The sequence below is a fragment of the Nesoenas mayeri genome (assembly GCF_963082525.1).
Source record: "Nesoenas mayeri genome assembly, chromosome: 1".
Taxonomy (NCBI): domain Eukaryota; kingdom Metazoa; phylum Chordata; class Aves; order Columbiformes; family Columbidae; genus Nesoenas; species Nesoenas mayeri.
Genome location: NC_137541.1, coordinates 182,288,827 through 182,359,905, shown reverse-complemented (window position 1 = coordinate 182,359,905; position 71,079 = coordinate 182,288,827). Strand labels below are relative to the sequence as shown.

The 71,079-nt window shown below is 42.3% G+C and overlaps 2 protein-coding genes across 7 annotated transcripts; one reads left to right on the top strand and one right to left on the bottom strand.

The window, feature by feature from the left end:
- Nucleotides 1-12,787: 12,787 nt before the first annotated feature.
- On the bottom strand, nucleotides 12,788-34,864 carry GPALPP1 (GPALPP motifs containing 1). Of its 5 annotated transcripts, none has more exons than XM_080354401.1 (8): nucleotides 34,726-34,864; nucleotides 28,386-28,530; nucleotides 27,247-27,345; nucleotides 23,168-23,276; nucleotides 19,111-19,245; nucleotides 18,728-18,892; nucleotides 18,221-18,319; nucleotides 12,788-15,966 (listed from the first exon to the last, which is right to left on the bottom strand). In XM_080354401.1, exons 1-8 carry the CDS (start codon nucleotides 34,808-34,810, stop codon nucleotides 15,748-15,750), a joined length of 1,056 nt encoding a protein of 351 aa, XP_080210527.1. In that variant the 5' UTR covers nucleotides 34,811-34,864; the 3' UTR covers nucleotides 12,788-15,747. The 5 variants fall into 5 exon arrangements, with proteins under 5 accessions (XP_080210527.1, XP_080210529.1, XP_080210531.1 ...); XM_080354403.1 differs by having other exon boundaries at nucleotides 28,382-28,530; nucleotides 34,726-34,858; XM_080354405.1 differs by having other exon boundaries at nucleotides 28,382-28,436; nucleotides 34,726-34,832.
- Nucleotides 34,865-34,966: 102 nt separating this feature from the next.
- On the top strand, nucleotides 34,967-61,156 carry NUFIP1 (nuclear FMR1 interacting protein 1). Of its 2 annotated transcripts, none has more exons than XM_080359146.1 (10): nucleotides 34,967-35,313; nucleotides 35,786-35,874; nucleotides 36,834-36,938; nucleotides 37,581-37,643; nucleotides 38,091-38,167; nucleotides 45,198-45,290; nucleotides 48,929-49,191; nucleotides 53,184-53,312; nucleotides 55,051-55,283; nucleotides 58,295-61,156. In XM_080359146.1, the coding sequence occupies exons 1-10, from the start codon at nucleotides 35,040-35,042 to the stop codon at nucleotides 58,625-58,627; spliced, it is 1,659 nt and encodes a 552-aa protein (XP_080215272.1). In that variant the 5' UTR covers nucleotides 34,967-35,039; the 3' UTR covers nucleotides 58,628-61,156. The 2 variants fall into 2 exon arrangements, with proteins under 2 accessions (XP_080215272.1, XP_080215273.1); XM_080359147.1 differs by lacking the exon at nucleotides 58,295-61,156 and adding an exon at nucleotides 55,677-55,785.
- The last annotated feature ends 9,923 nt before the right edge of the window (nucleotides 61,157-71,079 follow it).

The window sequence follows — 71,079 nt, the reverse complement described above, 5'->3', positions numbered from 1 at the left end:
AAGACTGTGTGACAAAGCTGAGCTAAAAGAACATTAGTGACCTGAAGGACAAATCTAGAACAAAAAAAGGACACTTCTGTTAGGAAGCCAGCTAGCCTGTTGTGTAGGAGTTGTGCTGTTTGAACATGTATAGGACTGGCTGATGACCTCCCGCTGCTGCCCATGATTGACAGCATAGGCAGGTATATAAAATTTTAAGGTTTTGTGTATATATAGAAATGTAATAAAGGCATCTAGTTTGTGGGTGCCAGTGCTTTGGAAGTCATCACTATGGTATCCTGCAATAACACATATTTAAATACTATTGCTAAAGGAAATGATCCACATGTATTTGCATCCAGCCTCATATGCCACCTTTGCACCTGGTTGTAGCTCAGCTGCAGCAGCACCTCCCAACAAGCTCTCAATGAGATAATTAACTGGAGACGTCAGATGCTTGTGCTTCATTACTGCTGGAACTGCCTGCAGGTTCCCTCCAAAGCCTTTCCACCTAACGGCCTTTGCTGCCAGCTCGCTTTTCTCCCTAAGTGCTGATTGTTGACTCTTCTCTAAAGCAGCACTAATAAGCTAATAAATATGATTATACAAAAGTGGTTTGTCTCCTCACTGCATAAGCTAACAGTGCTTCTATGGACCAGAGCAAAATACCTTCTCTTTGCCACAAAGAAGGGCTTTCCTGCTAAATTGAAATGAATACACTGGAATGAGTAGATACTGTTACAGACCTACAATTGGATCACATTTTACTGGATTTCTGTTGATGGATGAGGTTAAATAAGGTCTGAAATTTTGCCTTCTAGTTAATTACTATGAGTTAAAAATGAAAGAACAGAAATGACATTTCAGTCAGTGGGAGGAAAATAAGCAGAAGAGGAACAGAGGGAAACAGCAAATAAAACTGGTGAGGACAAGAAGACCTGATGAGAGCCTGGGTCCCGAAGGGTGGTGAGAGGTCCAGAGACAACAGCTAACCCTGATGGCCTCATGTTGCTTCATTTTATCTTCTGGCAAATGGTACATGGGGCTGGCAGAAAGAAATGTGATTATTCTGGGATTATTTATCATCAGAGGCTATTTCCTCATAGTGTGCTTCTCGCTGAGAGCTGCAGGCTCGTCAATGAGAATGATTTCTCCTGGAGACCAAGCACTTGGCAGGAGTAGACCCCAACTGGCCCTTGCAGCTTGCAGGATATGTCCACCTTGCTCCAGAAGCTCACACCCTGTTTCACATAGGCTTTTAATTTCTGGAGACCCAATGTGACCAGGAGTTTAACTCTTCATTACTTGCACTCTTAAGGATGAATCACTGAAGCTTTATGTTAATTTCTTTCTGAAATAGCTGAATGTTAATTTATTTCCTAAAGTTACCAGAAGAAAAAACAAACAAACAAAAAACAAAACAAACACCAAAAAAACCAAAACCCAAACGTATATAACAAAAGGCCGTTTCTATCTGCAATGAGATTTCCCTTCAGAGTCTGCAATGTTTTCACTAGCTTTGCAAACATCATCTCATCACTTCTCCCTGCCCCAAGGATGAGGACCTTTCCTCCTTTCACCGTCTGGCTTATGCTGGCTCTTATTGCTGTTCTGTGAATTCCAGCTCTTGGCCCTCATTTAATCACATTATTTAATTACACTCCTTTTCAACATGCATAGTTGTCCTCAGTGAAGTAACCTTCCTCGTTCTTGCAGCTTTTTCTAGGCATTACCATTATGCAACATAAGAAGGACATGGACATGTTGAAGAGGGTCCAGAGGAGGCCACAAAGATGATCAGGGGGCTGGAGCACCTCCTTATGAATGCAGGCTGAGAGAGTTGGGGTTGTTCAGCCTGGAGAAGAGAAGGTTCCAGGCAGACCTTATTGTAGCCTTTCAGTACTTAAAAGGGGACCCACAAGAAGCTAGAGATGGACTTTCTACAAGGGCATGTGGTGATAGGACAAGGGGTAATGGCTTTACACTGAAAGAGAGTAGATTTACATTAGATATAAGGAAAAAAAATTTCACCATGAGGGTGGTGAGACACTGGAACAGGCTGCCCAGAGAAGTTGTGGATGCCTCATCCACAGGAGTGATCAAGGCCAGGTTGAATGGGGTTTTGAACCACCTGATCTAGTGGAAGGTATCCCTGCCCATGGCAGGGGAATTGGAACTAGGAGGTCTTTAGGGTCCCTTTCAACCCAAGCCATGCTATGATTCTATGATTCTATTCTAACTCTCCTGCATACACCTTAAAACTCCTGTCTCTCGTGCAGCACCAGTGCTACATCTATCACATAAAACATTATCCTTTCAGTTTTCTTCTTAGCAGAGCATTCGTCTAATCTGTCCTTCCTTAGTCTGGGACTCAGAGCCTCTCAGCAAATTATCAGCATTTTGCTTTTCTACACTGTTCTTCCAGAAAGAGTATTCCCCCTCTGCTGCCTTGCCTTGCCCTGCAGATCTGGTTCATGCTTGCACGGCACATTAGCTAGTTATTTCTTAGTGAACAAATGGAACATAATCCTTTTACGAACACCCTGATATGAGCCACAACATGTCTCCTGCCTTCACCATCTCTGCCCCTAATTTACTGATTTGCCGTTAAAGATTTGCTGTCGTTGCTGACTCTGACTCAGCTGTCTCACAAATAAACACCAAAGAACGACGCTGACCCCAGCTGAGCTTCTCACCCATCTCGCCATCGCTGCTGTGCACCATCAGCACCTCCAATGGCCCCTGGCTACTGCTGAAGATCCTGACACTTTTGATCAGGGGTTGAAGCAGCAATGACTTGAAGCCAGCCATAGGCTTTATCCTCATTTGCTGGCATGTTATGCTCAGCAATAACATCTTCCTAACATGACGACAGTTAAATTACCTGAACTTACTTTGTGAGGAGATCTTCTGGACTGAGAAGTGCAGTGCAGTGCTATGAATAATGAGGCCTGATTTCTCATCCACCTGTGTTTCTTGCTTGACTGAATTTGAGTCCTTCCTTTGGCTCAGGCAGGCTTTTCCCCGTCATTATATCTTAAATATTAACACTATGTTAACAGCTATATGTTGCTTTGTAACATGTAAAGGGTTAAAACTGAAAAATGGACAGATTTAAGGACTTTCTCACCATGTGGAGAGGTGAGTGGCAGAGCTGAGATTAAATTTCTGGGACTTGCCTTCCTTTCCCTTTTGTTCAGATCTCAGTGACATACAACTGTGCTTCTGCTGAAGAAAACCCAGACAAAGGGAGCCCCTTGTGCCTGCCAGCCCATTGTGGGCTTTCTACGTATATGGAGTGTGTTACAGAGAGGAGCCCACTGCTGTACTGGAAATGTGGACAACAGGAAACCATCCAGATGGCTGCTCAATAAACCTCAGCTTTTGAAAATCAAGGCAGGTCATGCTAAGTGTCCTCACACCTCAATGAGTTGTGGGTTTGGCATGACCCCAATTTTGAGCTCACTTGGATCAAGGCACTTTCCCTCTTGTAAAACGTTATTGATTGAACTGCAATTACAGTTTCGATGAGGGACTTTGAAGTGGCTGATATAGTAGCAGGTGAATTCACACAGAGAGAAGCACGTGTGAGAAGAATAGGTAGCAATTTCCTTTGGGCCAGATATATACTTATCTGACATGTCTGTGCATAACAAAAGGCACGGATATTAAACTATCCATTCTGTCTGCTGAGTGATGGTGCAAATTATTCCTGACTGCCATTCAGAGGTGCTTCAGTTAAGCACTCAAAATTGTGCAGCTCTTCACTAGAAAATTTGCTGGTATTTTGAAAACATTGTCATACTTCACCAGTCTAAAATATCATTGACAATCTGTCAAAGATAAGAGTCAGTGTCTAAGTATCCGCACTAATAATTACTCCTCTAATCTGCTAGAGAAAGTGCCAGATATTCACCTCCCTCTTAGGAAATGTGAAATCTCTGTCAGCTAACAACATATTTTTAATATATTTATAGCAACTGTCCATTCTGACCCTCACCAGAAATGTAGCTTCTGTAATATGCTTTGGAGAGTGCCAAGAGAGCTCTGGCTGGTAGCAGATTCCCGTTCTTTCACTGTTGTTAGTCTGCACTTGTAAACAGTGACCCAAAATAGAAATATGAGTGTTGTTTGAATGGCTAATATTTGCTACAAAGAAAGCAGCTCCACAGCTAGGGGCAGATCCCACAACCTCCGCTCTCCGTGACTCATCTCTCTGCACACAAGTGGTGCTGTCAAGTTCAACAAGCTGGTCTGCACAAGGCTTGAGGACCAGACTCATTGGCTTCCCGTCATCTGTGGCATGGGGACAAAGACATGGATGGCTTTTGCATTGCTGATCCTCCGCGTACTTGTGCAAGTGTTTGTGTATCTGCCCTTAGTGGGGGAGGGTGTGTGTGGGAAGTGAAAATCAACACAAAATGAAAAGGCATCTTCCTCCACCTAAACACACTCAGTGGAAGTTAACATTGTACCAGTGCACAAAGTACTCTATTGCGTATAAATATGCTGTCTTGAAAAAGTAATGAAAATTGCAAAGTCAAGTGGCCAAAGGTTAAGAGAGGCCAAAATTCAGGCTGCCTATACAGCATGATTTCTGTACATCTATGTTTCTGTGTTATAACAGAGCCTTGGATGTCGTGATTGCACAACTTGTTTTCCTATGGGAAGGAGGCCCGTGTGGTCATGCTGTCTGAGTAGGTGTATGGCTGCTTGACAGTTGTCCCCTCCCAGCATTGGAAACCATCCACTAGTTTCAACCAAATCTCAGAGATACTATACTGCCATAAATATATGGAAATTGGAGGTCCAGTTGAGGAAAGAGATCCTGCTAGAGACTCCATGAGAGAAAGCAGTGTAACCGAAGTGTTACTAGACACTTGGAGAAGCAACCTGAGGAAGGAGATGCTAAAAATACTCCAGGTTTGAGAAAAGCCTCAGCTGGCCTCCATGTTTTATTAAACATTTGGCCACAATCAAGGTTCACCTCCTCTGTTGGTCCTCTGAATGGGCTAAATACATACTGTGGTTATGGTCCTTCTGTAGGTCACCCTGCAGGTTGAGTACCCACTGGTCACAGAGCTCCTTGCTCTTCTGTCCAGCCCAGACCCATGTGGTCAGTGCTTCCCGTGGGGGCATTGCTGCAGTGTTAGCTTAGCCCACACTGTGGGGAGTCCCACACCCTCTGCCCCACACGCTGCCTTCCACCAGCAATGCCTCTTCTCCATGGGATCTTCTGTGATAGCTGCTGCCATAGCATGTGAAGGCTTCCAGACACTGGGTAAGTGATTTTCAGAAGCTCCCAGTGAGGACAGCTGGCTTCAAGGAGAAGGAAAAGAGGTTCAGGTCCTACTGTTGAGAAACACAATAGAGATATTATGCAGGTGCCCCAGGAGGCGTTGGTAGGACACACTGTCTGCTCATGCAGTAATTTGACAGTCAGAAGCTGTACAAACCCCTGGAGGAGGGCAGTGCTGGTGGCTCCCTGCAGAGAGACTGGCCATGGTCAGGAGCAAACACCGACAGTGATGGATAAGCAGTAGAAGTGGGGGTGACAGCAGGCTAAAGTGGCTAAACCTTAACCTGTCTTCCTAGGGCTGAGGGAGACAATTACCCCTTATTATACAGATGGGAAACTGAGACTTAGTGAAAGGGCTGCTTCACGTCCAGAGAGGAGTCTCCGAAAGAAAGAGGTGAAAAGGTGTTTCCTCCAGACAGGGTCTGAAGGAGGGAGGCAGAGGATGAGCTGCACTGGGACTTCTAGCCATGGATCAGCATGTCTAGTCAAAGATGAACACTGAATTTAAACTAGTGCTCAAACCCCACCGTGTCATATGAAACAGGTTTTAAGATCTACTGTGAGTCATGTCATAGTGCTAATACCTCATTTGTTTATAAACCAGACCCAATTGCATGCTGCTCCTCCTCTTTCCAGTGTATGTGGCCTTTTGGCGTGGCAGTATTGTTAGAGCCAAAGGTTTAAAGATAAAGATTTTTAGGTATGTGTAATAGCTTTTATGAAGGCAGTTAATATAGCTGGAGAAAGCAGATAAGCTTTGGGGCACACATGCTCCTCAGGAAAGACACAGTGAATTTCAAACCTAACTACACATGGGGAACAATGGTTCTGGGTTTAATTAGACCTGTGTCTGAGCTAGACATCTGACAGCACCTGTGGAATACAAAGAGGGTATTGCTGGTTATCTCCTAAGAGGAAGAGAGAGGCAAGTAATTTGTGGAATAATAGAAGCACAATGTAGAGCACTGAGAGATTAGTGGGAATGGTGAAAAGAGGAGGATGGTAACATGCTCTAAAACGTTAATATTCAGAAAAGTGATGAGATACCTTTTCCAGATTTACCTAGGGAAGGTTTTGTAGATTTTCTTTGAGAATCAAGACTGGGAGATCTGAGGTGGAATGACTGCCCTGTAAGACATGCTGCCTGTTGGGAGCACTCCAGCTGACTTCTATGAAGAGCTGAAGATTGTATCTTTTGACAGGCTGAGAAAAAAGCTTTCTTTTGCCTTTGCAAAGTTGTGCCTATTGCATTTCAAACTCCCAAGCATTTGGCAGATCTTCACTGTCTCAGCTTAGCTGCTAAACCAAGAATTCCTCCCTGTGAAGAGTTTTTAATGTTACTTTGCAATGAAAAAATGATCTGCTGCTAATTTAGGGGTGTGCAGCAGTCAAAATAGGATGATGCCTCAGCTGCCTGCATCGTGACTTGTCTCACTCACTGTTGATATTTGGATGCTGGTGGGGGTCCCTGTCTTTTCTGTGTGCCTAAATCCCATCAAGGGATTCCAGGTCCACTGTCGAGCAGTGTTTCCTCCTTAGGACAGCAGGGATACAGGAGGAGTCAAAGGAGGAAGCCTGAGGTCCAGGTCTTAGGAGGCATCAGTCTGTTGGGCTATGCCCATCTCCCAGTGCTAGTGAAGAATCACCACCCACTGGTGGCCAGACATCTCCTTCCACTCTTGATAAGCAGGATTCAACACTGTTTGCCTCAGCTGATAATAAGACATTGTTTCATCCCAGAAATGGGCAAGGTGAAGCACATCTCTCCACGTCCTTGCAGAGAACAGGCCATGAGGCTCCTGCAGGCCAGCCCAGCCACAGACAGGGCAAAGACTAGTCCCATGGGGTGGACAGGCTCCAGGTCCACCAGTATGCTCAGCCTGGCATTACTGCAGCTCCTGCCTGCCTGAGGGGTAGATCTCAGCCAGTCCCCTTGCCTGGGGGGTACAGCATTGCCAGAGTACGGAGCTGCTCTTCAAGCTCCAATTAGTCTCTCCTCAGCATATGGGACCTGAGAGGGTCCAAGTCTTGCAGAAAGGAGTAGATTTGTTAAAAAATAAAATCTTTCTGGCACTAATGGAACTCCCAAATGTGCTTCTCCAGAGCTTCTCAGCAACAGAGCTAGAAACTCTTCAATATTGACAGTGCTACCAGAGTTTATGCTTTGAAATACTTGAAAAAGAAAAGTGATATGAAGTCTTGTGGGTGGATCAGAGCACACACCTGAGGTAGGTAATGCCAGCTGGTAGAATATTGGAAGCAAGTGGACAATGCCCTCAGACACATGGTGTGAATTTTGGGGCTGTCCTATGCAGGGACTGGAGTTGGACTCAATGATGCTTGTGGGTCCCTTCCAACTCAGGACATTCTATGATTCTGTGATTCTAATATTTCAGAAAAGCTGCTAATACCTGAAAAGGTGGGCCTCTTAATGCCAAGTCTTTCAGACTTTTCCAGGAGGTGTCATTGCCAGGTCCCCTTATGGTTCCTGGCCATGCACTGGTTCCTGCCAGAGCATCAGTACTGTGCAGAAGCTTCCTCAAGAACATCACCCGTAACCCTGAGCACTGCAGTGGTGATCTTGCACTGGCTTGTGCCTGAACAGGCTCAACCTGGCGCTTGAGTCTCTCTCCCTGCCTGGGCAGCTATTGTGTGAAGGTAATGGAGAGAAGACACTGGACAAGGGGCAGCTGAAGTGCCGTGACTCGGCTGGGCATCTGCGAGCTCTGTGGGAAGCTGGTGGTTTTGTGGTGTGCTCCCTGCCTGTGCACGGCACAACAGTGAGGGGAAGAACCCTATGAAGTCCTTGGCAATGGCCTTGGTTTCTTTGCTCTTGGAAACCCTTTCCTTTTGTGAGCAATAACGTGTACATCAAAGAACTGAAGTATTCATTCAGTATGTGACTATGAGTGCATCCTCTCACTGCTCGTTTTCCTCTCTTGTGCTGATTCTGATGAGGCAATTAAAGCCCAGTGGCTTTTGCAGAGATGAACAGCACCTGACTTTTGTGACCCGGTGCATGAATAGCTGCCCAGGTCTCTTGTGACAGCAGCCCAGCTCCCCCATGGTTGCCATGGAGATGAAGTTTGGGAAGCCTGGACTCCTTTCTTTCTTAAGAAGACCCGAGGAAAGCCTTGAGGCAGCAGCTGAGCCCAGATGGTGCCAGTGCCAGGCTCATGGACTCATGGATGCTCTCAGGTGAGCATGCAGGGAAGGCCAGAGCCAATCTGCGCTGCACTGTGTGGTGTGGGCATCAACAGGATCTCTGGGCTCTCGACTCATGACCCCAGCTGGAAAGCCACCTGCAGTAATTTTGAATTACCTGACTTCCTTCTGGCAGTGAGTCATGAAGGTTCAGCTGTGGTGGCCGAATTCCTCATTCCGGGCATTTTGCCTTGGTGGGCAGATGTGGAAGACGAGCAGCCAGTAGCAGAGCAGCTGGGGTAACACATGGCATCTCATGTGCATTTCGTTTTCCAGCTCAGACCCACTATCTGTATTCTGCCCATATGCTCATAAAGGCTGAGCCTCACCTGGGTCTCAGAAGATGGAAGTTACCTTGGAAACTGCAGCAAGCCCTTGATGGTTTAGACAGTTCCCCCCCAGGCTGTGGGCTTTGTGCATGCCAGGAGCTGGCCTGTCTCCTTTTTCTAAAGTTGCTAGTTTTCCATCATGCCTTTTCTCTGCAGATGGGAACTGACCACTTTGACTTACCATCTCCTGCTGGTCTGGGGGCACTGGACACCGAGGGGTGGCTGTACTGGGAAGCTGTGGTGGGAGGTGGGCTTGCTTGCTTTCACACAGCACAGACATCCCTTTAGACAAAGCAAAACCTTCATCGCCCTTACAAGAGAGGTACAAAGCTGCTGAATAGAAAAAAGCAAACCCCAAGCAGTGGAGAGGGTTGCTAGTCTTCCACAGCCTCAGTGTAAATGCCCTCCAGGCCTCCTGCATTTGGCATGGTCAGATGAGCCTGTGCCAGGTGGAGTGGATCCAGTGGCCCTTGCCAAGCTCAGAAGAATCAACTGTCAGCACAGCAGGACAGACATGAAGCTTTGCAGAAATCCCCAACAACCTTTAAATTTGTCAGAGCTCTATAGATGAGATTTCTTTCCTTTCAAAGGTCTTAAACTTTTCTTGCTCTGGGATCCTGGGTGCCCAATGAAGGACAGAGATTTGACACAAAATACCTGGATTACACGTCTCCAGATTTCGAACAGAGACCCAGGAAGGCCATGCTTTTTCCCTCATAAAGATCAGCCATCAGTAGGAGGCAATATTAACGGAAGGAGTGAACCAGGAGGGGATGTTACCACATGGGACTTCCACAAGGCTCAGGAGCAAAGAGTCTACTAGGCTGCCAGGAGCTCTGCTGCTGAGGAACAGAGGGGTGGCCACCCTTGATTCTCTATTTCCTTCTGCTTTATGTGTAATGAACAATTTCACAGTAGTGCAGGACACAGGACATTCTTCATATATCATCTTCCCGTTTTAGGAACAATATGATAGTTTTAGTTGCTGCAAAATACCACCCAAAGAAATTCTACCTACCTTCCATACTCTACCACTGGAGATAATGTTGAAAGTGCATTGCCAAGTGCTACAAGAAGTTGCACGAAAGACAGGCTTAACAAGACATTACAAAACAGTCTTAGAGACTCATGTAAAATAAGTTTCAGATCAAATTTCAGAGAAGGGAAAACTAGGAAATTATTTACTTATCTAGAGCAACCTTTTATGGAAGTTTTAAATTTTGTGGGGTATTAGGGCTGTGTATATTCCATGGAATATACCATATATGTTATAGTGAAACAGAAAATGTTCGCCGTCATTATTTAGTATTGTGAATAGCAGCAGGTCTGGAGCAGCTGCAGCCCAAATGTGGTCCTGAAGGCTGTCACTTCATTTAGAGGCTGGTCTGAGGAGAATTACAGTCACAATGTTTATGTTCTGCAACAGCCTTTTTAGCTTTAGCTGAGGCCTGGCACCGCAGTCCACGCTGTCATACTGGGAGTCGTGTCAAACCCTCACAAGCATTTTCTTGCCAAAAGGGAGCAAGGAGGTCACAGGAGCTTTTAAATACGTATATATGTGTGTGTGTAGAAAAAAGAAAACCTCGTCATTTTCCAAGGATGTGCTCTTAATAATAAATAAATGCCTAGAAGAACACCGCTTCCAGGGCTGCAGCTCCGTGGCTGTTAAGCAGTGCTGAGTTCAGCCATGCCCAGCCTCCCTGAGGTCTATAAACATGGACTCAGAATCATTTTGCTGGGAAGAGACCCTTAAGATCATTGAGTTCAACCATAACCTAAATCTAGCACTAAACCATGCCCATAAGAGCCTCATCTATGTGTCGTTTGAACACCTCCAGGACCAGAGGTTAATTGAGGGAGGGACATGGCTAATGCAGAGATGGGTCCTACAGAGCAACAGTGCTGCTGCTCAGGCTAAGGGAGGTGGACAAGTACCTGTGGGGCTCTCCTGCTCACGGATTTCCTGTATTTGAACCAAAGGTTGGCTTGAGAGACTTAACCAGGCCAGCTGCTAGGTTCAGGGTGGTGTCACAGCTCTGCTGCTCTACCATAAACCCCGCTATCACGGTCCAGTGAGCAGAGAGTCTTATCTTCCATGAGCCAAGGCCAATGTAATAACTCAACACTTGTGCACTCCCTGTCATGGCTGGACTCAGGCAAATTCCTTCCAGATAGTGATGGGCGGCAACCCAACAAGACCTAAGGACGGATCCTGGGAAACAAGAGTAGCCACAAAACTCTGCTGTTGGCTGGTTCTTAGAGCCAGGCCACCAGGAGGAGTGATGGGAAGAGCTGCAGCGGCTCTTCCAGGGCTCAAACAAATTAAGACTTATAAAAAATTATTTGTTGATGGACATCAAGCATTTAGTAGCAGCTCAGGTATTTACATATGAAGGGAAGCAAGGCTCCTCAAGAGAGACAGTTGGGAGAAGACAGAAGAAAGATATAATTTGCCCGAAGACTGGGAAGTTGTCAGACTCCTGCTCAGGCAGGCATACATGTGCAAGCACAAGTGGCTACAACCCCATGAAGGGGAGCAAGCCATGGCAATGTTAGACAGCTGAGAGCCTGGGCCACCCACTTATTTTAATTTTTCTTCCCCCTCTGAAGTCTGCTTATGAGAATTGCGTTTGAATATTTATGTTTGGATTGCTTATTTGGAAGAAGTCACAGCTGCAGCTGTTCCTGCTGAAGTGACAAACAGTCTGAGCTGCTGTCTCCTAGAGACCTTAAAGTTCCCATTCTAAAATATCTTTTTTTATTTATTTTTTTTCCCCCAAAAAAGGCTTGATTTGCCACGGTGATTCAAAATGTGTAGAATTATGAAGAACAATGGGATTTATTACCCACAAGTGGCTGCTGCACGAGTAATACCTCAGTCTTCACGTCATCACAGAATGTCAGGGATTGGAAGGGACCTCGAAAGATCATCCAGTCCAATCCCCCTGCTGGAGCAGGAACACCCAGATGAGGCTACATGATTGAAAAGAACAGAAATGCCACATTAGGGTGGGTTATGGTTGAGGATCACCACTTCCCATTAGGCTGCCAGAGCGGGAAGATGCATTTCACCTAACAACGGGGGCCTGCACTTGCGTTCCTCACTGACCTCAGGTAACGAGACACCATCTTCATTAGTGAGTGCATGAGAAAAATATAAAGCTGTTGGACATTGCATAACTTATTTTTGTTTGTTTGTTTTTATTTTTTTAATCCCAGCATATAAAACACTGCACACAATTCACAAGGATAAAAAATCACAATGCATTTTATTTGAGAATTAGGCAATCCTGCAATTAGAAACTCTATGCGCTCTATGCAGGTGGCGTGGCTGAAGTTAAGGATGCACATACAGATAGTTTTCACATATTCTGATTTTTAATTTTTTAATGCTATATTACTCTTAAATCAACATACAAATTACAATTGGCAGGACAGAAATAACGTTTACATTTCAGAAACAAGTCCCCAAGCAGGAGTAGCCCCTGGACTCCTGAAGCCCTCTGGAGCATTTTGAAACTTATGTGGAAAAAAAACCCCTTTCCTACTGGACAGAAACATATCAATGTTTCATCTCAATGTTTCTTTTGAGAAGAAAGCTATTTCAGCAATGCTACTTCTATGCTATCAATATGACACCATCAAAGCCCTAAATAAAATGCATTTCTATTGCTGTTCATTTTTGGGATACGCACTTCATCCAGAAAAGCCAACATGCCCAGTGTATCCACTGGCTGTAATAGCATAAGTGAAAAGTAACTCTCCATAAATAGGTGTTAAAATCAGAAGAGCAGAGATTTTCCTCAGGTGACAGTATTGCTATCCAATATTCTGACAAAATTTTGCAGATCAAACACCATGGTAGCTCAGTATTCTGTCCTGAAGATATATACATAGAAATCAGCAAGTTTTCTTGAAATGTCTTTATTACTTTTAATGGTTACTTGGCAATAGCAGACTCAACGGGGTTTTTAAATTTTTTTTTTGTTATTAACTTTTAATACTCCTTAAAATACGTCTTAAATATCCAATTTATCATATGCCCAACACGAAAGCCATGATTGACTCCACTATGAATTCCACACCTATTTGACATTGTAGAAGGAGGGGATCCTACTCTTGTGCAGACATTTTTAACATCAGTATTAATAAAGGATGTCTACGCCAGCACAAAACAAAGGCAAGCACTTAAAAATCTAGGCTGATAGGCTTTTCACATCCAGGAAAACTTCCCTGACATTTTTTTTACAAGACAGAGTTTCCCGATGTGCCTCAAGTTGTTACGCTGCGATGCAGGCTGGCAGTGCAGAACAGCAATAGAATCCATTAAATCTGCACTGGGAGCTGGTTACCAGAAACGTTACATAGTAATTACGGCAAGGATTTTCTGTGAAATAAATTCTGGTTTTTCAAATGAGATTCTGAAGAAAATCACTCGCTAGCATTTCTGCAGAAATGCTTTACAGCTTGTCCAAATTGTAGAGGACAGCTCATCTTTTCCCACAAAAGCTTACAGAGCTCATATTATAATTTACCGAGTTACTGCTTGTTGTAATGGCTGTTCAAGGGAACAGTTTGCCATTGGTAAGAGATTGGTTTGTGTATTAATGCAATTCAAAAGTTCACTCCGTTTTCACAAAGCAATGGAAAGTTTAATTTGAACTCTCAGCAATTGCCCTTTCCTCCCATCTCAAGTTCATAACATGGATTACATTGAGTCTTTGAGAAGCTGCTTCAGAGTGGAAAAAAAATATTAAGCAGATGAGGGAAAACACTTTCCCAAGTCCCATCAAGGCTTTGCTAATTAGGCCCACATGTCCCACTTGCAGAGGTGTAACATACCGCTGTGGGACCACAAAGGGGCTGCCCATGCTCCCATTACAAGACCTTTCCTCTTGGGCAACTCCATGGATCCTCGTTCAAACACGTCCTTGGAGAGGGCAGGAGACTGGGATGGGGCCAGAGAGGGTGGCAAGCAAACAGCAGGGATACAGCTGGATGGCAACATCTGGCCATCTGCCACATCTTGTGACTGGTTTTCAGGTTAGAGGAGGAGGGATCGAAAGACAAAAATGAAAACAAAGTGCATAATAACGATAAAATCTTAATAGAAGGAGCCCTTGTCCCTGCTACAGACATGTCTGCATAAGTGGGGACGACACGACGCGCTCACAAGAGCGGCTCCTACAGCATAAGGAAACACCTGATAATAAACTGATTTCTCAAGGCAGGGTTTCCAAACAGTGGACATGAGGTTCATTTTTTGTCAACCATGGCAATTTAGCTACTCACTCGATGCTCGCACTGTCATTGCTATAGTTGCCTAAAAAAAACCCCAAACACCCTAACATTCCTAATAGTGCCTTTCCCCAGTAAGAAATGAACATCTCTCTAGCAATTCAGAAAATGTAATTTAACACGCAGCTGCAGAGGAGATCCTCAAAAAAGGGAAAGGAGACAACTCAGAAGGTAGAAACCTGGTGAGGCCTCGCTCGCTGAGGCAAAAAAAGCACCAGTCACTAGAAGCCTGTGCTAGGGAAGGAAAAATAAATGGACCTTGTTTATCTCGCCTCAAAACAAAAAGACTCAGAAACTCAAAACTGATTAAAGAAAACCCAAACACAATATAAAACTAGTCCCTCTTGCTCCTGAAGGTAACAGATTTTTCAGAAGGCAAAATGAATTGTCTATTAAAAGAAACAAAGCAGTACCTAAATTTATTGTACGCTAGCATTTCATTTGCAACACTTAGATTTCTCCAGGACTTCTTAGTGCGTGGAGGCCGTGCCTTGGCCTCATGCACACATGCAATGAAACAAGACCAAGTTTTTAGCCGTTTGTTTCTGGGGCTTGTTGGGTCATGGCTCCTTTAACATCAACCAACCCAGAGACCGTCTGTCACAGAAGCTTTTTTCAAATTACAGTGAATGCCATGGTATTTAATATACAAAATGTTTCACACTTCAAATAAGTTGCCAGCATCTCATGTATAAAGTTGTTTTCATATATAGATTCTTTCAGTAACTCCTTAAAAAGGATCCCAAACATTACTTGAGAGAAAAAGGATGAAAGTACAAGGCTAATTTTAAATAAGTAACACAACTCTCCCTCCAGCTTCTCTGCACACAGACAGAAGAGCGAAAGAACTCTAAGCATGGATGTAGATTTTTTTTAAGTGTCAGATTTATTTCCTTTTTGATGCCAATGAGCTGTTTTGCTCTGCAAATTAACTGACAAAATAAGCTTTGGTTTTCACACTGTATTGGCTTAAAGAAGATGGATTTTCTGATGATAAGCCCTGCAAATTGAAACTCAAAATTAGATTTTCCCTTCTTGTATGCTACCATTTTATAATTAAATCTGCAAATCTTGAGGTTTTATTACTTCTGCTACCACTAGTTCTTCCTGCTATCATACAGAAATTATATTGCATACATATAAACCTGTATTTACGTACAGACACAGAATCATAGAAATAAAAGCACTGGGCAGACATAAAAAGCTGCCATTTGAGTTTATACTCCCCAGCAGGAACTGCAGTGAAGCAGCATCCTGCCCAGGAGCCCAAAGGGGATTTTTCCTTGGCCCTCAGGTCAGGCTCAGCAAGAGAACCTTAAGGATGGGGGAGAAAGGGGGAAAACTACCAAATCCATTGCAAGACCAAATCCAGAGCTCTTTAAAATAATACCTATTTTAATTAATTATTCATGTGCTAACAAAAATCCCACAACGTTTTAGAGTCGCAAATTTACAACATTATCTTTTTTTAAATCAGGACTTTCCTTTACCAGTTTAGTTTTAGTACGGAGGATTGTCCCTAACACTATTTACAGACAAGAAAAAATAGTTAAACATCAGGATATTTATTTTGCATACAAATATTTACAGAAAAATACTTAAAAAATTAAGTATTCAAAAAAGCTTCACGCTTTTATGCTATAAAAACATGTTGCCTTTACTGTGCTCAAATTTAGTATTCAGATCTCTGGATTTTCTTAAGAGAGCTTTCTTTTGTGCTTCGTCAAACCGATTGACTTTGAGATCCTGGTCTCGATCAAATGGCCTTCGTTCTTGAGGTTTGTTCTTTTCTTCAGATGTTTTGCTCTTTAGCTTTTTCTGATGGATGTCCATGAGAGATTCTGGCCTCCTTGACTCCTGGAAAAATGGGAAGAGGAAATAAACTATTACAAAATATCAACAAAGTACAGAAAATCCAAATGGGGAGATTGGAATTAGGAAGGCTAAAAATTCCAGAAAAGCAAGATGGGTTAGTAACTGGAAAACAGAATCACAATTTCACATATGCAGGGCAGAAAGCGTGTGTAATATTGTTCATAATAAATAAAACATTAATATCGCACTGATGTTAAAGATACCTATAATGTTGTTGAATCTCCACAGACAGTGGAGATAAATTAAAAAAATAATGCAAAAGAAATAGAAAAGTTGCTCTGCCATTATTAGCAGAGACAAATGAAGACAACATGTCAGTATTCCAAAGTACAAGCCCAGTTTCTTACACACTTCTCCTAAGCATCTGGTTTTGGTCACTGCTAGGGACAGGAACCAGCTATTATTAATATCTATTATTAATAGATACCCTTTCGATCTTACCCTCAGGCACTATTGTGTTTTTAATGTGCGCTCTTAACTTTTCAGTATTTGAATCATCCACTGCAAGCCTATAGGACAAAGTCACAGGTTTGAGCCACAGCACGTGTTTTGCCAAGTTCAGGGCTTTAGTTTTATTTATTAAAGAGCATGATCCATTCTAAATACAACATAAAACTTTTTCAGATTTCACCCAGGAGCAGGATTAGTTCTCATAAGACTATGTGGTTCCTCCTTTAATCAGGTAAAGTGTATTTGTACTCCTAAGCAGTCAATTTTTCAGACTCTCAAAACATTACAAACCAGCCAAGAGATCAGTCCAAACCAATTCTCTCATCAGAAAGAGCAAAAGATGAGCAGCTTTATTTTTTCATGTCTAGGAACACAAGATGTTTATTCTAAAGGTTCATTTTCCTTCACTCCCTGTGCAAACACTTACTTCTTCACACATACAAATAATAATTCATACATGGCATAAGAAATTATTATCATGGAAAACAGAAAATGGGCAATACTTATTCATGGCATAACTGCGTCAGCATTGATAGAATTGCACCAGAGAATGTATATGGTATCAGCACTGAAATAATTAACTGTAAGAAACAAGCTTAAGAATTAAAGCTTGTGTTCTATGAAAGTAGCCTTGATAAACATCAATGGAGAAAAAAAATAGGAAAGAATAGAGGAAAAAAACAACCACCTAAAAATCAGAAAAGAGTTGATCTTAAAGACCCCAACAAAACAATCCAAGAAACACTGTTCTTAAGCAAGATGCTGCCTTCAATTTTTTTTTGACAGAACGCTATTAACCTTTGAAACAGTAAAAGCCTGTTGTATTCTGGCAATGGCCCAGACCAAACCCCATTGTTTTACCTGAAAATTATTCTACTCTATTCATAATGACAGCAGAAACAGACAATGCAGAAGAAATTTAAGACAGCATGCTAATAGCTCTGGATTCGCAAGCCTCTAAGTCAAGATGGACATGTGATTTAATGAAGCACCAATAAATTATTAAAAGTGCCAGATAAACTTCAATCATGTAATATAAGCCAAGACTGCAATTCTCAAGTTAATTATACTCTTGAGAGACCAAATTGCCTTCCGTAAGACTTCAGACCATAAATCAGGCAAGAACGGGAATGACCAGCTATAAGGCAGGTGACAGCCCGTGTGCTCTGGTGGACAGGGCTGGCAGACAAAAAAAAAGTGAGAAGGAATTCGACCTGGCGTTTGGATTTCTAGGAATCAACATCTGTCTGTGAAAATTATCTGCTTCTGCAGAGACTGAGGAAAACTTCAAGTACTAATGCTGTTGTAATGAGCAGCTAACGTAACTAATTACATACTGTAATTAATGCACTGACCTGCCTAGCCCATCAAACTTCTTTTGGGTTAATACATATTTTGTACTAAAAGTTAAGCTTTTACTACTGTTTCGTTCTTGGGATGTTGGTAATTCAGGGAAGCAAACTAATACTTGAATTAAGGGTGCCTACTTCCAGCACCCATACCCTGACCTGAGGATGATTTAAGGAAAACACCACCTAAAACCAAGACAATGCATAAAAACCCCAATTATGTCACATTGTTTTCAGCTTGAGGACCCAATCCCACGTTTGCTGAAGTCAGTGGCAAATGTTCTAATGACTTAAACAGCAGTAGGACGGCAGTGGGCACTAAAAGGGAAGACTGTGGTGGCATCACCATGGAAACCAGCTGCACTAGAAATGAAAACCAGAAGAGTGTAGAATTAAAGGAAATGCAGGAGGAGGAAGTAGTTTGCTATTACACTTACATTGTATGAAGTCACCTGCTCAACAAATCTCTTGTCTCTCCCAGATAATACAGTTTCTTCATTGTCCTTACTGGTTGACTTTCTTGCCTCTTCTCTTTCCTAATGAGTAGAAGCAAATCACACGCTATAGTAATCAGAAGGTCTGAAGTGAAAAGCAAGGAAATCAATATTGACTTTAATTAAATCTGAAGGGTAGAGGCCACAATAGAGGCTACCAGACATTTTTTGCTCAACTTAATGACAGAAAAAAATGGACATACACTGGAACTGGAAATTCAGTGAGCTGAAAAAAAGTGCCTGAGTACTGCAGAAGGGAGAGGGAATAAGTGAATATTAATGTTACTTAAAATCATTATTTCTTTGCCTTAGCCCGAATTAGTAAGTGTTGAAAACAAAGAAAAATCAGGGGAAAAAATTTCATTGAACAGCTCAGAGTATCTTTGTTTTCACAGAACATCAACAACATACATACTGCCTGCAGGTGTATATGAATGAATAAATGCTCACCTTGGCTTTTCTCTCCCTGTCAGCTGGAGTATCTGTCCAAATAGATCTATCACCTGATTTGTCATCAGCTCTTCTCTTGAATGTTCTTGGGCCAAATCCAAAGCTTTTCAATTCAGGTGGAAGTTCTGTCATCCATGATTCCCTGGTAACTTGCTTGGGTTCATTCTTTAAAAAAGAATGGGAAGAGTAAAAAAAGCATAATAAAAAATTGCTGTCTCAATCTCTTAGCTTCCAGCAGAAATCACGGATTTTTCTTTGTCTTAATAGTTGCAAACACTCAGCATCCTGAGCAGAATGGCAATTGGGTTCACACAGAAACAGGCAAAGAAAAACACAAATACACTCCAACAATAAAGTACCAGAAATTTAAAAATTCAGCTTACACTGTCTGCTGAAGTAAGTTTTTCCTTCATTTTCTGAGCTCTTCGTTCAAATTCTTTGGCCACATCAGACTCCACTGGTCCTTTTGCAGGCATTGGGCCTATAAGATTGTCTTCTTCCTCACTACTATCTGTTACCTTCCAAAAAAAAAAAAACCAAAACACATTTAACTCTACCACAGTGCTAAGACCATCAAGAAACACTTGAGCTTCATAGGATTAGGATGGTTTTGTCTAGAAGAGCACATAAACTTAACACAACACATCTGCCAGTCAGACAACAAAAACCTGAATTAGTACTCCAGATGAGACCTTTCTTGCACTTTAACATGGATACTTAAATCAACATGTTTCCAAAAGCACAACCTCTTGTCTGAAGCAAAACTGCTGGCAAACACAGTGGCAATAAGCGGAGTCCTGCTACTTTACATTGCTCTGCAGGCAGCCACATCGCCCCTGTGGCCAGAGGTAAATCTGAAACACACAAGTGCACATCTTTGATACTTCGGGCTTTGCCATCACCAGCAACATTTGGGTGCATCTCCCTAATAAGGATTGCAATTTTCCATTGCAAGGAGAACTGTCTTGAGCTCAGATTCTGTAAGGATGCTAGAAGGATTAACGTGCAAGCTCAGGTACAGTGGCACACGTGGTACTACACCCCTGGGTGTCCAGTATCTGCCAGTCTCATCTCTTGGTTCTGTCATTTGCTTCTTCAATCCCTTTTGACATCACATTCCAAGCAGTTATTTGGACAATGGTTCAAAAAACTGAATTTGAAAAGGATTAGATGTTAACAAGAATCTTTGTGGATGCCAGGGGTTATACAGAAAGCTCACAGGTCACTGCAAGTTAAAACAGCACCGATGCAAATGAAGGCAGAACTAGACAGAAAATGGTGACACCACAGTGCCCTGAAAGCAAGTTAAGGTGCCCAATATCTATGAAAAGATTTAGGTACAGCCCAAGTATGTGTGATAAAGCCATGGGAGTAGGATGAGGACAAGGCTGGATACTCAGGAAGCACAGAGCATTACCTGAGAATATAAGGTGGTGGCAAAGAAGTTTCAAATGAAGGATAAAGAGGGTGGGGGGGAACGGCTTGTTTTTGCCATGCCAAACTTCGGTTACCAGGTGGACATCCTAGAACCAAGATATGACATGACCAGAGAAGATAAGGGCTCAAAAGTGATGAGCAGTAGAAAACCTGTATCAGGAGTCTTCTAGGTAAAATAAGGCGCCCGAGGCAGAGGTGACCCAGTGAAGAGTACAAGATGGAAGTAGAGAGCCTCACCAGAAGAATCACCAAATGTGAGCATGGGGAGCAGAGAATGAGTGAAAGGAGGAGAGCAGGAAAGGTGTCCTGCTACACTGAGTTCAAGCCTAATACTTCATGCTGCTCATAGCTAGCAACCTGCTGCTGTAGAGGGATTTGGGCTAGGGAACGCAGACGGTGTGAAATAAGTTGCTTTATTCCTCTGTGTGTCATTTGATACAGAAACTGGTGTGCTTTAATGACACCGCTCCAAGCTGACCAAGCCAGCTGGCCCCATCTGCCTTCAGGAGTCAGAAAAGGTATGAAGAGCAGCGAAGCCAAGCTTCAGGCAGCAAGAGACATGGCTACGTATGGCTGTGGGACACAAGGTACAAGATGAGGCTCAGCAAATTCAACGGCTGTATGACCCGTTGCATGAAACTGATCTGAAGGGTGGGTGTCAAGAGGATGGCACCAGACTCTTTTCAGTGGTGCCCAATGACAGGATGAGGGGCAGTGGGCACAGACTGAAGCACAGGAGGTTCCATCTGAATATGAGCAGAAACTTCTTTACTTGGAGGGTGCCAGAGCACTGGCACAGGCTGCCCAGAGAGGCTGTGGAGTCTCCTTCTCTGGAGACATTCAAAACCCGCCTGGACGCCTTCCTGTGTGATCTGCTCTGGTGAACCTGCTTTAGCAGGTGGGTTGGACTGGATGATCTCCAGAGGTCCCTTCCGACCCCAGCTGTTCTGCGATTCTGTGATCTGGAAGACTGAGAAGGGTTAGAAATAGCTGCTCATTTATAAACACCATCCATGCAAGGTGGCAACACCAATTTGTCTCATCGTTTTTCTCAAAAACAGTTACATAGCCAAGCTTTCATTAATTATCTGTTACTGTGATATTGCTTCAACTTTCAGAGAATGGGGTGGCTGCATTCTCTCTATTTTTTCAAAGGAGCTGGTGGGGAAGAGGAATAACCATCCTGAGAAACCAAGGTGGTAAAACACTTCTCTCTTTCTGTGTACAAACAAATAAAAAAGATATAAGATAAATATATATATATATATATATTTATGTAAGATAGAAAAAGATATGACTGTCACAATTAAGTGTATTGTGAAGTTGGTGAGGATGTAAGAAAAAGTCCACACTGAGTTTTAATTAAAGAAGAGCATCTCATTTCCTTTCTCATTAAGTCTTAAGCTCAATCTACTCCATTACCACCTGCCTCAAACAAGATGAAAACAAATAAACATTAAAACATACTGCCTTCAAGTTTGAAGGGAAAATCAATATAAAGTGATGAGTTGGCAAGGAACAAGAACACATGTACTAAAACACAAAATAAATAAATTAAAACAAAATAAACAAAAAAATTACATGTCATATTCAAAGGGAAAAAAACAGAGTATTATCAGGAAGATAAAAAATAAAATAAGCTAAGTTTTGTAATAGCTGTGACAAAGCTGACGCTAGAAGATCTATTTAGGAGAAAAGAGATGTTTTTGTTTGCAAAATATACAAGCAGACCAGTTTTGACATCCCTGCCTCAAGAGATCTGTCATTATGATAAATCGCTTAATCGTTATTTGGAGTTTTAAGATGATGACTATCTTAAAATGTCAGACAATCATTCTTCATGAAGGATCATGACAACGCTCACTGTAGGAGGCTGGAGAATTATATACTTCACAACTACTAATAAAAAAAAGTGCAGTTCCAGAGCAGCTTTTCCCTCCCTTCCTAGCATAGAGGCTCCCATAGAGTCTCAGAGTTAAACTTTAAAAAATCTAAGTACCTTAGAAACAAACAGAACAACTCACAAGAAATTAATATTTAGTTTATCATAATAGGAGAGAGATTCAGTTGCTTAATCACTGGTATCCAGCACCATTTTTGATGTCTTAGGGTATCCTGCCTGGCTTAAGAGGTGCCACTCAAGAAGGATGCAGCTTCTAAGAGGTGCTGCTCCCCGTCTGCCAGCCCACTGCCGCCAATTCAGATCCCTCAGAACGGTACTAGAGGCCCATGTTCAGGGAGCTGAATCTTCCCTGTACTTCTGGCTTATTCCTAAATTTTCTTTAGTAGTACTTGCATTATTTTGCAGCTAGGGATTAGACTACAGGACTTCTACCTAGTTCTTACTTAACCTGAGAAGAACAGTCCAAAAACACAAACCGAAAAACTGTGTCAGTGTCACTGTCCTGCTCTGCCTTACTCCCAGTTAAAGGTATCATCTTGCTGTCCATTAAAAACAATCAGTGACACTGTAGCATCGTTCTTGATTGCATTCTTTTGGATAAACATATTTAACACATCCACTAATAAAGGAGGTGAAGATATGTGAAATATTCTGCCATTTTGCTCCCCCATCAGCAAAGGAGCAAAAGCTTGAATTATGGGTAAGTATTTTCATTCCAGCAGGTTGCATTACTTCTTTAATGGCTAAAATGTGAACCTTGCCAAGATGTTCACTTGTGAAGGATGTCACACCAAAGGAAAGAATGGAAAACCATTAGTAAGAATTACTGTGACTGCAGTTTAAGACGCCTAGATCTCATGTGTTCAGTGAGTGCATCATCCGTTTAACAGCAAAATCACAACACTCCAGACCAGCCTTTTCTTTTTTAAGGCTTATTTATGCTTCAGTTTTTGAATCAGGCAAAAATATGCCAGACACTTTCTGGTCTTAAATTAAACTGTTATGCTGAAAAGTAAATCTAGTAGACGTTTTCAGGCTCCTACTTCTTTAAACATCTCAGATAGCTTGTACTAAAACAAAAGGCTTCTGTTTTCACAAACCTGGGTATGGAATTCCGATGAAGCAGATGGTCCTATGGAACACCTACTGTTGCCAGTGTCCTGAGAAGGTTTCCTAAAGCCAGGTGGTAATGCAGGACCTATAATGGGCCTTGAGGGGGAAAAAAAATGAATACAAAAAGATAAAATATTGGGTTTTATGTGGGGGGCAAAAGCCAAAGTAACATAACCAACACAGACAGCACATTAAATGATAACCTTCCACTGTTTGCTCCAGGAACAAAATCTAATAGATTAATATAAAATAAAAATCTTAGGTTGATGAGAAGTGTGATCATCCTTCCTCCCCATGCTAAGTGTGCCCCCTATGCACACACTATAGAAATGACTGAATAAGAAGAGTCTTTCTCTGATTTCTAGGGGGACATCTGCAGACAGCTGGGATGCAAGAAAACTGGGAAAGCTGCAGCATGTGGTCAAGAAAATCCACTTTTTCCTTCTCTAGCTTCAAGAGCAATGAAAGGTAGGTGATCACATACATACTACTCTTTCTCTAACAACAGAACCAATTTTGTTCATTCTTGCCTTGCACCACAGTTTCACTGCCCTTCAATAAAGAGAATGAGTGAACTGCTCTGATTTTAATTTTTCCCTTGGAGTGGGCATGAGAGGAGAAGAAAAGTTTGGTGATCCCAGGTAACTTCACTGATTTGTTTATACATAGCAGCTCTGCAAGCAGCATAATTCGTCTCCAGGAACACAGAAAGGCAAGATTCTCTTTTTAATGGTGAAAACAGTTTGAAGCATACTACAAACTGTGCTTGCAGTACCAAAAATACTTTTGTATACAAGTTCCTCTTAATAATCCACTGTCATATTCTTTAAAGCTAATAAAAGCTAATTAAAAACCCAAACAATTATCACCTGAAGAAATATCCAAGTGACAGTATCCTCACAATGTATCACCAGAGACTTTTTTTATTACGATCTTCAGTTTCTGAGCTTTAGGGCAATCAAATGTAACACAACATTAATTGAATTATGCTAATTATGGTTGTCTTCTACATCCCACATAATCTAATCAGTACAGCTCTGCTGTAGTGATATTATTGTCAGAATCTGAAGAGGGGAAATAACAAGCAGAAAGTCCTGCCAGAAAGCCAACCACAGACAGACAGACACACAAGCAATAAACATGAGCTCAGGCCAGGACAGAGGTACTAATGAGGCTTCTAACCCAGGCAAGAGGTCTGGGTTAAATGTGAAGTTCCACTCCCACCCAGCTGCTGCTGCAAAAAAAGTGATTTTTATTTCCCTTTGTTCCCTTCTGACTGTTTTCTTGTTAAAATCATACTTTAACTTCCCAATATAACTTAAATTGAACTTAAACCCATACAGATATAGCCAAAATAATATTTTATTTTGGTATATAAATACCTTTATTTTGCATGGAAAGAGAGTTAAACCGAACTATTGAAAAAGCTTGCTACTAAAATACATATGAACATCTATTTTGTAGGCTGTATCTGTGCAACTTGGGAATAAGAACAGATCTCTAATACTCTGCCTTGCTTCTGTCACAGCTCAAAGGCTCTTCCAAGGAACAGAAAAATGGTTCATATATTCATCTCCCCCATTATTTCCATTTCTATGCCTTTTTTCCCCCCCTGTTGCTTGTGTCTCTGCTCAGCTTGGGTCTCTCCTCAGCAGTGCACAGCAAATATGATTCCTGACAGTTTCCTGGGTGTCCAAAGGGTCTCTGAACAGATGAAGTGAATCTAAATGAAACTCTGTTAAACACATTTTGCTGCTGTTGGCAACTTCGGTACCTATCTATATGCATTCAAAATAACACCCCAAACATACTGCAAATTAATTAAGCTTTCATTTAACATATATTGGATTTTATATATGGCAAAGAATGCTTTCCAGTTGTTGGACTTGGAGTCCTTGCCAATGCATGTTTGCAGGTAGGCATTTCAGCATTTTTCTGCTGTTTCTAAGATAAACTCTGCTCTTTACCTCGATGCGTGAACATTTACAAGTGCTGCACTTCTGTCTAACATTGATAAACAGCAATATCCTCTCCAAAGCCAAAGAAAATCAGCTCATATATATATTTTATGCTGCAATGATTCAAGTGAGTGTTAACAAACTACAAATTGCCACATGAGCTGCTCCTAATCATGAATATTATACTTGGACAATTCTGGAAAACGTGCAACAGAACAAAAGCTTTTATAAAAGAATGAATATACCGCATAGAGCTAACAAACAGTACATCCATATGTTGAAACAAACAGCTTGCATTTGTTTCCATTGGTCACGGCGAGATCGTCAGCTGGTGGATAGCTGGGGGCAACACAGGAGGGAGAGAGTTAACAGCCTCGTGTGTGCACCCCGCACAGCTCCATATCTGCACGACGAGACCGCCGGGTGCATGGGGGTGGCAGACAGACAAGGCTCTTCCCACACATTGCACCTTTCCTACCTTTTCAGAGAGTCACGCTCAGCTCAATCTGCTTTGTGTGTGTGTGCCAGGAGCAGTTGTATGGTAAGCTAGAACAAAAAAACCCAAACAGCCTAGCAAAGGCCTTTTGCTGCTTTAATCTCTCCAACTCACAGACACTGGGCAGACTCTTGCCCTCAGTGTCAGGGCAAATTATCCACGACTTTGGAAACAAACTGCTAAGTAGAAATAAAAGTTGGGTGAACATAAAGACTAACATTATCGAATGCATGATGACCTGTGTTACTGTTCACCTCTCTAACCTTCAAACTATAAGTTGCCATTTCTTCCTCTTTTTCTTTGTACATTTTGACATAACTCTTTACCACAGGAGCATTCACGTCAAACATTAGGAAAACAAGAAAGCTGCATCTGCTGATACTAAAAGCTACAAGCATTTTTTTTCTTCATTAGACATCACATTATTTTTAGTGGCTTTCTAAATTTTATAATTAAAATAACAGATTGTGCATATGAAATGTAAGAAAAAGAAAATATATTAGTTACTCTTTGGACCATCAAAGCACCAAATGACCCCACTGAGCATAACACCCACAAGAGTGCGTTGATTCCAGTTAAGCATAAACAAAGAGATGAAGAAGATACTTCCAAATAACCTTAGTTACATAAATTCTTGTTTTCATAACAACTGCCAAGCACCATAAAAATTGATACAAACTAAAAAAAAACCACCAAACAAAACAACCCAAAAACTTTGAAATTTCCTTTGAGATGGTATACTACACACACAGCTCAACAAGAGATTGAGTCATTTTCCTAGTACTGAAAACTCATATCTGACAGGTAGGCATTGATTTATTTTATCTACCAGCTCCATATGGCTCTAAGGAAGATAACAGTGATCAAGGGACAATCTTGTACCTTTCATCAATAAGTATCCCCTTGGAAGTACCAATTTCACTATGGATTATCATTTCAAATTACACTAGGAAATGCAAAGATTGATGTAAAGACTAAAAGGCTGAGAGACATGGCTAAGTTCTGCATAGAAAATCCATAAATAGCTTTTTTTTGGGAAGTAATTTATAATTGCATGCAATCGAATGGAAAGCTTCCTAATAGAGGCTATAAATAAAGCTTATTTCCTTAAACATGACAGCTTGCTTTCTAGAAACTTAGGCTGTTCAGATTAGTTTTCTACCTGGAAACACTAAAAAGTAATCCTTGATGCATCGGCAAGGGACAGTTACAATAATCCGCATTATATTGCACCATGCAAAAGCTAAGTGCCGTATTCCCTCACAAACCAGAATGAACTACAGAACGATGAGTCCTTGTACCTGTAATCTGTTTTTTCTGCACTGATCTGAGACCTATCATAAGCAATGGAAGAAATTTGACATTCAAAATACAACTCAGACAATGCACATTTTTCCTTTTTCCTTTCGAACCTTCCAACCAGGACTAGGAGGGCCATGTGATCTGTTTCAAGGGGATACTGTTCCTGTTCTCAGAATGTGCAGGAAGCAATTCTAATAATCTGAATCTGAAGTGCAGAATTGAAGTGTTCTGTAATAGTGCCACAAAATATTTTACCTAAAATAATTGTGTTTTAAGGAAAAGTGTCTGAATGTAATTCCATTTTAATTACCTCCCTGGAGAATCATCCTGTTTTTTAAAGCCAGGAGGAAGAGCAGGCCCAAAAAAGCCATCATCATCATCATCGTCTTCCTGAACATTTTTTGGTTTTCTGCAAATACAAAGATTTCACTTAATAATTAGTTTGACATGCATAGCAATTATCTACATTTTAAAGAGGAAAAAAATACATAAAATTATTTCAGACGGTCTTATGTACTAAATATCCTGCTGTTACCATGGAAATGGTGCAAAAGGATCCAAAACAATTTGAAGCGATTAAAAAATTTGGAGCATAAGCTTCACTCCAAAAATGCTATGACATTTAAAAAAAAAACCATTAAGAATGCTTTTGCTGTAGAAAGAAGAATAGTATAATGTTGAAATACCATTTTCCAGTCACAAAGTGATTTTAAATTCGGCACACTTCTTTCTCCATTTTTATACACTGTCTGCATTTTGACTAGTGTTTTTCCTAGTTCAGTTCTACTGAACTGAAAAACTGTTAAACAAGACAAGAAAAAAAGTGAGTAATAATCACCCTAACACTAATTAAGATGACATAATGCCCTTCAAGTCCCATACAAGAGTCATAGCACGAACACACAAGTTCTTAACATAGCAATTGTGAGTACTCAACCCCATCAAATGAGACTACATGCAGACTCCTGTTATTTCCTAAACAATCTGGGTTTTTTTTCATTAGGGTTGACTTAATTGAATGCATAAATTCATGCCCATAAACAGTTCTTATAACCTCTCAATGAGAGGTCATATACCAGAAACGGGGCAAAACTCAAATACCAAATAGTTACATACATGGCATGTGGTGCCTGTCTTTAATATAAACAAGCAAAACATTAAGGATTTCATTACTTCAATTGCAGTAATTTAACTAAATCTAAAGTAAATAAAGCAAAACATATAAATACAGAGATCTGATTGCCCTAAGAAACTTAATTCTACCATAGGGTGTCAAACAGGTCAGCTGAACATTCTTGACCACAAAGAACATGCAGAACAGGTCATCAAGTTTTACACACAGTGTTTACCTTTTTATTTATATAATACTGTCTCTTTCTCATCATTTATGCAAATGCATTTCATTTCCAATAAAATGTAGATATACAAGTAATGGAAGAACATACTCACTTGGGTGCTGGGTCTCCTCCTGTCTCCTCTTCAGAATCTCCATTTGTGTCTCTGGGTAAAGGAAGAGATTCCAAGTTGTCATCACTATCAGAAGTTTCTGAGCTACAGCTGCTTTTATAGCCTGGAGGCAATGCTGGTCCTGCAACTGAACATCCAGAGTTATCTGAGATACTTATTAAACACTTCAAATGAGTATGATCTACCTTGGTATTCCCAAAACATATATCTACCCGGAATTAAGTTTGTTCAGTCTTTGCACTGTCTGGCATTTAGAGAAGGTATTTAAATAAACTTCTAGGAATTACTTTTTTAGCACCATACGTCAGTGAACAAACCTCCTAAATTAAATTAATCCATTACTACACGAGTGTCTTTTGGAGCAGGACTAGAAAGCCCTGTTTTACCTAACAACTGGTTTACAATGCATATGGTATAAACTGGTATGTTTAAAATAAACTACCACCTAAATAAAGCATTTGAAGTTACTAGTGTAGAACCACATCATTTGTACACACTCAGAGACCACAGATAAGTGGAACTTAATTGCCCGCCTGCTTTAGGAATGGTTTAACAATTAGTTATTCCCAGTTCAGCTAAGCGTGAACAGCAGGCACAGACTTCAGTACTCTGCTGAAAAAGGGATGATTTAGGCATTCAGACTTCAAAGAATCATTACTCTCAGAAGGCTGGGGCAGTGGGTGCAGCTCTCATGCTCCAGTCAACGCTTTGCCCTCTGGAGCAAAGAGGAGCAGGGGGATATCCCAGCAAAGGAAAAATCCAGACACTAACACTGCTAACAAACAGGCTGGAGCTATTTCTGGCACTGTCCTCACGAGCACGTACAGTTCTTTATAGACTTCTTTGGATACAGAACCATATGCACTGGGTCCAGAAGCAGCTTAGCTACTGACCCTAACAGCAAATGCCCCCAAAAGAGACACTTAACACTGAGACCCTCACAGGCTCAAGCAACATGGAGCCAGCTGGAGTAAGCAAAGATCAGCAATGGTCCAAAGATGAGAGGCCTTCCCAGATCCTGGGCGGTGCATGTTTTGGTGGGGAAAAAAGCAGATGTTTTGGTGAGAAAAGACCTGGTTAGCTTTATGAGTAGTCAGAAAAGTTAAACGAAAAGATGAGGTGCAATAAAATGAGGGTACGAGGAAATTACATCTCCAGTTAAAGAACTATGATTTTCAAAGGTGCAAAATAAACCCTGGTACAGAATATGGTTCCATTGTTAGTTGACACAGGTCAGGCAGAAATTGAGTCCTTCCAGTAAGCTTCACAAAGCTTTTACTCATCTTTGACACAAGACAGAGAACAAGGACAGTCTACCAGTTACAAAGCATCCAGGCAGATCTGCCACTTATTTTGCTTTCCATTTTAATGGGAAAGACTTTAACTAAGCACTGAGGAGGAAAAGAAACCCAACACAACAGCCCAGCCTATAAAGGTAAGAAAAGCTCAAGATGAGAAAGAACCTACAGATGAATGATAAATAGGAAGACTGCTATCAAGAAGTCTCCATTTTGATATGAGAAACACCACTGGATAAAAAGCACTTACAGACCAGACAAAACCCACACAACAGCTTTCTTCAGACACCTGGTACCCCAGTATCATGAAAGCTGAGCTTTATTTGCTCTGAATGCAGATGGGTAAGAGAAAGGACTTGGAGTGAAAGGAGCAAACTGAGATGCAGTTTGATGAGTCTGATACCGCAGAGGAGGAGAGAAATTGGGAGCAGCTTTGTAACCTGGAAAGCATGAGTGAAAACAAAAATATTTAAGGAAGGAGACTGGTCCTAGTGACGTGTTGTCCAACATCAGGGCTAACATACATGCTTCCTATTGCAATTCCTCTCCATTACGTTGGCACAACTGTTTGCGTGGGCTATTCAATAAACTGGATCAGAGAACTTAAAAGGTGTAAAAACAACATTGCAAACCCAGCAGCACCCTGAAAATACTGTTTTTTCATGGTACTGCAGGCTAAGCAGGACAACTAGAAACAAAATAGAGACAGAGACTGGTTCATGAAGTGAAAATGACATTTAAAGCCCAGGGAAGGAAAAGTCATCGAACGTGGTGAAAGTGGAGGAGAAAGAGACTTGGGAGAATGGTGATTAAAAACTAACTTAGTGAGTATGGTCATGGTACTGACTGAGATTAATGATCAGCACAGGTGAGGTATACAGCTATGGATCAGGAGCCACAGGCAAGAGCAGAGAGGGAGGAATGGGAATTGCTAAGCCTAGATTGTGGGAGCAAAGAAAAGAAAGGGTAAGGAGGGAGGCCAAGACCTAAGAAGAAGTCTGTGTATGAAATTCCCCCAAAGCCACGTAAAAACCGAAAGATCTAAGGAAGAACAGAGGAAAGCTCAGAGTGTCAGGAAACTAAAACTAACGAGGTGAGGAAGAGAAACAGATTTAGCAATGGTAGAGCAACAGGAAAGTGAGGAAGTTGCTAGAACAACTCAGAGCAGGACAGGGGGATAAGAACATAGGGGCAGAAAATTTTGGGGATGGAGAAGAGAGACACAGAGCCAAAGATGGGTCTCAAGTCAGACTGAAGTAAATGTTCCACAGCTGCTAGAAGTCATCATTCTACTACTGCTGCTCTGACTTGCTCTCTCCATTGAGCTGGCTCTGGTGATTATCTGCCTGAAAATTAAGTCAATTCAATTCAGAAACCAAATGAAAACCTACTTTTTTTTTTTTGGTTTTGGCTTTCCTAGGTTAACTTCTGCTGCATTTGGCAATTTTAAGCAATCTACCATGCCATGACCCAGGCACTAGGAACCTCTCTAGGACAGACAGAAGTAAGGCCTTTCACCTTCAGCAACAGTGATAGATCAACTTAGATATTTCACATCAACGCACCTGTACTTTAACAAATGTGGCCTCAATGCTGAAACAGAGAAAATACCCTCTGCATCCCTGGTTATTTTTAGCCATTCCTCAGCATTTCTCTGCTGCTGGTACAAGGACAGCACAGAGGCAGGGACAAACCGGCCAAAGGAAGTATGCTTCTTCTGGCAGGAGGACATTTAAACCAGCCTCAAAGAATCATCATCAGATGAAGAATCAGGAGATGAGTGTGTCCCATGGGTTGGACAGTGACAAGCTGCAGAAGGAGAGGTAAAGGTTTTACCAGGGATGAGCTTCTGACTCAGTCCAACTACCATTTGCTCCCATCCTGGTCCTGATAAAGGGTCACAGGGTTTGAGCAGTGTCAGTTCTCTGACACCAACGGACATAGTATCCCTTGGTAAAGTCAATTTCAGCTCCCCTGGTGCTGACCTACAGGCAGAGCAGCAACCAGCACTTCACCTCAGCACCTGAAAAGATGGTCAAAGCCTGGAACAGGCTTCCTAGAGAGGTGGCTGATGCCCCAAGCCTGTCAGTGTTTAAGAGGCATTTGGACAATGCCCTTAACAACATGCATTAACTTTTGGTCAGCTCTGAATTACTCAGGCAGTTGGACCAGATGATCATCATAGGTCCCTTCCAACTGAAACGGTCTATTTGATTCTCTTACATTGTACTTCTGAATGAAACCTTTTTGACAGAATTCTCAAAATGGCGGCTCAAAGTCCTACTTTGTTGATGTTGGGAAAACACCCAGGCGTTCTTAAAGAAAAGCAAAGGGCAGCTCAAATATCAGTGAGACAACAAGGAAAGAAAACATACTGGAAAAGCCACTCAGTTTTAAAAGATGAAGTATCTCTTAAAACAGCTAGAACACAGTTACAGAACAGCTTCTAGTCCCATTCTGCCACAAGACCCAGCAAGTGTTAGAGTGCAGAAGCCACGTATGGAAGGCCCACCACATGATTTTGCCACTCAGAACCTCCAGGTGCAGGGCTCCAGCTGGAGCTGCAGTTCTGCACAACAAAGTGTGTTATGACAAAATACTTGCTCTCTCTTCCTCCTGTGCACTGCAGTAGTTTGCCTCACGTGTTGGGCAGGTACACTTTGTTGTTGTGCCAAGCTGTTATAAGCCAGGAAAAGTTTATAGAAGTTATAAAAACAAATAAACAACCCACCAGTAGTTTTTTTTTTTTAAGGTAAATAAATTCCTTAATCCACCTCACACAGAAATCCCCAAGCAGGTCTGCCAGTGTAACTGTACTACTATGGAGCTGATGTACACTGGGACAAAAAGGGGACAAACTAGGCTGAGCAAGCTAGACCATATACTGCTGAAATACTTGGTATCACGAAACCACAGCCTAATGATAATTTTAACTTATTTTGTTCAGTGGATTCATACACGATACATATTTGCAATATATACCAGTATGTCGATAAAAGAAAGTGAACACGCCATCAATACAAAATGTGAGTAGCAAAGGCTGCATCAACTCAAACAAGCATGTAGTCAGGACTTCAGTACAAAGCCAAGCTATGGACCTGAAGCTTGATGTTGCTCTGGTGCCAGCAGCTTTGTTCTGTCTTCCTATTGCTCCCTCTTCTGGATTAAAAATGAGAAGAGTAGACAAGCACAGCAAACCTTTCCCATCAGAGCTGCTTTCTTTGGAACAACCAAGCGATCATGGAAACACTGCCAGAAATTGAACATATATATGTATCTACACTAGTGATCTGAACCGGGGTTCAGGACAGACAGCATTAATGAATCATAGAATGTCCTGAGTTGGAAGGGACTCAAAAGGATCATTGAGTCCAACTCCTGTCCCTGCACAGGACAACCTCACAGTTCACACCATGTGTCCAGTCTCTTCTTGAACACTGTCAGACTTAGGGCCGTGACACCTCCCTGGGGAGCCTGTTCCAGCGCTCCACCACCCACTGGGGGAAGAATCTTTTCCTAATGTCCAACCTGAACCTTCCCTGGCACATTTTCCTGCCATTTCCTTGGGTTCTGTCATTGGTCGCCAGAGAGAAGAGATCAGCGCCTCCTCCCCTTGTGAGGAAGCTGTAGCTGCCATGAGGTCTCCTCTCAGTCTCCTCCAGCTTGAACAAACCAAGTGACTTTAGCCACTCCTGATACAGCTTCCCCTCCAAACCCTTCAACAACTTTGTAGCCTCTTCTGGACACCCTCCAGTAGCTCAAACTGCTACCTTTGGAGATATTATTGATACAGCATATGAACAGTTTAAGTGGGGAAAACTGAGGTCTGCTGCAGAAGAGCCAGCCGGGCAGCCAGCTGGTCCTCAGAGAGATCCCAGCTGATGTGACTGCTCTCAACATGAGGCCATGGCAACTGAGGCACTTCAGCCTCCCTGATTATAAGCCAGTTCTGCATCCCAAGGAATGCTGACTGAAAAACAGTGTTTTCATGAAGTGTTTTGGTTTGACAAAGGAAAACATGTTGCAAAGACCTACCCATCGCCTTTTTTTTCTGCCCACCAATTTCATGCTCAGAGCTACTGTAAGGAATGTTTAACAAAAGAATGTTGTTTTTACAAAACTAAGGAGCTGGTGCCTGACCCAGCTGGGGCAGGGGGGAACGACTGACACATCAGACGATGAATCCTTAATGTAAAACAAAGTCTCTTCAAACTAATCCCAGAATGCATACTGATACCTGTATTTATAAGTTAATCTAGGGGGAAGGGTAGCCAAAGAGCAAGGAATCCATATTTTAAATAGATTGGCAAGGGGAAGGGTATTGTTCAAATTAGATGAATGAAATATGTAAACTGAGGCAGGTGTTGGGATAGTCTGTAAACCCTGAAGTACCCAACCAAGGGGGAAGAGGGGAGGGAAACTGCAGCCAGGATTTGGGGGGTATAAGCAGGGGCTTTTTCCCCTATTATGTATGCCTACCTTTAGGCAGAACACCCGACCTTGCAAAATTGTTATTAAAATATGCTTTGCTGAAAGATCCTGCCTGGGTCTATTATATTTGCAAGGTAGTTGTTTCCTGCAGCTACTAGGAGATGCGGGCCTAAAAACGCATACAGGACGTGAGCAGGAAAATAGCAAACAAATCAATACTGTTTTTTTTAAAAAAAACTTTTGGACTGTTTAATAACCACAGTACCCCATTACATGAGATTTTTTGTTGTCGTTGTTCCCGAAAAAGGCTCTATACAAGCCACCCGTGCAGTTCAGCTCCACCGAGGCGCCACAGCCCGAGCTGCAACACACGCCCCGCAGAGCCGCCCCGCACACCCCGCGGGAGCGGCCGCGCCGCTCCGCCACCCGCCCCTTCGGGCCCCGAACGCAGCCCGGGGCCAGGAGACACGGGGGAGGGAGATCCGGGGGCGGGGGGTGAGGCACAGGGGGCGGGGGAAGGAAGACCCGGGAGGGAGGCGGGGAGACCCGCGCTCGGAGGGTCCGGGGGTGCGTTGGGTGTCCCGGCGCCTCACCCTGTCCGCAGTCCTCATCCGGGTCCGGCGAGGCGCGGCGCGGGAAGCCGGGCGGCAGCGCGGGGCCGATGAGCTGGCGGGACATGGCGGGGCGGGCCCCGCGCACAGCTCACACCCCGCTCCCTCAGTGCCGCGCTTCCGGCGCTCCTGGATGACGCAACGCCACCCACCTTTGAAAGGTTTAACCCGCGGGTGAGCGGCTAAGCTCCGGAAGTGACGTATTTTGTAGAGGTCGCCGGTGTGGCCCCACGCGGTGGCGGCAGCAGCACAACGCGGAGCGGGGGTCGCACCCGGGCGGCCGCTCCGGGCCCGACATGAACCCGTTCGCCTGGTACCCGCCGCCCCCGCCGGGGCTGCCCCCGCCCGGGGTCCCCCCGCCTTTCTTCTGCCCGCCGCCCCCCTGGGAGCCCGGCTTCTGGGCTCCCCCCGGGCCCTACCCGCCGCCCAGCAGCTACCAGCCCGCCGACAATGCGCAGCCCGCCGACAGCTACCCGCCCGCTGACGGCTACTCGCAGCCCGACAGCTACGCGCCGCCCGCCGCTTGGTACCCGCCGCCCTACGGAGAGCGACCGCAGGGCCCACACGCTGGTGAGGGGCGCGGGAGTGGCCGTTTGTGGGGCCCGTGGGCTTTTTCCGTCGCCACTGGGGACCCCGGGGCTGCCCCTGTCTCTTTTGGAGTGGAGGGCTCCCCTTTCCTCCAAGTGTTTTAGGAGAAGTTCTTCACGGCAAGGGTTGTGAAGCACTGGAACAGGCTGCCCCAGGGAAATGGTGCAGTCACCATCCCTGGAGGTGTTTAAAAGATGCATAGTTGAGGTGCTTAGGGATGTGCTTTAGTGCCAGGTGTATGGTTGGACTCGATGATCCTGAGGGCCTCTTCCAACCTAAATGATTCTATGTGTGCTCTGCTTTTCATATTGGTCTTGCATCCCTGGCTCATCTTTCTCTTATTCCCTTTTCCCTTTCCCGTTACAGCAGGCCCACTGAGGTAGCAAGTGATGGGTTTTACAAGCTGTATGTGTAACTCTCTCTTCTTTTTTTTTTTTTTTTTCCTTTTTGGAAGGTGGAAATGGCAATTTCTCCCAGAAATGGCAAGGGGAGCAAGCACCTGGGTTTAGTAAACGTTTTCCAGAAGAAAATAACAAACCAAAGGTAACGGACTGGGGTCCACAGTGCAAGAAAGGCACGACTGTATTGGAGTGGGTCCAGAGCGGAGACATCAAAGTGGTCAAAGGGCTGGAGCACCTCTCATATGGGAACAGGCTGAGAGAGTTGGGTTTGTTCAGCATGGAGAAGAGAAGGCTCCAGGAGGACATTATAGCAGCTTTCCAGTATGTAAAGGGGACCTACAGGAAACCTGGAAAGGGACTTTTACAAGAGACTGTAGTGACAGAACAAGGGGCAATGGCTTTAAACTGAAAGAGGATAGGTTTAGATTGGACATAAGAAAGAAGTTCTTCCCCATGAGGGTGATGAGACACTGGAACAGGCTGCCCAGAGAAGTTGTGGCTGCCCCATCCTGAAAATGTTCAGGGCCGGGCTGAGCAACCTCTTCAGAGCTTTGAGCAACCTGGTCTAGTGGAAGGTGTCCCTGCGCATGGCAGAGGGGTTGGAATTAGATGATCTCTGAGGTCCCTTCCAACCCAAACTGTTCTCTCATTCTGTGTGCACATCAGTACTCTGTTATTTTATCAGGGCCAGACAGCCCCATCACCCTGATGTGTGCAGTGGGAGAAGGAAGGATTTCTGCTGCCATGTGAGCTCTTGCATGTCATGTTAGAACAGGTGTGGTCTGACTTGGTAGGAAAGAGGACTGGGGCTGTAGCCTTGCTCTCCTCCCAGCCTTCAATAAACCTGCCACAGTTTTGCAGAAGTGATAGTTGATGGAAAGGTGGGAGGGCAAAGAGCCAAGCACAGGGTGCTTTGTTTAGAAGATGAGTAATTTGAACTTCACTTCCATGTTATGTTAGCTTATCTTTGAAACATGTTTTAGTTGTTGGCTTTATTAACAAAAGTACTCATGAAAGTGTTTCACACCTAACTACAAATAAGAATATTTTGTATTCTTGTAACTGCAATTTTGAGATGATTTCTTCTTTTTTTTTTTTCAGAACAAGAAGAAAAAAGAGCCAGTTTTTTCTCATTATTGTGATACCTGTGACCGTGGCTATAAAAACCAGGAGAAGTATGATGAACATATTTCACAACATAAACAGGTTGATGAGTTTGGCTTGTTTTATTTAAACTTTATTTTTTTTGTGGGTAATAAGTAGTTAGTTGTAGTCACTCTTTGAATGGAAGACTTAGCAAAGAGATTCCAGAGTGACAAAAAGTGGTAGTATGGATTTTTTTCTGAATACTGTGTGTAGGGACCTCTTTGTTGTATTTTCAGTTTTATTGCTGAAGTCATTTTAATGTCTTTCTTCTGAAGTGTTGCTAAGTCACCCCAGTGGTAGGAATTAATTCATCTACATTATATCATGTAATATTTTTTTGTTTGAGAAGTCTTCATGTGGAATACATATTTTAAAAACCCACTCCTTTATTGCAAGGGTGTATCAAAATTAGAAATCATAGAGTCTTGCAAATCTTTTTCTTAAATTAACTTCACATTATCACCAATTGTCAGATACTTTGGCTTCACTGGTCATTCTAAAATCAGATGAAATTTATAAGTACATTGTCTCTTCTTGCTGTTTTTACAATCATGTTTGGTTTGAAACCGAGGAGCATAAAGGTTCTGTATAACTAAATGTACGGGCATTTTGCGCTGAGTTTGTTTGAGGTGTACTCGAATGCTTGTTTACAATTTGTTTGTGTAACTTGATGTGTCTTATGTTCACCCCCTTATCTTACAGTGCACGGAAGAAGGCTGCAATTTCAGTGCACATGAGAAGATAGTTCAGATACACTGGAAGAACGTAGGTATCCCCCTGGGCCCAAAGTATGAGTCTGTGCAATCTTTACTGTAGTCCCTTTTCTCATTCTTTAGAGCAGGGGTGTCAAAATCATTTTTCACCAGGGGCCACATCAGACTCGCGGTTGCCTTCAAAGAGCCGAACATAATTTTAGGACTGTATAAGTGTAACTATTACATTTGACACCGCTGGTTAGAGGCTTGCTTTCATTCTTTGGAAGGAAAAGTATTACCTCTGAGTAAAATCTGTTGTAAGACAATGTTTTGGATGAAAATATGTTGAATACTGTGTTTTTTTTTTTTTTTAATCGGCTAGTTTTGTAATCACTCTGTGCAATCTTACCACTTTTGGAGCTGAAAACAGTGTGATACTACTATGGTTGACAGAATGCTTTTGTTTTTCCTTGTGGATTTTTTCCTTTTAAACACTTATGAAATACTTTTTCCTTAGGCGCATGCACCTGGTGCTAAAAGAATAAAATTAGACAGTCCAGAAGAGATCGCTAGGTGGAGAGAAGAAAGAAAAAAGTGAGTAAGACTTGTGACCTGGGAATTTGTTTTACTGTGTTTTCCCTGTGTGATCATTAGCTGACAGGCAGCAGCAGCACAGGCTTCCTGCTGCGGGTCCTTTGCCGCATGAGTTTTGCAGAGTCAGTGGTCTGTGTCAGAATGGCCAAGCAAGGAGGATGTGAGCTGCGGAGACTACAGTCATTTGGATTATTGTAGCAGAAGGCAAGATACCAACTGAGACAGATTAGGTCAGAAATGTGTGTGTGTTTGGTGGTTTTTTTGATTGCTAAGAAATCTGGAACTCTTGTGCTGATGACAATTGTAACACATCCTGCTGTGTTCAGATATCCATAGCTTAAGTTGTCCCAGTACACCCCAACACGGAATTCTCCTAATTTTTAAGAACTTTCTGAATTGCTTGACACTTTTCTACTGAAAAAGAATAGAATCCATGAATGGTATTGTCTCCAGTAGTCTTAATGCTAATTGTACCTAGCATACAAGTTAAAGTTCACATATAAGCAGTATTTCTCATTCTGTGATGTGAAGTGGTACAAATTCTTTCCATTTACCAGGATTGAAGTATTTAGAAGTTCTCATTGGACTTCTATAGATCTTATCGCACTGATGTTTGGCTTGTTTTTCATCCCACACTAGATTGAGCAGATTAAAATCTGCCCTTTTTGAGCACCTGAAAGATTCTGTATGCTTTCCCTGCTTCTGTTGTGAACTTGGAATATCGCCTTGTGAGTGATCAGTATGTGGGCTTTGTTTCTGTGAGCAAGAGTTGTATATGCAGAGCAGGAAGGAATTTTAATATCACTGGTGATGAGCTTGGGCAGCGTACTAGTCACCTGTTGTTTTTAAATTAAAATAAATGAAGTCTGATGCGATCTTACTGATGAATTTATATTGCCTTCTATCACTTTTTGCTGTATTAAGAAGCAAAATTTCTCCCCATGTAATAGGAAGGAGCAAGTTTAGTGTTCCTTTTGGACATGGTTTCTGCTTTCTGTGAAAATTTCAGAAATGCAAAGTGAAGTGTTTATGTCAGCACATCACAGCAGTCAACTGTTGAACCTGTTGTTCATTTTTTACAAGGGAAGATAATATGTAGCTCCTAGTATGTGTGGTGTTTCGTTTTTTTTAAATCAAAGAACAAACCCAGCGTTTTGGTGGGTATATTGTGTTTTTTAAAAAACTTTATTTCATCCTCTGTTTAAAATGCCATAGTTAAATAGACAAAAATTGTCTGTTATCTGTGGAAATACAAATTTGGTGTTAGCTTAGTTTTGGTTCCAAAGTTTCATTTTATTCCAAAGATACTTAGGGGTTTATTGTTTTACTTGCTTTCCCTTTTTTCCCCCAACAGTGATACTTATCAAGTCTATATTACTTATAATACAAAGTGTTTGAAGAGATTTCACGAAACTCAAAATGTCCTTAGATTTGTCTGTCTTGTGGCCCACACATAATTTTCTAATAGTAGCTCCAAGGAAAAGTATCGAGACTTGTGTGCAGAGTCTTCGCTATTCATTTGCAGCTTAGCACACACTTTTCTGTTTCGGGAGATGTTTGGGACAGTTCCCATCTAGTGGCTGATGTGAAGGGATGTATGTCAGTACATGCTTTGCTGTATATACCAGAACATAAGGGAAGCAGGAATTGTATGTACATTGTTGTTCAGGTACTGTTTGCTTGGGGTGCTGTTAGTAAAAGAGAGATATATATATATCTATATATCTACAGTTAATTGTAAGGATGATCCTTTGCCTGAGATAATTTTACTTGATTTTCTAGAGAATCTCATGGCACATACTGTTGTTTTTTACAGATGAATATAATTTGGCTGTGGTAAAACATGGCTGAAGGCCTTTGTTCACTGTGACACAGTAAAATAAATGGAAATAAAGTCTGGTAGTCACGACCACCAACCAAAAGAAGCAATATGGGATTAAGACCTTCTAAGCCAAGGCCACTAGATGGAGTAGTGCTACGGTTTCTTTTGGTACTTTGGTCCTGTGGGCATCTTATTTAGCTATAATGGATGGGTGTAAAATGACTACCTGGGTGGCTTTTATTACTCTTTGTACAGCAAGAAAGCTGTACTAATATGCTTTTTTAAAAAAAAAAATAAATACATTTTAAAAAGGAGTAAAAGGAGAAATCTAGCTGAAACTTTTGTGAAGCAATAATTTGGAATCCAGCAAAGCATCAGTTTAGTACTGAAGATTTGTTGTTGACTCACAGTAAACAGTGCATTGTACAGAAAAAAAAGGACACCAGAGGGAGTCTGAGCTATTAGACAGTTTTGGCTTATGGTGAGCCTTTATGGTGGCCTTTTTCTTTCCAGAAGCCCCAGTTAGAGCTAAGAATGAATCTTTTTTTGGACCATTAGTAGTTTGTTTCTAATTAGGATGCAGTGATTTAATGTCTGTGCTCCCATGCTCCATCCATAACATTCCTGTCTTGTGTGTTCTTTCGGTCATTATAAATACTTACAGAGTCGAGATTTTTCTTAATTCACTGCAGTGTTGCTCAGTTGTGTATCCTGCTCAAATATGTTTGAAAGAGCCTGTCTTAAATGTGTAGCCTTGTTCACACAGTGGGGAAAAAAGTGGGAGAGCTGGTAAGGAGCGAGTGTCTCTAGGGGAAGTGTGCTGGGTCAGAATGCTGTTCTCCTGTCTCGGATTCTATACAGTGCCCTGCTCATCGCTGCAGCCTTCATGTCTCTGCTTACCTAAAAGGCGCTTTAATGGTTTGTGGCCGCGAAACCTGCTGAGCCAGGCAATCTGTAGTTAAGCGGAGTGTGATAGAGATGAAGTTCTGGAGGATCTTGGGGTTTCCCTGTGTTTTGCAGACAGCTGGTTGTGATGTCTGACATCAACTTTGGTGATTACAATGACTACACTTGTTTTGTTTTGTCCCATCCCTTCCAAGTATTGAGAAATATGCTTCATTCAGCATATTTATTTTCTTAAGCCCGTGTTTAAAAGGAGTTGTCTACAGTGCGTTTCCTTAGTGTGTCAGAGTGAGTCTTCCCATGTTTCCAAGTGAAATCTGTGTCCTGCAAGCCTGTCTGTTTCTAATGAGCTCTTCTTGAGTGAAGATTATTAGAATGTGGCAAGGCTGCTCTGATGCTAAAGCAAATAATTAAACTTACTTTTCCTTGTGTCCTAATATAACAATGGAGGATTTTCTTGATCTTGTGTGTTGCCTGTGAGTTGTTCCTCTCCTTCTTCCCCCTTTCTTTAATCTGTAGGGTTTTTTTGGTTCAGTTGTGAATTGGCTGCTGTATTTCCTCGAAATACATCTCATAGGCTGAGCAGGTACTTACTGAATGAAGGGTAGTACTGTCAGCCACACCACTTTTAATTAATTTGTGGTTCTCTAGTTTAATAATGACAGTCCTTGAGTAGCTTGGAGTCCTCCCTGATATTACATTCATACTAGTTAAATACACAATAGAGAAAATAATTTCTTGGCACCTGGTAAAAGTAGAGAGTACAGAGCAAAGTGGATGGAATGTGTTGGTAGATCAAGGCAGACATCAGTGCAATACAGTTTATGCTGAATTGCAGGGATGGACTAGCAATAAAACTGCTTCAGCTAACACATGGTAAAAATCACACTAGAGATGCAATGCTTGATAAAAATGCCTGGCAGTCTTAAACCAAGATTTAATCAGCTCTGTTGGGCCATCTTTGTTCCCTTTGGGCTATCCATGTCCCCTCTGTTGATTGTGTGTATGCAATCAAGACCAGCTCTAGAAATTATTGAGGCAATTTGATCACAAGTGTTCTTCCTATAAAGATTATAAACTTGTATAGCTCTGGGCTCAGAAATTCATTGTGTGAACTGCTACAGAAACAGATCTCTCTTCTGTTTGACATTTGCAAAACTCTGTTATTCCACTGCTTGCAAAGAGCTGGTTTATTCTGATGTTTATGTGAGCACGATAGAGTACATTTGCCTATAAAATATGTATGAGTTTGGCTAGTGCACTCATTCTGAGAAAAGCATCTATTCACTAAGGCAACACGTTAGTGTTAACACTCAGCATCACCATTCCCTGTCTCTGGAAGCTTAGAGTGTCTTTTACCTGTACATTGTTTTGTTGGTGTATATGTAATATACTCAGCCTGAAAACCTTCCAGTTTGGACTATAAAAGTGTTTTGATTCAGAACTGCAGCCACTATGAAATGCGGCTGCCTTCTTGGGCAGCGCTGGCTGCTTCATGGCATCTACTGTGCTGGACCATCATGTCCTCCTTTAACTCCCTCTTTTACAAGAAGTTGTTTAGGTTTGTAAAGGCTTTGTGGTGACTGATGAAGCTGTCTGTATTCAGGCTCTGACAAGCTGTTTACCTGCGTGCTGGGCTACTTCAGTGGTTTTTGCAGGTAACATTTTAAGAACCTCATTTTATTGGAGGAGTAGGGCACATTTTCCAAGAACAATGAGAACCCAAGGCAGCTCATTGAATGTCTACACGTGGTCTTTTAGGTGGACAGATTCAGTATAGGCTTCTCCTTCTGCATCATCACACCTCTGTTGAGGAGCAGTCTTCCTAAACTTAGCCTTTCTGAATAAGATTTCTCTGTATTAAAAAACCCAAACAAACAAACAAAAAACCAAACCAAACAAACAAAAACCCCAACCTCTCTTTTGACCTCTCGTGAGTACTTTGCAGCCATACTTAGATGTTAAAGTTTGCAAAGCGTTTGCCATAAACTTTTACCTCAAGACCATAATGTTTCATCTGTAGACATCTGCCTCCTCTTAGGGTCCAGGTGAATTTTGCTGCCTCCATGGGTAGATCTAGCAGATGCCAGGAGGTGTTTACAGACCTCTGTGTGGTGGGGCTGTGGTACCTGATGAGTTGTGGACTTGCACTGGGGCTGGTATGTTGAAGCTGGTATGTGGGTAACTTTGGTCCATACCTCTTCAGTCCACTTGCTCCTTGCAGGGATAACTGGGGTTGACTTGGCCAGATCCCACCAAGACCCACTGGTGGGCTTAACCCAGCCTTGTCATTGTACAGCAGAGCCCCTGTGGAAGAGTGAACCCAGTCTAACCTGCTACAGAGACTGGTGACCTGCAGACTTGAACATCGAGAGCTTGCTGCCCACCAAGTCCTTAGGTGGAAGAATAAACTAACAGATGCTCATTTGCTCATTATGAATCAAACAAAACACCCTTGTGCATGTCTGCTGACAAAATGGGTGTGTCTTCTGCACAAGGTGAAAGCAGTGAGTAAAATTCTGTTTAATATTTGAGGAGAACTGGAGAAACACAGCCGCTGCAGATGCCTTCAAATGTGTTTTTGCAGGCATACTTGAACTTACAGCTAAAGAGAGCTCAAATTGTTAGTTACTGCCTGTGTCAACTCTAGAGGTGGTTTAGGAGATATCTGTCTTGGCAATGAATGGAACTGAAGGCGTTCATTGAGTCCATTAGGGTGGCTTGGTGGAGGGAGTGGTAACTCATAGGAATGAAAGTGGGAGGCATCACATCTCAAGTCATGTTGTGAGAGCGTGTCTGAGTATGTCCTTAATCAGCATAACTACAGGAGCACTTTGAAGGCTCCTTTGCTCCAAGATTAAGGGTATGTCTTCTATTAGGGGCTCTTTTGAACATAAGTGTTTATTTTATCGTTCTCTCTCCTCCCGTGAGCTTTACTGATGTGAAGTAAAGCACTGTATCCTAAAACTGGGGAGAGGTGCCGAGCACAGGGGTCTTTGTCAGTGTGACGCGATTGAGATTAAATAATTAATTGCACGCTTGCTGTATGCTGGGAGTGTTACAACATGGATGAACAAATGTAGCTAATAGGGAAGAGTGGAGATGAAACATCGCATCCTGATGCTTACTTGAGCTGTATGGTGGGTTTCTGGGAGAAATCCAATGAAAATAGACTTGACAGCTCATATTCAAATCCTTTTAAAGGAGACAAGTTCTGCAGTATGTTTAGGTATGTCTCATAGGAAATGCTTCTTGTCTTTTTCCCTTGGTATGTGGTTGAAGCTGTCTTGCCTCAATGTGATGCTTAACATTCATGTTGTAAAACAGAGAAGATGCATGTGATAAGATTAAATATTTAAAGAAAGATATCTGTCCTTTTTTATAGCTATATATAGTGAGTAGCTGTTCTAAGTTTCTTGTTACTTCATTTTAATAGACTTATTAAATATTTATACTCTGTGTTTCTGTCCAGAAGCTGGTGGGGGTGCATGTGTGTTTCCCATTTATCACCTTTATCTCAAAGCACTGGGATTTAGCTAACTAATGTTTACAGAGCAACCAGTGCAGCCATTTTTGGGCTTTGACAGTAATTTGCAGCAGGTCTTGCACGTTGGAACCAGCACAGTGTTTGTCTGCAGGAAGGGAGGTGGGGAATGGAAGAGAGGGATGGTTTGGGAGATGGTTATAACAGTAGATTTGTTTTGATCTGCATGACTTAGCAATTTTTCTTGGAAGCTGGAAGAAAAAAAGGCAGTAATTTTGGTGAAGTAGAGGTCAGTGTGCAAGAACAATACTGAGTATTGCTCGAGAGGAAATGTGTGTGCTTTTTCTTAACTATCACATTGAATGAATCTTGTGCACCCAGAAGCTGCTCTTATAACCTTTTATTTTTTTTTGATAATTCAAGAACTCAGCAGCTGGTTTGCTAGAAGCATGTTGTGCCTTTTAAGATCATTCAAATAGTCCAACTGAAGCACCACAAAAACAAAATTGCAGGACTAAATTGTGCTGTTACATCCTGTAAGCATGACTGAACTGTGTGTAGCTTTTTGGTAGTTTGGTGAATCTAATCATGACAATTTGGTAGATTTTTTAAAAATCTGAGTATGTAAGCATTAATGCACTCACGTTTCTTGCCTTTCTAAAAAAGGAAGCAGTCCGTTAAACTTCCATGAAACATTTAAAAATCTATTATTTTTTTTTAAATCTGTTATGTTTATAAAGGATGCTGATTTGGTAAAGGGTGAACTGACAAAAGTGCAGTGAAACGTTTAAGATCCAGTGAATTATGTTTTTTTCTTCTAGAAATTTTCCTACGTTGGCAAACATTGAAAGGAAGAAGACGGTGCAGATGCAGAAGGAAGAAAGGGGAGAAGTACTGACTACCCAGCAGTTTGGGTAAGCGTTTAGAAACAAGCTTGTTACTTTTCTCATAATGAGTTCCGAAGGATGCGCTCTTACTGTGGTCTCTCAGAACTTGCTGCTTCCACTGTACACATGATCTGGCTGCCCCTTAGCAGAGGGCAGGTCATTTGACAAACTGGATATGTAATGTTCCTTTGTTTACAGTTCTTCATAGTCCACTTCAGTTAAATTAAACAATAATTGTATTAGAAACCTGATGGTCTTGTGGAATTTGGGTCTTTGGCTTATTAGAGAAAACCACGTTCTAGTGGCCATTCATTAGATCAGTATAACCTTTGTCTCTGAAGAAGAAATAACGGAGTCAGAAGTCGTGCAACGTAATGAATCCACATGGTGTGATCCTCTAGTACCTGAAAATGGCCAAGAGAGATTTTATGAGTGGATTTGGCTTCTTACCTTCTCCTTTCAGGTCATAAATCAATAATCAAGTGAAGAGAGGAGGAAAATTTAACTTTATTTTCATTGCCTAAATAGTGCCCTTTCTTTTGTCTACCCTACATCATCTTTATCTTTATTGACTACATTTGTTCTGCGCCTGATGCTTAATCTTCTTGGATTGTTATGAGTTCTCTTCCTTATGCTGTAAATAATTTTCCATTATGATCTTTGTTCTTTTCACCTCCTCGTGGTGTCAGTGAAATGTGGAACCAGTTGACATCTACTTTAAGGCCTATGGAAAGGCTTTTTAAAAAATGTTTAATGATCCATGGCTCTAGAGTATGCATTGTTTAAATGAGAATGACTGAGCTGGAAGGCACCGCACAGGCCCACTTCTAGGGGACTCTTGCTAAATCCCATTTGCTGCTGCATGGAAGTGAAGCTGGAGCTTGACACCAAACTATAAAAATTGCACCATGGTGAAGTGGTTTAATTAGTGCAGAATAAAGTTTGTGCCAGGCTAGTATAATTTGTTAAATAGTGATAGTGGAAATTACCTTGGTGCAGCATGTGCTTCAGAAGGCCCAACAGTTACCCACCCCCTTCAACCAGTTGCTTTTCATGACTTTGGAAGGAAAGGATTTTACAAAATTGAAGTAGAAACTTCCTTTGAAAGATACAAAGTTGCAAAAGTGCTTCAGACCATAGACCTAGGCATTCAGACTAAAGTTGCGAAGGTGTGTAATATTACATGGGGAGATATTTATGAGCAAAGGTGAGTTTTCCTTGTCACAGTAACAGACTTTTGGATATCTACAGGTTTATTTGGTAACTCATGTAGCTGTTCTAGTGAACTGTGAGGCAGATGCAGCATTTAGTCTTAAATGTACGTCAGCAATTCCATACTTGTGTATCACGTTGTTAATAACTTTGTATCTGGAAAATTGTTTGGGAGGGGGAAACACTCTCAAAACTATTGTTTGATTTCACTTAGTGACCTTTAACTCTGGTAGATTCTTGCAATCTCTTCTTTTGTCCCCTCCCTCCCTGAACTGCTAGGGCTGTAGATTTGATGAACTGTCCAAAAAGCTGTTGTTTGTGCTTGCATATCAACAGTAAAGATTATGGAACTGGTGCTTATCTGGCAAATTTACTGATGCATGAGGCAAAAATAGAATACAGCTTATTCTCTGCAAGATACACTATTAAAGAAAATAGCTAAGTAAGATTTAGAAAGGATTAGATACTTAACACTTCTCTAGCGCTTTCCATTTGTGATTCTCTGAAGTGCTTTACAACTGCTAATTCTCAGCATCCCCACGTGTGAGATTAGAGATGCAGAAGGACCACTTTGGCAGTCTGTCTGGTGTCTTGCAACAGCTGATTAATAGCCTGTGGCTCTTCATCCTCTCTGCATGGGAAGTGAGGAGTACATCTTTCACGAGAGGAGGAGGGCAGATGCCAGGCTGACGTTTGTTGGGATGTGTTTGTGACCTTAGGGTTTATTTCTTGGTGTTTGAGGCCCCAGGGAAATCAGAACGTTGTTTTTAACCCTTGGTCAAGAACATAATCTCAAATTGAGCCTATATGTGCTCAGTATCCTCTAGGTACAGAGGTACAGAAAACATCCTGAATTTAGAAGCCACTTGTACAAACTTAGAAATACAGTTCTGCATCTAGCTGGAGGTGAATTATGGGAGCTAGTATTAACCACCTTTTTGATGCACAGGAAGGTGGTGGGTTGCCTCTCATGCCTCAGGAACACTATGGTGGATGGTGCTATAAGGGCTCAGCAATCTGTGTGAGTCACTGCCTGGAGAATGAAATTAAATATGTTTTATTATGATATAAATCCATTTTGAATGCTGTGGCAGTCCCTTTTCTCTTCTCAAGAAGGACTGAAGTCTGGAAAGGTATGGAAAGAGAAGTGTTAGAAATGGGACACTTCTGTACAATCAAAGAGGTGGGTGGCTTGGAAGGGCTGTATGATAGAGGTCTGGAAAAATTGCATAGGTGCGAAGAGGTGAATATAACTCTTTATTGTAACTAGAGAAGGATGAGGGTACCAAATGACCATTTTAGACATCAGAATGAAGACAAACCAAAGTAAGTCCTTTTTCCACAAAATATTAACACCTTGTTGCAAGATTTCAGGGATGCCATATGTTCACACAGCATCCCACAGTATGAGATGCAAAACCATTGGTGTCCTGGGAGCATCTCTTGTCAGACAGGGTCACTAACTGGTACACAATGGAAAAACAGATGAAGGATGACCATCCACCCTGCTTTTATGCTGTTTTTTTCTTTCCTTATGTGTTCCACTGGCTGCTTATCAGTGACGAGGTACCAGTTTAGAAATACACCTATGAGACTCTGCTTGCAGATGCATGATTCTAAACTCAGGTAGAAGTTTCAGGAAGAAGCTCTTGCCCAAGTATTACATGGGTGACCTGGGATAACAGAGACCTCTGCTATGCTATGAGGCTGAGGGAGAGAGTATGAATGAACCACAGGGCTCATTCAGGATGGTAGATCTTGTATTTTTTTGTGGTTATAATGTGCCGATGATTAGTTATGGTCTTGTTTTGCTGAATTAAGTTTCTGTTCCTTGAAAATAAGTATTTTCAGGAAGCTTGGGTTGTCCCTTCGGTATTTGCTTTTCTGTCCAAGTTGTACCTGTTCTTGTCTCTATAGACTTTGACAAGTTTTAAGTTCTCCAGTTACCTTCCTATGAACATGTTTTGTGTTTATAGGATAACCTGGGAGGTTATGGAACCATGGAAGATAAGTGGAACCACTATGCTGTGCTCTTCCCGTACTTTAGGACTTGTTATTTTGTTTCAGGTTTATAAAAATCCATTGTCCTTTTCCTTAATTGATCAAGTGAAGGGAACATTTGTTAGCTTCATAGTGTGAAATGAAGACATCATATCCTCACACTGTAGATGATCAAAGAATTTGTTTAGCCCAGGTACCCTTTGCCTTGTTAAAGGTAAGTCATGAACTTCAAACTCTTTATTTAGGTTCCGGTTTGTCACATTGCCCTGCCAGTGAGATGAGCTGTGACTGCCTGTCTGGTCTGTCACTGTGTTTTCGCTGAGCTGGAGTAAGTCCTGGCATCATGCTGTGTTACTGAACCTTAAATATGGGCCTGAGCCATTTGGTTACATAAATTGATTTTTATCCTCATAGTTTGTCATTTGTATGAGCTTTACTTTTCTATTCTTCAGCAAAATGAAGGGGATGTGGAAACCTCCAGAAAATGAAGAGAGGCTTGGGCAGCAAGGAAGACAGAGGAGAAGACAAAAGCGCCCGTTCTGGAAGAAATTTAGGAAAAATGGTGGCGATAATAATGTACATAGAACTCAAAATGGAACTAATGGATCAGAAAACAGCATGTGTGAAAAGGAACATGAAAAACAGTGTGATTTGGCAGCTCAGCCATACGTGAAGGACGTGGACCCCCTCAGTCTTCTGGCAAACAGTGATGTTGGTAAGATGAAGGAACTTGGACAACTTTTATTTTAAGTAGTTCTGCTGAACTGACCTTTTGCATAACTAGCAGCTTCTGGGGAGACCTGGGGATTTCCTAAAACGTGTAAACTCTGTCCTTGATTGAAAGAGGGCTAACTGTACGTGTTTAAAATGGGAAAACTCTCCCTTACTAGAAGATTAATGCATTGATGCAAAGCTTTACAGTATTCTTGGAGAGTAACACTGGGCAGCCTGTTGTTATACTTCTCATTGTTACTAAAAAGAGGTCCAGGTTTCCTGTGTTGTGGCTGGAATAGTGCCAGGGCCTAGAGTATCATAAGCTTGAGGGTAATCCAACATCCCTGTGCCTAAAACTTGCACTTAGAACTTCCTTTTAAATGGAAATTTCCAAAGAGAAAGACCTTGATTCAGGATGTGACCTTCTAAGAAATTTCCTGGTGTGATTATTGTGGAAGAGTAGCTGAGTGCTTTATCTAAAGGAAATGCATTAAATCTTGCATTTTGGGGAGCTTCTGCTCTAACAGGCCTGTCCTGTTATGGAGGAAACTACCTCAGTAATCTAGAGGTTTTTGAGATACATCTGTGTGTCTGAGTGAACTCATGTCCACGTGTCCTGGTAGGAGGAGCTAAAACTAGTGGATTTGGCTGAGATATGGTTTGGAAAGAAGCTGAAATAGAAAGTCATTGAAGAGGAAGAAAAAAATCTGATTTGGAAAGGCTGACACAAGAACGTTTAAGATACTACCAGTGTTAAGCGCTTCTGCGTAAACTTGCTCGTAAGCCAAGTTTGTCGTGTTATGAACATATAGGGAAAATCTAGCGCACTACTCTTATGTCTTTCTGATTTTTCTATGAGAATTAGAAAGCATTACATTTTATTCTGTATCATCCAAAATGCTTAATCTGAAGACACAAAGATGCTGAGAGACAGGATTAGATGTGTCTTGAATTAGAAAAATAGCCATGCTGGATACTTATTTATCATAGCTTTGTAGGTTTTAAAATGCATTACTAGCTTTAAATCAATATTTAGCTAACAAACTGGAGATGGTTTCTGGGCTCTTAATGGAGAATCTCAATTATATATTTGTTTTAACAAGTACTTTACCATAATAATCTTATTTTATCTGTAATCTATTGATTAAGAATGCTTTTTTCTTTTGGTCCAAAGCACTTAGCTGGGAGAGGCACCACAGGGAAAGTGGATTGGGCCATAGGAAAGTGATGTTGTAGTAACTTTAGGAAGGAGAGGGAAAAAAAATAGCACCTGAGCTGGTTTAAGTGCTGAAACTTTTGCTTGCTAGTCAGGGTTGCTAAACTAACATTTAAAATATGAAAATCTTTATAAAGGCAGAAGAAGAATAAAGTGCTGTGACAATCAAATTATTTTTTAATGACTGTTAAATATCCCTTTGTGGTTTTGAAAATAACAGCATTTAGACTGCAAAGACAAATAGATTACTTGACTCATACAAGGAAAATTACTTAAAATGTCAGCATTTTTCTTTTAATTCTGTTTTTTTTGCTTGGTTATCTATTTTACTCTTGATACTGTCCATATGTGTGTGTTCTCTGAAGTATCGCTACTTAGTTTTTATTGGTGAGCATGTCTTGTTTCCACATGCTGGCAGCAATATAAACTCTCCAGATATAACTATTTATAATATAGTCAGCAGTGATGCAGTACTCTTAGAATATGGCATGTAAGCTGACTTACACTCCAGCTATTTTTAGCAAAAAGGCTAGAATGCTTCTCCTGGAAAGATGTTTGATGTTGAGTTTTTCCTCTTGGAAACATAATCTTCAATTAGTGGGAACAAGAGCTCAGCATCCCCGTGCAATTTATTTATTCCAATAATCTCTCCATGTTGGGAAATCTAAGTATGCTTAAATATAACTGTATTTCCCTGCAGCATCTGTGTTTTACTTAATGATAAAAAGTCTAATTATACCAAAGTACAGTGATTAGGGTAACTTCTGCAGTAATAGGTAGAAAAGGAATGTAGTATTTATTACACATTATTAAAGCCAGTTGCAGTTTTTTATACTGTTGAGAAATATAGTCATAACAAATAATAACAAACACAATCTAACTAAGTAGAATTAAAATAATACAGTGAAGTCCATGATTTTATTGTATAGGTGCATTTTGTTGGAGTGTTTAAACCTTTCGAACAGCAGCAGCCCTTTGTCTAGAGGAGATGTAATTTTTGCAGAATGCCTCCACTGAAGTTCTGTTTAGTGGCTGGTTCCTTCAAAGCTGAGAAATTGAATGGGAGATGAGAAAACAGAATTTTCCTCTTGATTTATAACCAGAGACAAGGTGAGATGATGAGCCTGTCAGGTGGAAAAAACAAAGGCAGAAACAGTTGTATTCTGTAGTGCATGATGCTTCCTCCAAACATGTTACTCTCAAAGAGAAAATATGTTCCCGTAAATGTGTTTTCCTAATTCACCAAAAAGCAAATTAAAAGTAATTCTTTAAAATTTAAATAAGATAAAAGGAAAAGGCACCCAACCACAGTTTGCGTTCAACATTTTGCTTGAGATAGGAGAAAGCAGCAATGAATGAAAATAACTTGAAGTAAATGCTGTTTTTGGAACTGCTTAAGTATATGCAGGTGCTACGTGTTATCCGTCAGAAAAATGCACCGTGTTTAGCATGAGCTTCCAATGTAGTTGCAAATGGGCGTGATTACTAAACCAGCAAAAATCAGCCTTTCTCCAAAAGGAGCTCAAAGTAAAAAGAGGCAGGTAAGTAGTTTAGATAAATACCCGCATATATATTTAAAAGTTTTTTATTTACTGAATGGCATGAGCTCCAATGAATCAAATTGCTCATCGTATATTAGAAGAGAATGAAGAAACTTCTGTGATTTCAAAATAAAGATCTCAAAAGTGTTTAAAAATCTTCTTAAGAAGTGTGAGGCAGCTTTCTTGCATGACAGGCTTAAAGAGACAGGGAGCGGGAGAGGGCACAACTGGTTTTCTTTGTGAAAATAAGATTACAACCAGTCTTTTTCTAGAAGACTCAACAGACTAGTTTTTCGAAATGTTTCTATAGCGGTGCGTGTGTATATGTATGAAATCTTTGTGCAGGTGTATTACTGAAAATCCTTTCCTAGCTTTCCTGCAGACTCTCGCATTGTTCACCTGAGAGTCTTTCCAGGATTTTAGATCCTTTGTTTCAAACTATTATAAAGCCATTGCAATTTTGCATGTTTATTTTTAAGAATTGTTTTCTGCTATGGCTCTGTTTTCTGGTATCCTCAATTTCAGCGTTTTTGATCTGCTTTTCTGCTGTCTTACTTTGGGGCCGTTTGAGTCTGTAATAACTCACTCGTGTATGTCTGTGATGCTCTGTGGGGATTTAAGTATCAAACAGTCTGAATTACTGCTGAAAACCGATTGTCTAAATTGTAGCCTTGGTTCTCAATGTCCCTTATGAACTTTTTTTACTATCCAAAACCTTCTTTGCTCTTAAATTCTCACTTTGAATAAGCCTAATTCTCTTCCCTTCCTCAGCTCCCTGACTGGCTTTTGAATCCTTCTTCCCCACCCCCTGCCTCCGCAGGACTAAATCCAGCAACACTTCAAAACATATGATGAAATCTTCTCTCTCTCTTTACCTACATTTGATAATAAAACCTGTAATTATGTTTGGTATGTGAAAAAAGAGCTCTTGTTCAGGCAACTTTTTGCCTCTGTAGGACTTTTTGCTTCTGGTAGGACTGTAAATTGGTGGTGAGATGACTTTGGCACCGAATGCCTGTATAGGATAGGCAAATGTGGTTTTTTGACCCTTTTTTTTCTATCAGTCCACAGTGTTGAGCAATGGTTGGGTGCCTTTTCCTTTTATCTTATTTAAATTTTAAAGAATTACTTTTAATTGGGCTTGCGCAGTGGTGCAATGGGGATTTAGCTGCAAGGCTGACTGTTGGCATGCAGGAGTATTGGGAAAAACCCCTCTTGCCTTTTCTCTCCCTGCAGAATCTGACAAGGACGAAGCCTCAGGTGAAGATGAGAGGCTGGGACTGACTGTCGTTCCCAAGCAGGTCACCTCTGCCTTGAGTTCATTGTCAGCCAACTACGGCAGCGCATCTGACAGCGAGCCTGAAGGTGTGTAGGAGCATGTCCTCTGCCCTTCTCCTCTCCCTCCTACCTCACTGTGTTGGTGTGGACTGCAAGCAATGATAAAACATGATGACAAATTACATTTCTTTGGGAAGGGTGGGGGACTTCACCTCTCCTATATCGGGTCCTTTGCCATCTCCCATCCCATTGTCTGGCCCCTCTATATTTATAAACACAGCATTAATGTGTGCTGTAGCCCAGTGGTAGCTCTTTACAGCTGTGTCCCCAACTGCTGAAAAGCTGCAGATTATCTGTCAGAACCTATATAGTAATCAAAATTTCTTGAGAAAAAACTTTTAAGAGAAATCAAAAGTGCTGCAAAAGAAAATACATCATGTAATCTGTGGCTTGCATTTAGCAAGGATGTTAAAGTAATGGCAGTTCAGTGGCATGTTTCCAAAGCACTTGGCTATGGAACTACCTTTTGATTTCTGGCCTGTCCACCAGTGCTCTAATTCAGAGCTGTCTTATCTGTGTTGATTTTTAGGCCTATACAAGTAAAGAGAGAAGTTTGTTAAAGGTCATGCACAGGGATGTTTTCGTGGTCTGTGTACAGATCCTTTCCAGTTTGCTTTCAGTGACAGTGCATGGTAGCGCTGGTGTAAGCCATGCATAAAGGCAAGCTGGGAGGAGTAAAAGGTTGTGCCATTGTTCTGCTCCTCTTCTTTCCCCATTCCTCTCTCCTCCCAGTTTTGAGCACTAACTGGGGTTACTGGGTGAGCCATTACTTGCACCAGGTGTGGCGATAGCTCCCAGTCTCAGAGAGGCACCCGGGCACAACACAGCTTTTTTGCAGGCAGCTGGGATGGCCTTGTCTGCCTGCCCTTTTAAATTTTTTATTCCCCTTAGCTCTCCAGCATACTTTAGAAAGCCTCAAACAGAATTTCCTGAAAGACTGGATGGGTATTTTCCCCCCTTTCCTTGCCTTTTCTCAGCAGCATGTCCTGGGTTGAAGGGGAGCCATGAAATGTCTTTGATTTGGGTGTGTGTCATTGAATTTCCCAAGCCTTTTTCCCCTTATTTGGGGAAAAAAAAAGCATCCTGTCTTCAGTCTTGCTTCAAATCACGTTCTAGTAGTGTCAGGAAAAAGTTGTTATGCTCACGCTCTAAACTGATTTCCATGTCCTTAAGGGCTTTTTCCATCGAAGGCTGCTGGGTGTTGTAGTAAGACTTGAACTCTCTAGTACTTGATTTTGTGCTTCTCTTGAGTGCTTGCATCAGTGTATGGTAGAGAACTGCTGCTACCACTTGTTTTTGCAGAGAGTTACTATGCTTTACTTGCTGTAGATGGCCTACCCAAAGTTACGCTGAGCATCTAACAGGCAGGGAATGGAACTTGGGTGTCCTCTGCCTTAACTATCATTATTTTCTCAACACCCAAATTTGTAGCAAGCTATATTGTGAAGCAGAAGCAATGTACTTTCTAAGTGATAACAAGGCAGAGGTTTGAAAATCTTGTTCAGCCCTTACTACTTTTATTTTTCTTTTGTGTATTGCAGAATTTAAAACTTTTTCTTTCTGTGAATGTTTAGAGTTTATTCTTTGTGTGTTAAAAGAAACCCCAAACCAAACAAAACCCTCCCTTTCTCCAAGTAAACCTTGAGCATCTTCATGTCAGGTTATGTGAGTGAGAACAGTACTAACAAACTGCCAGTGCATGGGGATATAAGCATGTTAAAGAGGCTTTTAAGTTTGAGATGAAAGTATGTGCTTTTTCTTTAAGAAATCCCTGTCAAGACTGCAACAAAAGCTGAAGAAAACCAGACTGCGCTCAGAAATACGCCTCAAACTACCGACGTTCCTCAGAGTCAAAACCCAAATCAAAAACGTCCAAAATATACAGGAACAACGTTAAGAAGCTCGAATTCAAATGCACGTCCACACAGAGGGCCTGATAACTGGGGCAAGAAAACATTACCTCTCCTTCCGAAGCGCCGTCCAACTCTGCTGGAAATGGTAACAGTCTGGGTGCTAAAATAATGCCTATTTGTAGCACTATTTGTGAGCGGTTCTCCTCTTCCCTGTGAGAAGTCTATTAGCAAAGACCCTGCCTTAAAATAGTGAAGTGAATGTTTCACTAGGAGAAAGTGTAGATACTTAAATAGAAATACCACGTTGTGCATTCAGGTAATAACTGACTTTGGTGAGCAGGAGATGGCAACTTAATTATATGCCTAAAATGAGCTGCACAAAGGACAAAACCTTTATTCCTCCCCCTCCCCTTCCTATGATAGTATCTGGTAGGTTTTGTGTGTGATCCCACCAGTCTGATTCTGATCTTACTCCCTTGTCTCCCAGCTTTCCTATTCAGTTCCATTTCCCCTGACTGAGGGGCACGCTTTTTTTCAGATGTGGCCAAAGAACTTGGTGATAAGGGTGTTGGTGACTTAAATTGTAGAGTCGTGTTGAACTGCAGTCAGCGCATGCATGAGTTTCTTCTCTGTGGGCACTTTCAGACCAATCTGAGGAAGTGACAGCACTGGGACCTTGAAGAGGAGGTTGGTGTCTCAGAAGGCTAAAAAGAGTTTTGTAGGGATGAGTCCAAGATGTTATGATTCTGTTTGGAGTGACAGTGTGAAGCATCCTCTTAAGAAGCCTGGTAGCTTTCCCTGGTACAGACAAAACTTTGAAGCTCTTACTGTATTTAATACGCAAAAGCTATCTTAGCTGGGTAGACTACCCTTGTCATTCTCTAATTAGTCAGCATAACACTCTCCTGTAAAAGGAAAAGTGCTGTGCGCAGAGCACAGGAGAAAGCAGGGTGCCACTGACATCAGGTCTCTGAAACAGGATGTTCAGGCAAGACATAACCTGATAAGCCACATCCCAAGCTGCAGATGTGGGAGAAATCCCTTGATAGCCCTCAGCACATACTACCATTACTGCCAAGAATTAAAACTCCTAGTGACTGAAAAGGAAGTGTTTGCCCTTTGTGTAGCTCCGTAAGCATGCAGTCATCTGTATCTCTAGCTCTTCAAAGTTGTTGGTGATCAAAGCAGTGAAGACTATGGAAAAAAGTCCTGTGAAGTCCCACATGCTGAGAAAAGCTGGCAGAGCATTGAAAGACTGAATTGCAGCTTGCCAGTAGAGTCCATTTTTAACATTGCATTTTGGTGGGGTCTTTTTGCCTTTTAATGTTGCTCAAAACTTGTTCAGTGATATGTACTGTGGCTGTGAATCACAGAGGAGCACCTGAGATTTGCAGGTAAGCTTCTGCTGTCAGAAATGGTCAGTCTATAAAAACCTTGAGGAAGCAAAGGTGAAATTTCAGTTGCTGTGGAGACTTTTTCCAAAAAGTAAAAAATTGGGATTGCTAAGAAAAGGGTGTTGTATCAGTGCAGTAATGTTTTTTAAAAAAATAAAGGGAGGTAGGAGAATAGCTGTGGGTGCCTATTGACTCTCAACAGCGAGCTTGGGCACTACTAAAACATGTATTGTAGCCATGCAAACAGTAATGGGTATTTAGCCATCTTGTGTGCTGACAAACTGAAAAGCCTGTGTAGCATCACTCCACTGATACCCATCCCTGCATTAAAAAAAATACAGTACAAAGGTACAGTCTTTGAGAAGGTGATGTTGTATCCTTTCTGTGCCTTTATTTCGCTGTTTGTGAATCCAGCAGTTTCTCCCAGTCTGGCAAAGAGAACATCACTGTGCTGTCCCTTCTCTGCCCTAATACGCAGCTCTTAGGTCAGATGGAAGGTTTCTAAATGCCTGTTTTAGGTGGCAGTTGCCACCTCATAATCCAGATACAAATAATCACACTTTAAAGAGGCTGACTAAATTGTTGTTGAAACTTAGAACAACAACAAAGTTTCTCTGTGACATGAAAAGCCAAATGAGATAGGATGTGTAATACAGATCTCCTGCAAGTGATCAGGTCATTACAGATTGGGCCGCTTGCTTTAAACTTGTTGTTTGTTCAGAGTACTTGTTTGACTGACACTTGAAATGACAAAAGGTCCTTCAGTGTTTTGGCTGATTTTCTTGTTTGTTTTTAATACCAAAATGAACTTTAGCAAGGTTAAAGAAGGTGAGGGAGGCCTCTAGCACTTTGATTAAGCTATTAGACTTAGGTTTGTGGATTATAGCTCAAACCATTTATTGCTGTTTAAATCCATAGTCCAGTAGGTGAGGAAACATGCCCTTTACTTGTATTTTTATGTATCTTTTACTTATGGGGTTTTCTAACAAAAAATGCATGGTGTATCAAATTACAGATACAGTATAACCTGGAAAGTCCAAAAGATGTTAATAGACTTGCAATCCTGATGTACTGGAGTATGTGGCCTGGAATACGCTCTTTGTTTCAGGCATTAATTATGGTCTGTGATATGAGAACATTGTCGTCTGGGTCTATAGTCAGATAATTGGGGAGAGAAATTCTTGGTATTTGGGTATATTCAGTGATGTTCTCTACCACCTGAGCAAACTGAGGCTGACAGCTTAATCCAAAAGACACCATCATATTTGTCAGCTTGTTCTACCTGCCTTAGTGCATTAATGGCACTAAATGAGCAGTGCATAAATGTGTGCACTTTAGGCATGTGAGCATCTTTCATCCTTTTCAGTGATACAGTGATGTGCCTGTACCATACTGAATCGTGGCCATCATGAGCCTCTATCACTAGAAATGGTGTTTGGCCACCAACCTGTGCTGCTCTAGCAGCTCTACCCTGCTGCTTCTTTTCCAGATGCCTGGTCCCACCTCTTCTTCTCTGCTATGGTTCTGCCAAAGCTCCGGTTAGTTGGTAGGAAAGCAAGGAATGTGGGAATATGTGGCTTTTTGTGCTGTCTCTGTTAAGGTGGTCTCCTACTCCATATGCTCAGTGCTCATGTGGGAGAAGCAACTATTTAAATTTAGAGATATTCAAAATTACTGATTGGAGTTGTACATCTTCCAAGGCTGGTATCAGCTCCAGAGCAACAGAGGGGAATGTGCATCACCTTCTCTCCTTTCTTTCCAGCTACTGGCCCAGGACATCCGACACGAAAGGAATGTGGTTTTGCAGTGCGTTCGATACCTCATCCGAAACAACGTGTTTGGACTTAATTTTAGAACAGAACCACAAGCTGAAACAGAGACTGAACAGTCCTCTACAACTACAGCAGAGTCTTTGGACAAACTCAGTGCACCTAATTGTGTTTCTAGCTCTGACCTTCAGTTAGCAGGAGGAGAAGATGCGTTATTAATAGCCCAGGGTGAGAAAGCACCCGTGGATCAGACTTCACAGATGGTTCACTTGGCAGATGAGGACACATGGGAAACCCCATCAATTCAGTGTGAAGAAGCGCTGTAGAGGACATCTGTTGTGGACAATAAAGCAAAGGCTCACCTTTTCTACTTGACTGATGCATTTTTAAAAGACATCAGTATAACAAAATAGTCATTCAAGTGTATACTGGGAGCTGTTAAAACCACTTTTCTGATCTTTTCTGCCTGACATGGCCATTTTCTTGTGAAAGCGTCATCTGCATTGTGTAACTGCCTTTCCCCATGGCAGAAAGGCAGCAGTGGCACAGAGTATGACTTTCCCTGAAGTAGGTGCAGATCTCCACTGTTGAGATCTGCAACAGTGAGAGCCCCTTCAGAGCTCTGAATGTTTTACCTTGTCATCAAATGTGTGTTGGTCCATTACCAGCACCAAGTAGTGTTGTGGTAGGATGGATCTTAGTGATGGTAAATCGTGGTGTGACATTTCTGGGAATCTCTGAGTGTCCAGAAGTATTTCAGTCTACTTTTGAAATGGCAACTGAATGCCCTTTTTTTCCCCCCCAGCTATTATTGATGTAACATATCCAGTTTAAATTGAAGAAGTGAAATGGAAGATAAAACTGCCCTGTCTCTAAAAGTACTGCTTGCACCAGGAGTCTCCTTCTCTCTGAAGCAATTTGTTAATTAAGCAGATAAACGGAAATGAGGGTGCAGGATGCTGCAAGAAGCCTTTTTAAAGAAATAAATAAAAATACAATAACTGCTAACTGCTTGCATCAGTGCTAGGTTGCTGGTTGACCTCAGGTATCCAATATTAGGCCTTAACTGCTGTTTCAGTTCATTGCCTGACAAACCTAATTCTTGATGCAGACTTGGTATTAAGAATATTATCAAAGTTCAGAAGGCTTACCAAGAGTTACTGGTTTGTCCCTTTTTAGTAAGCATTGGGAATTTATTAGTTGGCCTTCTGGAAGAATGTCTTCCTTGGTACATTTTTATGATGCTCCTACAGCGTACAGCGACTGTTTTTTTTACATAATTTGTGCATACATCCATAGTATTGTGAGCACTATAAAAGCATTAGCCAAGGTTTAGAAGCAAGTTTAGTCTTTTGATTACATTGCGCATTTGTTTGTCAGAATCCTTGTCGAGAGCAGATGTTAATTTGTCACATTGACACTGAAAACCTGCTGTGAAAACAATCTACTATCAGAACCTTCACTTCAGAATATTTCTCGATTCTTTGTCTTTCAGTCACGGTTAAATGTTGTAGTTAAATCTTTAGGACAGATTTTAATTTTTGGTTCTTTGGTAGAAATCTAACCTTCCATTCCACCAGCTAAAATACGGAGACTCACATGGGGTTTTTTGTTGCCTAGTAATTGTATTTTCTTTCCTCTAGTTCCTTTAGTTGTGCCGTACATCTCCTTTGTGGTGCACAGAAAACAAGAAATATTTGAAAATTCTGTCCCACTGATGTGTTATTTATAGCTACAACTGCATATTGTGTTTGTAATGCACCATCTAAATTTACGGAATTATATAAATATCAACACCCTTGTAAATGTTGCATGTCTCAAGAATATATGTGCAGAATAGAAACAGTGATCATAAACAATTTATATTTCCAAGGCAGATGATTCATTCTTCCCATGATGGTCCCACGAGCCATCTCCATCTCACTGGCTTACTTGTGGCTCTTTCAGTATTACTGTGATGAAAATACCAGCACAGGACTCTCAGCCATGGAGATCTGGCACTTGGGCAGAACCTGATTTTGGAGTGGAGTGGTACCAGTGCTGGTAAAAGCATGGATAACAGCTGCAGAACAGAAATTGATGTCTTAGGATTGCTACTAAATTGCACTTTAATCAACCCTTAACGTGCTTCTGTCCCTGTTGAGTTGATGGCAGAGCTTTGTTTGACTGTACACTCTAACCTTGTCTTAAAAAAAGAAAAAACACAAACCCAAACAAAAAAAAACCCCTTTAATCTGAATTCTTTATACTGTTATCATTATGGACTTAAGAATATTAAAATTTCACATAAAACCAAAATATTTGTTGAAAGAAAATCTTTTTGAAGTCTATTTCATGTAGACAGGAGGAGGTGGGTTTCCTTTGGGGCAGATCTGTACGAGGCCAGCATGGCACGAGTCAGGAGTTCTAACCTAGGCCCTGTTGCACACATGCAGAATTGCTGCTCTTGTTCTTGTAGCAAACCATTTTTGTTAACTCAGGCAGCAGACACACGGAGTTGTACACTGCAGAGATGTTGAACCCTGAATTGCAGTCTTGGTCAACAAGTGGAAGGTCTCAGTCTTTTCTTCTACCCCGCTTTGATTTTCCTGCTCTTCCAGGCTATGTTCAGACTTCAGATACCTGTTCCTGCTAATGAAGAATGTGCTTTCTTAGTACTTTGGATTCAGCCTTTGGGTAGGAAAGCTGCCAAAATGACCTTTTCTGGTACCGTTAAATGCCTATAGGCTTCTCCGGTCCTTGCAACTTTACTGTCATGGGTTAAAATGGGCGGGTTTTGCTTATTACTTTCTAGTAAGTTGCCTCACTGTGCCTGTGTGAGAAGGACCTGTTGCTTTTGACACGCTGCAGGAACCAGTGCCTTGATTAAGCTTTGTGTTGCTGTTAACTTTCTTATTGTTTTGGTGTGGGGTGTTTAAGTTTTTTTGCTGTGTTATGAGGAAAAAAAATCCTATTTCTCAGGATTTGTGACTCACTTTAGATAAAAATATTCCAGTGACAACCTTCATGCTTCAGAAATTTTATTTTTATCTTCTTTTATAACTTAGCTACTGAAAATGTAATTGTGGGTGTCTAGTTTAATTTCAGTACTTTGGTGTTTTTTGTTTTAAATCCATCTCAACTACTGAGCTCGAACAGTTGTGCGGCGTGGGAGGGAGATCAGACTGTGGTGGTGCAGCTTAGGCCATCTCGGCTTTGCTGTGAACAAAATCACTTACGCTACAGCACAGCTGCTTCAGAGATGAGTGTGAGGGCAACAAGTCTTGTACATTTCTAATCTATAAATTCTTTGTCAGTGAGGTATTTTGCAACTGGTTTTACATATTGCTGTTGCAATCCTTGCCTTGAGAGCTCAGTGAAGGATCTGAGGATCTACAGGCTTATCAGCTTCACCTTGATCTCAGGGAAGGTGGTGGTGGTGCAGATGAGCCTGGAAACCATTTCCAGGTTTATTAAGATAATGTTTAGGTTTAGTCAGCATGGATTTATGAAGAAGAAATGCTTAATGGTCTTCTGCAGTGGGATTACTGACTTGGTGGCTGAGGGGAGAGCAGTGGATATTGCTGCTTGTAGCTTTAGCAAGACCTTTGATGGTATCTTCCTGTAAAATCCTCATAGGTGAAGTGTGGGCTAGATAAGTTGGATGGTGAGGTGGACTGAACACTAGCTGGCTCCCAGGGTTGTGATCGATCACCAGTAGGCTGGGGTAAGTGGTCCTTCGTTCAGCACTGGTGAGATGCATCTGGAGAGCTGGGTCCAGTGCTGGGCTGCCCAGTACAGCAGAGACACGGACATACCAGAGCAAGTCCAGTGCAAGGCCACAAAGGCAATGAAGTGACTGGAACATCTTTGATACAGGGAGAGGCAGAGAGAGCCCAGAGAAGAGAAGTTTCAGGGGGATCTTATCCACATGGGTGGATACCTGATTGGGAAAGTAAAGAATACAGGCTTTTCTCAGTGCTCCCCAGGGACAAGGCTTGAGGCAAGGGACACTAACCAAAATACAAGAAATGTAAATATAGGGAGAAATGTTTTTACTGTGAGGGAGGTCAAACTCTGGCACAGGTTGCCCAGAGAGGCTGTGGCATCTCCATCCTTGGCAATATTCAGAACCCAACAGGACACAGCCCTGGCTGACCCTGCTGTGGGCGAGAGCTGGGCTGGATGATCTCCAGAGGTACCCACCAGCCTCAGCAGCCCTGGGACTCTGGGCTGACGTGGGTGCACTGCCCAAAATTACTTCTTGGTGTAAGGCCCTTGCTTTGTGACCTTTGCCCCTACTGAAATGACAGAGCAGGCAAACCCCTGAGGCTGCCCTGCCTGCACACAACTTCAAGGATTGAAGAAAAGGTCTAAACTCAGCATCCGCAAGAACAGACGTGACTCTGTGGCCTACATTCATCCCTAGTGTCTGCCTTTGCACAACCTCGGACTTCAGCTCCATGCATCAGTTTGCAGAGAGGGGTGCTAAATCCAATGCTTTAACTCTCCTTGCGATGCGATTTGAGATGGATGAATGAAAAATGCTGCATAAGTGTTGGGTTTTGCAGTTACTTGGTGAGGTGAGAAAGAGTTGTGTCGGTCTGGGTGTTCATTGATGCTGTCTGGGAGTGCTCAATGCCTAAAAAGAAACTCCCACTCTCCTTACTTTTCAGTGCTCTTCTGGCTTATGTTATGTGCCTTGCTTCCTAAATTGTCCTCTAATTTCTAAATATACCCTGCAGGCAGCACCTCTTGTTTGGTAAGACAGCTTTCTTGGCATGGTATAATTTTTCCATCTTTTCTTTATTGTGTAGGTAAAGGAAGATGTATAGACTCTGTATGAGTATGGGCTCTTACACAAAAGCAGTACTAGCTCAGTAAAGTAAATCTTATGTTGAGGAATACCTGAGGCACTGAAACCCCTACGTGGTCACAGGAGCAGCTTTTTTTGGGGGTGAGGGGAAACCCAGTACTGATTTCATCTGAACATGTTCTTTCAGGTTAACTGACATAACCATGAAGACACTGATCTGGGTACTTTTTGCAGGAAATGAGATAAGAAATTAGATCAAATGCAATATGTAGTTGGAGAAAAACAGTGAATTCATGTTCTATTGATCACAGCCAGGTACGGAGTTGTCAAACCTGCTTCCCTGACTCCAGTCTTACCAGTTTACTTTCTAAGCATGGGGTGATCTGCCTGAACAGTGGAAGTGTAACCCTGGCTTTGGGGAGGCTGAAAGAAAATTGCCACCATCAATATTTGTCTGTGCTGATCTGCTGCTGTTGTGACCAGCAGGCATCTGTTCAAACCCAGGTGCCTTTTAACCTCTGCTGCCTTGGCAAGCGATTGGGGCAAAATAACTGGATTTCCCAATGGATTGACTTATGGATGGATCTGGGCAAGCAGGATATTTTTTAAATTCCACAGATGGTCTGAAAAATCTCTAAGTATGCCAGTTTGTCATAATTTCAGAGGAAATTTATTTGTAATATCTGCCCAGAGCATAACATCTTTGAGACAAGGGTTTCAGGTTGGTGAAATCTTTCTTTCCACTTTGACAAAGGCTTTTTATTTCCATTTGAATGGAAGCAAGGAAGCCAGAGCAGCTCCTCCTGGGCATGGGGGAAGGTGAACCCCATCCCCAGGCTCCTAGGACAGGGGTGCTTGGAGTGGTGTCTTTGGGGTGTGCAGGGCTGGCTGGCTCCTTCTGACTCCCTGTGATTCCACTTGCCCCAAGGTGCTTCCCTCCCAGTGCAGGAAGAGCCAGGCTGCTTTGCCAAGGGGCTGCATCTCCCACCTGGGAGGTTGAACCTCCTCAAACTGGAATTTTTTTAAAAGAAGAGGAAGCTGTAGAGGCAGCGTGATGCTTGGAGACATGAAGATCTGCATCCTCGAGATGGTCCCCTCCTGAGCAGGTGCTTTCGCTGGCTTGCTTTCTAATTAAAGCTGTCTGCTTCCTCCTCTGCTTGAGCTGGGGAGTCTGGTCCACGCTCTCTCATTTGCTGGAGATATTAAGTAAATTCAACCTGAATTTAAAAATAGCAGTGGGATTACTTAAACCACATTTCTCAGTGAATTCACTGTTGCTAAAACTCTTCATCCTGCTGTACTTAAATCTGAACCCTCATCCGTATTTTCATTTGGTCTCTTAGCCAAGAGATTTTGACTTTCCAGGGCAAGATGTCAGTATTGTACCAGGCAACATTGGAGGCAATGTGATTGCATCATATAGTGACAAAATGTTATTGCAGCTTTCTAAAAGTGAAGGCTGTTTCCCAACCTTTTTGCCAGGCACCAAAATTCAGAATGAATTTGTTTTATCTTGTCTTTTGTGCTATTAGGTGACACTGTTGATACAGATGTTTTCACAAGAGATAATGAAACTTGTCTGCCCTTGCACCATGGAGAGAAAATACCAACAACACGGGAAAAAGATTCCTTTTCATTGCCCTTTGGTTTCATGGACAGGAGCATGATTTCCATCTCAGTTTCAGATGTCCCTTTGTGAGAACCTGGTGTCTATTAGCCCAGGACCATTCACACACACAAGCTCATGCTGGTGTCTGAGTTCCTGTGACAGCCTCTGAGAAAACCTCAAGACAATCAGAAGCAACACATCTGGTGCTTTCCAAGAAATGAGGGTGTTGTGCAAGGAGCAGCATTTCACTTCATGTATGCATTTATTTTTCAAGTGGATTTAAAAAATGCTTGGACATGATATTTGAACATAGATACTGGTAAAAATACTGTAAATATCCAATATTTATGAGATTAATAGTCTCGTCTTTGTGGTTCTGGGGCCATGCCAGTCAGATACCCCATCCCCTTTGCTTATGGAAGGGCTACCCACCTTCTGGCATGGAAAGTATGCAGGGGACCCCTGGTATGAGCCTGTTGCTGCAGGCTCTGCTACACAGTCAGACATAGCGTAAGAAAAGCAGTAATGTGAAAGGTGGTTCTTCTCTTCTGGGAACAACTGAATTGTTGTTGTCGAAGTTAAAGGTGGCTTGGAGCACAGGCTGTTCTCAGTGGAGGATTACGAGATTCAGTCGGGATTTAGGGATGGAAATGCAGGCAGGATTTCCTTTTAAAAACCCCATGCTTAAGTAGCTGTTTTGTTCCTATGCTAAAAACAAAATACTCTCAGGCTGGTGGGCCGCTTTCTGAATTTTTGGGGCATTTTGGCTCACCCTGTGGCATGCCACCAGCAGCGTGACATACTGGTGTGCTGTGCCATGTGCTAGAAATGCTGCTCTCTAGTGGAGTTTATTGCTGAGGTTGCTGCAATGATCTCCTCAACTGAAATATCAAGAGTACGCACAAATAAAGAGGTGGGGGCAAGTCACTTGTGGAGGATAATGCTGTGTGCCAGTACCTGCCTCCCACCCCTATAGCCCAAGGGGAGGGTACCAGGCTGGGCACAGGCAGCTTGAGGTTTTGGTGTGAACACAGACAATGATGCTCCATCCTGTTAAGTCAAGGAGGCCAAGACATCAGCCCACTGAGACCCAAGGCCAAGGCGACATCCCTGTGACCCACTTTGAATTTACCACTTAATTCATCTTCTCTGGCGCTATAAATAATTCAGCCTGAGGCAGTTCAACAGTGATAAATAGGACAATAAACCTTGTACTGCAGCGAAGGCTACAAAGAGAGCAGTGCTTTTTAATTGACTGTTGCATGGTTACTAGGAAAAGCAGAGAAAACTCACTCAAAGCGCTGCACACAAACATCACCAAGCACAACTTCTTTGATGGCTTTGAAGTTTCCTAGAGAAATTCAGCCCTTATCAAAGGGCCATGTTTCACATAGTGTTGCAGGTTTAAACCAGGAGATTATTTGTGATCCTAAAGACTTTGCACGAACTAATGTAACCTCAAGGGACCTCTGTGAAGGTTCTGGTTTAGATCTGGTAGGGCCTCTCTGAGTACTCTTTGAGTCCTGTGTCCAGCTCTGGAGCCTCAGTACAGGAAAGACATGGACCTGTTGGAGAGGGTCCAGAGGAGGGACATGAAAATGATCAGAGGGCTGGAACAGCTCTGCTGTGAGGACAGGCTGAGAGAGTTGGGGTTGTTCAGCCTGGAGAAGAGAAGGCTCCAGGGAGACCTTATTGCGGCATTACAGTGCTTAAAAGGGACCAAGAAGAAAGATGGGGACAGACTTTTTAGCAGGGCCTGTTGTGATAGGACAAGGGGTAATGGTTTTAACAAAAGGAGGGGAGATTTGAGCTAGACATGAGGATGAAATTTTTTACACTGAGGGTGGTGAAACACTGGCCCACGTTGCCCAGAGATGTGGTAGATGGCTCATCCCTCAAGATGTTCCAGACCAGGCTGGATGGGGCTCTGAGCAACGTGACTGAATTGAAGATGTCCCTGCTCATTGCAGGGGTGTTGGACTAGATGACCTTTGAAGGTCCCTTCCAACCCAAACTATTCTGTGATTCTCTCATCAGTCTCCTTCATTAATCCTGCCTGCACAAGAGCCTGGTAAAACCTGACAGCTGTTGGTGGGGAAGTCTGTAGCTCTTGTCACCAAGCCTCATACTCAGACTGCTGCGCAACGCCCATCTCTAAGTTAAAAGTTGTTTTCTTGGCACTTGACACCCAGCACTGTTAGTCAGGTGTCCTTACTGCCCAGGTCTGAGCCAAAATCATAGAATTGTAGAATGCCCTGAGTTGGGAGGGACCCACAAGGGTCATTGAATAGCGGTGGGCTACGAAGATGATTAGGGGCCTAGAGCACCTTTCTTTAGAGCATCTTTATGAGGAGAGAGAGAGCAAGCTGGGTCTGTTCAGCCTGGAGAAGAGAAACTGAGAGGGGATCTCATCAGTGTTATAAATATCTCAAGGATGGATGTCAAGAGGATGGGACCAAACCCCTTCCAGTGGTGCCCAACGATAGGATGAGGGGCAACAGGCACAGACTGAAGCACAGGATGTTCCATCTGAATATGAGGGGAAACTTCTGTATGTTGAGGGTGCCAGAGCACTGGAACAGGCTGCCCAGAGAGGTTGTAGAGTCTCCTTCTCCAGAGACATTCCTGTGCAATCTACCCTAGGTGTACCTGCTTTAGCAGGTGGGTTGGACTAGATGATCTCCAGAGGTCCCTTCCAACCATTCTGTGATTCTGTGAGTCCAACTCCTGTCTCTGCATTGGACAATCTCAAAATTCACATCATGTGTCTAAGGACGTTGTTCAATTGCTTCTTGAACGCTGTCAAGCTTGGGGTCATGACTCCCTCTCTGGGGAGCCTTTTCAGTGCTCCACCACCCTCTGGACGAAGAACCTTTTCCTAATATCTGACCTGAACCTCTCCTGGCACATCTTCCTGACATTTTCTCAGGCCCTAAGCTGGACTGGCAGCAGTTACTTGCAGGGTTGGACCAGGAAGTTGTCCCATTGACATCGGCTGTTTAATATCTGTCCCCAGCTGCTGGTCCTGATCGCAACCAATTGCTACCTCCACCCCTGGTGTCAAGGAAAAGATGAGCTGTGTTGTCCTATGGGCTAGCAATTGAGCCTTGGAAGCAGGAGTGAGCTGCAGGAGGCTGGAAGGGGCAGCACATCCCTGGGTTACCATGTGAGCTTGTTCATGTCTGAGCGTGGAAAATAACCAGGCATGCAGAAGGCTGGGTTTTTGGCAGTGGAGCAGAGGCACAGCATTCCTCCCTGTGGTTCTGGGAAGATCTGGTTAAAGCTTTCTGGCTCACTAGAGCTGCAGTCGCATCGTCTGAAGAACTATCCCATGTGTTAAGATTTTTTGCTCCCTGATGAATTAGGCTCAGAGTTTCAGAATTACGTCATCTTAACTTTTCTTTAATGTGTGTCTATATTTAGCATAATTTTTAATGGTCTGCTAGACTTCTCTGTAGTTAGCTAATGAGATCTGGTTAAATAGGTTACTGTGCTACATTTGTGTCCGGTTTGACTTGTAGCTATGCGAAAAGCAGGGCCGGGGAATCTCGGAGCCTGCATGTGTACACTGCTTGTTCTGCACTGCAGATGTGCCTCTGCTCTTTCCCTTGATCCCATCCAAGCATGGAGTTCCAGCATGGCTTGTGGGAATGGCCTGTTTAATTTTATAGGCCTGAGATTTCTACTTAGGGTCATGGGTGGTGGGGATGTAACTAGAGAGGAGCTTGAGATCCAGCAAAATCACTTATTGGCTGTCAATAGCTCCAGGGAATAATGATATAAAAGGGTTCTCCAGTCTGCATCTCATGCTCCCCTGGGAGCTGGCATTGCTGAATAGCCTGAAATTTGTTCTGCTTCAGCAGGATCGTGGCCGATACCAAGGGAGGTGTTATGTGGCATGATGTGGGAGAGGAGGGGAAGGAGAAGGAGATAGCTCAGTCTCTGTAGTCATCCCAGAACTGATAAATGGCTTTGGGAATGCATTACCCTATTAAGGGCAAGGAAATGAGAGGGTGTTGACTTATAAATACCCACAATTTCTTGGGAAAAAAAGACCCAAGATACAGATGGGCAGCCAGCCACTGGTTTCTGGACTCAAGAAGGTGCTGTTTATACCAGCAGCCGATGACAGTGTCTAAATATCTGTCTAAATCCATAAATCCAGCAGTAAGCATCAAAAGGGTTAACCATAGTAAAAACCTGGCTTGGCATTGTGTCTTTTCACTGAGAATCACTGAAGTAGAGATTTTCACTCTGACCCATGTAGCTGAGCTTCCATCTCTTGAAGGTCTCTCTAAATTCAGGCCAGCGTTCCCCTGAGACAGCGCTCATGTTTTCTTATAGCTCTTTCAAATACATATTAAAAATGCCATACCTGAAGCTATTTTGATCAACTGATATTTGCTGTGTTCCAAATGGGAGAGTAAGGTTGCGTCCTACCTGATCTCAGTAATGTGAGACAGTTTTGCTTCTGGGATTTTTTTGTTTTCACTTGGTGGTTTTAACTGCACCACCAGGAAAAACTTCATCATTGCCTTCAGCTTCATGTAGCAATACATCAAATAAAGAACATAAATTCAGCAGGCTAACGGGGACAAAGGGTCATGGGAGTAGACCTTGGCAGATAAGCTGATGTGTGGAGCCTGGTCAGTACCTGGCTGGGTAATATATCACTGCTGCTGCAGAGCGAGAGGCCACCCTCTGTTGCAGCTGAAATGGAAACCCCTGCAGTAACGGAGGTGGGGTTTCTCAGATGGTGGTGGGGTGAGGTAGATACGGGAGAGGGAGTTGTGGGCACTTGCAAGTGCATGGCGGGGGGAATGCAATGCCTCTGATTTTTCTTTTTTTTTGGGGAAGGGGGGAATCTAATCTCTAAAATCACCTCCTGATCTCAACTAGAGATGCTAAGTTCAGCATTATTCTTCAAACAATTTGCCCTCCTCAATGGATATGCTTTAGCCTCCAGAAGCAGGACGTGTTCCTCTTTGGGACAGGAAGCCCCAGTGTAAGACATAAACCCCCTGAAAGAAAGCACTACCCTGGTCTTTCTCCTGGACAAAACAAATATCTTGCACTTTGTGTTTCCCGTGGGAGGTCTGCTCACCTTGGATACATCTTTAGGGGACAGTGTGTGCTCCTTTGAGTACCTTGATCTCAAGTTCCTAATAGAGGTGCTCTGGCTTTCAGAACAAGGATCCCTTCTTTCACCTGCAAGGGTGATGACTTCATAGCTTTTGCATTTATTGGTTCTCAGAAATTAAGCTGATGAGTGCTCTGTCAGCACCACTGTAGGCAAGAAGGTCCAATGAGGTGGAGTTGACATGATTTGTAATCAATTGTATCATTTACAAGTGGCTGTGTAGCGTTTAGACAGGTCATGGCACAAAAACACTGCTGGAAAAATTTAGCCTTGGGTCTCTTGTGTTCTCTCTGCAGCAATGTCTGTCTGTAGACCCTGTACACACCTGCCACAGATCTTCAGGGCTAAAAGTGAGTCCTGGGTCTGTTTTGAAAGTAGAAGGATCGCAATAGCTCAGGAAATTGTCTTGGAGGCCTTGAGCAATGCCATGGGGAGCTTTTCGTCTCAACGGAGTGGAGCCCAGAGCATGGAGGTTGGAGAGCAGAGCAAATGTTAGCAGGCAGCCAGGTCTAGAGGGGAAGGGGATTCACCTCAAGGTAAGACACTCCTGGGTTAAAATGCACTGAGTTTGCAAAAAAGTTCTCTAGCTCCAATGGGACCACAGTGAGACATATTCTGTGACAGTACCTTCCTCTAGCAGGTCCTGAGAAGGCTGGAACAGCTCTGCTATGAGGACAGGCTGAGAGAGTTGGGTTGTTCAGCCTGGAGAAGGCTTCATGCAGACCTTATTGTGACCTTTCAGTATTTAAAGGGGCCGAGAAGAAAGATGGGAACAGACGTTTTAGCAGGGCCTGTTGTGATAGGACAAAGGATAATGGTTTTAACTAAAGGAGGGGAGATTCAGGCTAGACATGAGGAAGAAATGTTTTACAATGAGACTGGTACAACACTGGCGCAGGTTGTCCAGAGAGGTGGTAGATGCCCCATTCCTGGAGATATTCAAGGCCAGGCTGGATGGGGCTCTGAGCAACATGACTGAGTCAAAGATGTCTCTGCTCATTGCAGGGGGTTGGACTAGATGACCTTTGAAAGTCCCTTCCAATACAAACTATTCTATGGCTCTGTGAGAGCAGGGCTGGTTCAAGCTATTACTGAAAGCTCTGAAAAACTCCCCCTTTGCAACCCAAATCAAGGATGGTTTTATAAGTGGGAAGGAGTCTTGGGACTCCTGGAGGGGCTGTGGCTTTCTCCTCCTTTCCCTCTGTTAACACTGCCCAGCACAGCAAGCATTCAT

Excerpts from the sequence above, each read along its gene's own strand:
- GPALPP1 (XM_080354401.1), bottom strand. The coding sequence starts at position 34,810 with ATGTCCCGCCAGCTCATCGGCCCCGCGCTGCCGCCCGGCTTCCCGCGC. Across the intron at positions 27,346-28,385 it reads GGAGGAGACCCAGCACCCAA|AAAACCAAAAAATGTTCAGG; the intron begins GTGAGTATGTTC and ends TTGTATTTGCAG. Across the intron at positions 19,246-23,167 it reads CATCGGAATTCCATACCCAG|GTAACAGATAGTAGTGAGGA; the intron begins GTTTGTGAAAAC and ends TTTTTTTGGAAG.
- NUFIP1 (XM_080359146.1), top strand. The coding sequence starts at position 35,040 with ATGAACCCGTTCGCCTGGTACCCGCCGCCCCCGCCGGGGCTGCCCCCG. Across the intron at positions 35,875-36,833 it reads AAGAAAATAACAAACCAAAG|AACAAGAAGAAAAAAGAGCC; the intron begins GTAACGGACTGG and ends TTTTTTTTTCAG. Across the intron at positions 49,192-53,183 it reads TCTGGCAAACAGTGATGTTG|AATCTGACAAGGACGAAGCC; the intron begins GTAAGATGAAGG and ends CTCTCCCTGCAG.